At 37.9% G+C, this 72,089-nt stretch overlaps 1 protein-coding gene across 1 annotated transcript; it reads left to right on the top strand.

Moving 5' to 3' along the window:
- Nucleotides 1-34,052: 34,052 nt before the first annotated feature.
- On the top strand, nt 34,053-34,490 carry LOC138883221 (uncharacterized). Its single transcript, XM_070163891.1, has one exon. The coding sequence runs from the start codon at nt 34,053-34,055 to the stop codon at nt 34,488-34,490; it is 438 nt and encodes a 145-aa protein (XP_070019992.1).
- Nucleotides 34,491-72,089: the final 37,599 nt, after the last annotated feature.

Below are 72,089 nucleotides of genomic sequence, written 5' to 3'. Positions count from 1 at the left end.
AGAGGAAAAGAAAATTCAGGTTTTTCCAGTTAATACAATAACTACATCCTTAAAATATTAAACATCCAAAATCTCATTTTAAATAAAGGTATAAGAAGAAATGCTTCATCCGTCTATATACTCGGGGACAAATTTGCTGGAAATTGAAGAACCCACCTCACATGATTTTTAAGCCGCAACTGCCCCGCAACCGCTTTTAGTTTTTTAAAGAATGTTCAAACCCGCCCGCCCCGCACCAGCCCCGCATTCATCTACACCCGCCCCACCCCGCATGATCTCAAACCCACACTGTCCCGCACTTGCACCGCCCCATTGTCATACCTACCTACGTATCATGACGCCGCATGAATCGGATCTTGCGTAGTTCGGAAAAATTAGGAATAAAGTAAATAAGCTAACTCTTCTTTTTTTATTCTTTTTATAACAATCAAACAATGAAAGCGTTTAAAAAAGGAACACAACTTCTTATTTTTTTTTTTTTTTGCATTTCATTTTTTTTATTGAATATTCGAAAGAAAGGTTATAAAGAGGAAAGAAAATATTTTTGAATTTTTTTTTTGATTTTGATTTTTGATTTTTTTTTTGAAATTTTTGAAAGAAAGACTTCTAAAGAAGAAATTTTTTTGGATTTTATTTGTTTGTTTTTTTTGTCGAAATTTTTTGAAAATAAAGACTTATAAAGTTGAAAGAAAATTCTTTTTGGATTTTGGATGTTGCCTCTTAATTTTCAAAAGAGGGACTTTTAAGAAAATATTTTAGATTTCTGAGTTTTTTTTTAATTTTTAAATTTACAAAAGTACTTCTAAAGAAAAACGAAAATATTTTTGGACTTCAATTTTTTTTATTTTTGTAAGAAAAACTTTTAGACAAGGAAAAGAATTTTTTTTATTCTTTTTTTTTCTGATTTTGTTTTTGAATTTTTGAGAAAAGACTTCTTAAAAAGATAGAAAAATATTTTTGTTTATTTTGATTTTTTATTTGACTAGTGAATTTTCGAAAGAAGGACTTTTAAGAAAACATTTCGGATTTCTGAGTTTCTCTTCTTCTTTTTTCTCTTTCTTTTTTTAATTTACGAAATTACTTTTAAAGAAAAGCGAAAATATTTTTGGACTTTTATTTTTCAAATTTTTTATGGACATTTACAAAAGAAAGAATTTTAAAGAAGAAAAAAGTATTTTTGGATTTTTTTTTCTGATTGTTTTTGGAAAAATACTTCAAAATGAAGGAAACCCGTATTTTAGATTTTCATTTTTCCGTATGAAAGACTTCAGAAAGAAGGAAACTACTTTTTTGAGTTTAAAAAAAACTTTTTTTTGAATTTTCTAAGGAAAGATTTCTAAAGAAGGAACTAAAGGAAAATATTTTTGTATTTTTGAAAATTGAGGTCGGAACCGATAAGGTTTTGAAAGTGCTGGTTTATGTTTAGTCAACAATGGCATGCCAATTGGAAGAGTTGGTGAAAAGAGTTGGTGTGGATGCTAGGAGGAAGCTTCCTCCTTTGATATCACCCAAAACATCAAGAGGAGATAGTTTGATGTCACCAATGACATCAAGAGGATGTCTTTACCTCTATAAATAGATTCCCTCCTTCATTTGTAGAAATCATCCCAAAAATAATACAATATATTGTAGTGAGTAGAGAGTTAAGAGAGAAATTCTCTTAAGTGTAATTGGGAAATCTCCCCTTCCTTTGTTAATATTAAAAAGGCAACTATTCTCTGGTGGACGTAGGATTATTTTGATCCGAACCATGTTAAATCTTTTGTTCTTTCTTTTACGTTTCCGCTAACAATTGGTATCAGAGCAACAAGATTCTTTAACGATCCAAGGAGGAAGAACAAGCAAAAATGAGTTCCATGAAGTTTGAAATTGATAGATTCAGTGAACACAACAACTTCAATATCTGGAAGATCCAGATGATGGCGTTACTGCGGAGGGAAGATTCAATCTATGCTATTGACGGAAAGTATCCTAAGGATATATCAACTTCTGAGAAGGAGAAGATTGAAGGGGATGCATTGAGTGCAATCCAACTATCCCTTGCACCTAACGTGCTTTGTGAAGTGAGTACGGGTACCGAAGAGACGGCCAAACAGTTATGGGAAAAGCTAGAAGGGCTATACCAAGACCGATCAGTGACAACAAGGATGTTGTTACAACGGCGTCTTCACACATTTAAGATGGGGTCAGGTACTTCGTTACAAGATCATTTAGATGCGTTCAATAAACTTGTCATGGACTTACAGATTGCAGGAATTAAAAAGGAGGAGGAGACGCTTGCATGTGCTTTGCTATTTTCATTGACTTCAGGATATCGTGATATTGAGAATTCAATGATATATAGAAAGGAGCTTATCAAGCTTGATCAAGTGCGGCAGGCACTTAACTCTAGTGACGTGCAAAGGCACATTGAAGGAGATAGAGATGACCAGGCAAGTGGGCTCTTTGTGAGAGGCCGGACTAGCCAACAGGGAAAGAGCAAATCAAAGCACAGATCAAAGTCTCGTGTGAACAAGAAGAATACAGAGTGTTGGGGTTGTGGCAAGAAGGGGCACTTTGAACGAGACTGCCCAATGTCAAAGTCCAAGGAAAAGGCGAGTGCATCCACAGTTGAACAGGTACATGATTTTGATAATGATTATGTACTAACAACATCGTGTAATAATAATAGTAGTTATGGAAACAAATGGGTGTTAGACTCTGCTTGCACTCTGCATATGACGTTCCGAAAAGACTGGTTTAGCAGCTATGAGAAAAGTGGAGGAACCGTAGTAATGGGCAATAATGCAACTTGTGCAATAGTTGGCATTGGCTCAGTTCGGGTTCGCTGCCATGATGGAGTCGTGAGGACTATTACACAAGTCCGTCATGTTCCTGATCTGAAGAAGAATTTGATCTCCCTGAGTACTCTGGATGAACAAGGCTACAGGTACATGAGCGAAGCAGGAACTATAAAGGTGACTAAAGGTTCTTTAGTCATGCTGAAAGGCAAGCTGGAGAACGGCCTTTACACATTGGCCGGAAGCACCATTGTTGGCTCTGCAAATGCATCTACAGTGCAGTTATCTAATGATGACAAGGCAAGACTATGGCACATGAGACTGGGTCATATGAGCGCACGTGGACTGGAGATGTTGAGCAATCGTAAACTTTTGGAAGGTGAGAAGATCAGCACGCTTGACTTCTGTGAGCACTGCGTTCTAGGGAAGCAGAAGAAGGTCAGCTTCAGCACTGGCAAACACAAGACAAGAGGAGTGCTAGACTACATCCATTCAGATTTATGGGGTCCTTCTAAACTTCCATCGAAGGGCGGAAAGAGGTATCTTCTCATTTTTATTGATGATTTCTCACGAAAGGTTTGGGTGTATTTTTTGAAGGCAAAAAGTGATGCTTTTGAAGCATTTAAAGAGTGGAAGATTTTGGTTGAAAATCAAATGGAGCGGAAAATCAAGTATCTTCGCACAGACAATGGCTTGGAGTTTTGCAATGAAGAGTTTAATGAATTCTGCAAGGTTCATGGGATCTCAAGACATAGGACTGTCAGGCATACCCCACAGCAGAATGGAGTTGCCGAGAGAATGAACAGAACTCTTCTTGAAAAGGCTCGTTGTATGCTCTTACAAGCCAAAATGTCCAAAGTATTTTGGGCTGAAGCAGTTCACACTGCTGCTCATATTGTCAATCGATCTCCAGCATCGGCAATTGACTTTAAGACTCCGAATGAGGTATGGTCAGGTGAACCCTCTAACTATTCATACTTACGAGTATTTGGGTGTCCAGCTTATTATCACGTTAATGAAGGAAAGCTTGAACCAAGGGCTAAGAAGGCCATATTCGTAGGGTATGTGGATGGAGTAAAAGGGTACAAACTTTGGTGTTTGTCTTTACTCAAATTTATAGTTAGTAGAGATGTCACCTTCGATGAATCCTCTATACTTGATCCCCGTAAAGTTTCCGTGGAGTTTTCAGGAAACAAGAACAACGAGCAGGTGGAGCTTCCGGTGGAGCTTGCCAAGGAAAAGGATCAAGAGACTCAGGTTAAAGATGAGTCAGAAGATGTAGGCGTTGAAGAACTTGCTGTCAATGAACCATACACAATTGCGAAGGGGAGGGAGAAGAGGCAGACACGAGAACCGGAACGCCTTATAAATCAAGCAAACTTGATTGCATATGCGTTCGTAGCTGCACAAGAAGAGATTAAAGATCTGGAGCCCTCCTCGTATATTGAAGCAACTTCTTGCAAGGATGCCGCACAATGGCGGTTAGCCATGACTGAAGAGATGGAGTCTCTTCACAAGAATCAGACATGGGTCTTAGTGAAAAGACAAAAGGGGAAGAGGACAGTTGGATGCAAGTGGGTCTACCGAAAGAAAGAGGGAATTTCTGAAGTGGAAGATGTTAGGTTCAAGGCGAGATTGGTTGCAAAAGGTTTCAGCCAAAAGGAGGGAATTGACTACAATGAGATTTTCTCTCCGGTCGTGAAGCATAGCTCAATTCGCGTGCTACTAGCATTGGTTGCACAATTTGACTTGGAGCTTCTCAAGTCACTGGTTCAATTTAAAATCCCAATTCGAGGATATTTGATTTATTTAAAAGTCTGCTAACCAGAAATTCTAGATAAGGAATTATGTTAACCCGGAAGAAGGTGTTAGGCATTCCCGGGTTTTGTGGTTCGAGCACGGTCGCTTAAACTATTAAAATTGGCCTAATTATCTGATGAATTACATGTTCTAAATCTAGTGCATTTTTAACTTTATAACCGCTTTTAATTATTTTAAACCGCTTTTAGGATTTATGTATTTATTTTTTGAACAAGTTATGATTGTCGTGCACTTGTTTGTTTTGGAACACACCATAAACCATGCTACATGAAATGCACTCGTGATTCACGATATGTTGATTTTATTAAAAGTTGGAAGTTATTATGATCGGGTCGCATGAAATGTACACCCGAATTTAGGAATTAGGTATCATGACTATGCCACGGGAACCGTACCCATAGTCATGATACTTTATTATAAACGTGCCTAAAGCAAACTACGAGCGTTCAAAATATTTACTACACTAGGTTATAATATTAATGTGAGGGCCATAGGTGATTTAATTGTGAATGGCATGCCTCGATTTATTTTTAAAAGATTTGTATTTTACTAAAGCAAACTAAGGATTCCCTTATTTAAATCTAATTTGAAATTAGGTATCATAACTACGCCATGGGAACCGTACCCGTAGTTGTAATAATTTAATTATGTACCTAAAGCAAAATACAATGTTCGAAATTATTTCTTTTCCTAAATTTGAGGGTATTGCAAGGCCATAGCTTATTTATCCATCTTTTAAGATTGTACATCCAAGATACTGTTAACAATCCAAACTTTCATATATGAAACTAAAATCATGGCATATATAGACTACAATGACAATATCCATGGTGTGAGGATTCATCAAGAAAATGACTAGTTTCGCATGAAAGAAAAACAAACAAAGTCACCCCAAAAAAATAACAATAAGTGAACGATTGCTACAACAATTATATTAATGCAAACAAAGCTTCTTTCTTACCAAGGAGGAAAAATACAAAGTAATAAAGAGATACATGGCTGCTTTCCATTATCCTATTTGAATATTCATACGTGACATCTTGTTCCTTAATCCTAAAGACTCCCGTGCTGAAGAAAAGGACAAATACATAAGGAGACACTCAATTGACCCTAACACATATCTAGGAGGCAAAGGACAATTCAATCATCTCTATGTGCATATTCATTGGACTCTACGGCCAAAGATACAGTGACGTAGAGCCAAAAAACTAATTTTTTTGCCAAATGACGGTGGTTAACTGCGTACCCGTACATCCAATCAACGTATAATAGCCTTTTATTTCCTTGTTTCGTAGACCCATTTAAAGGAAAAAAGTAATACAAATGGTCAACTATTAATGATTTTGCTAACTACAATAGATGAATCAACTAAAATATTGCATCTCCTTTTCCAAACTATCCGTACAAGAATTAATGATTAACAAAAACGATTCTCACACTTTGAAGATGAAACTGACTTAAATGAATCAACCATTATACAAATAATCATTTTTAATCATTCAAATGAAAGCACAATACAAGGGAGTTTGGAACTTACCTAGCTGAAGCAGCAAATACACTATAAATAGGCTAAATAGAGGCAGAATTTTAAATCTGGTTACAGCAGAACCCAAGCCAAATAGAAGATGACGAGACCCAGCAAGAAGCCACAGATCTATAACAACCCGACTGGTCTTTTTACCTTTTAGAACCCCGTCCCCCTAAATAAAACTTTTCGCACTTGCTTTAACTCATTAACGACCCCCGGGGATGGTTGGTTCCGGAATTTGAAAGGATTTGGGTTGAAATATGCTCATTTGATTCCTTAAGATTTTCTTAAAAGGCTAAGTTTGACTTTGGTCAGTATTTTTAGCAAACGGACCCGAATTCGTGTTTTGATAGTCCCGAAGGGTCCGTAGGAAAATATGGGACCTGGGCATATGCCCGGAATCGAATTTCATGGTTCCTAACCCGAGTAATGAATTTTTATTAAATATTGTTAAACTGAAATTCTAAGGATTTAAAGAAACTAAATAATGGTTGATCACACGGGTATCGGGCTCGTATGTTGGTTCCGGAGCCTGGTACAGGTCCAATATAATATTTAAGACTTGCCCACAAAATTTGGTATCAATCCGAGTAGTTTAAAAGCGTTTTGGCTCGTTAGAGGAAAATTAATAACTTGAAGTTCATAAGTTGGATTCAATTGGTTTTAGGGGGTGATTCTTAGATTTAGCATTGTTTCGGGTGTTTCAAAGGTTCAAGTAGGTCCATTTCATGATTTCAGACTTGTCGGTATATTCGGGTAGGGATCGGGAGCCCCGAGTGTCAATCGGACGAGGCTCGAGTGATGTTGGAATTTTTGAGAAGTGCTGAAGCATCTGCTTCTATCATAACCACACTTGTTGTTGGTCGACCGCAGGTACGAGAATGCAAAAGCGATCCACCTTTCGCAGATGTGGCCCAGGCTAGGCCAGTCCAAAATCGCAGAAGCGACTCCCAAGCCGCAAAAGTGGCTTCGAGACCGCAGAAGGGGTCGCAGCCCACTTGGCCGGTTCCGCAGGTGCGGCCGATTTCTCGCAGAAGTGGGACCGCAGATGTGGTCCCCTAACTATAGATGCGGAAATCGCTGAAGCAGTCAGCTTCATTTAATGCGGATTCTAAGTCATTTTTGCAACTTTTCACTCCTCCATTAGCGATTTTGGGAGCTTTTGAGAGAAGGCTTCCACCTAGCATCTTGAGGTAAGTTTCTCCCACCTATTCCTAGTCTAATACTTGCGTCTTAGGTAGATTAAACACTAGGATTAAGGCAAAATCATGGGGTTAGATCAAAACCTAGGGTTTTGACAAAAGTTAGATTTAACCACAAAATTTGTTATGATATGAATTATAAATCATATATTATTGATCCTTAGGTTAGAGAGGACTACTTCCTTCGAGAAATTTCGAAATCTGGGCACGTGGGACCAGGGTCGGATTTTAGGAAACTTGTGTTAAGGGTTGGAAAATTGCTTAAATAGCTAGAATATGATTTTGTGAGCTTATATTGACTAGTTCCTACCTCATTTAACTAGTTTTGGATCGTTTGGCTCCAAATTGAGAGTTTGGGCTCGTTCTTGGTATTTGAAGTACACTTTAGAGCGAGGTGAGTCTCCTTTCTAACCTTGAAAGAAGGAATTGTCCCCATAGGTATAATAATTGAATAATTTCTACTAAATGCGGGGGCTACGTACGTACTAGGTGACAAGAGTCCGTGCATAGCTACTGTTATGTTAATTGTTCGGGTAGTCTAGGACCCGTACCATGCTATATTGTGAATGTCTCTATATTTTCTTGCTAATGTGATCACTTAGGTTATGCTAGAGACTTGGAAAGGAATATAAGCAAATGTATACACTTGTTGGACACTTATACAAATTTGTTTGAATAGAAATGCGCCTTCATGTGTTTTCTTGATATTAATTGATATTTGTGGATCGGGCCGATCGCCTCGGTAGAAATAGATGCATATATGGTTCGCACCATTCGACCCTCTGGCAGTGCATAGTTTATTTTCTGTTGGATCGAGCTGTCGACCTCGGCATAATGTGCGCATGATATCTATGTGAAATCTTATCCATGACTTGATCTGCTAAATATTTGAAATGTAAATAGCTGATTGTAAAATTGTTAAGAACATGACTTATTACCTCTTGCTACAAACTGTTGATTATTTGTGACTCCCATGCTTAGCATAATACTTCATTATATTATTTGACCTTAGTAAGTATCAAGTCGACCTCTCGTCTCTACTTCTTCGAGATTAGACGGGATACTTACGGGGTACATATTGTTTATGTACTCATACTACACTTCTGTACTTAATTGTACAGGATTTGAGATAGGTACATTTGGCTATCAGTCTGGTGCACGCCCCTGATTCATAGTCTGAGACTTCCACAGTGAGCTGCCCCTTCCTTTGCCGGTTCAACAGCTTGATGGAGTCTCTCTTTATTTATTTTTGCTGTCTATTCTATTTGGGACAGTAGGATGGATTTATTCTTTTGTATATTCTACTAGTTGTCCACAACTTGTGACACCAGGTCTTGGCACACACATTAGTAGATGTTTCTTTTGGGTTGTATAATTATTATCGAATGTTGCATATTATCACTTGTTTTTAATAGCAAATTAAGAAAATATTGTAACTATTTTGGGTAAGTAAAATAAGAATTTACTAATACTTCCGCGTTGGCTTGCCTGACAACGGTGTTGGGCGCCATCATGATCTTTTATGGAAATGGGTCGTGACAACATGGTATCAGAGCACTAGGTTCACGTAGGTCTTACAAGTGATGGGCAAACCTAATAGAGTCTTGCGGATCGGTACAGAGACGTCTGTATTTATCTTCGAGAGGCTATAGGGTGTTAGGAAAACTACTCTTTATTCATTTCCTATCGTGCAGTGGTTGGTTTACTAAATTTCCCTCTTCTATTCTCTCACAGATGGTGAGGACACGCACGACTGATGTTCCAGACCTGGGAGGAGCTGCTCCCCCCGTTGCGAGAGGCCGAGGCAGAGGCCAGGGGAAGACACTAGCCCGAGGTAAGGGATGAGGGCATCCCAAAGTCATCCCAGTAGTACCACCAGCACATCATGTTGGAGATCCTAACATCGAGGAGCAGGGCGAGGTGCCCGTAGCTGAGCATACCCCGACAAACTTTATGATAGCACCAGGTTTTTAGGAGGTCATGAGTCGTATGCTACAGTTCATGGATTCTATGACTTAGGCTGGTTTATTTCCAGCGGATCCAGCTACATCACATGCAGGAGGGGGAGCATAGACCCCTATTGCTTTGGCTCCTGGACACGCACCTACAGTGTATCAGACTTCGGGTGCACTACCCGCAGATGGGGCCCAGCCAGTTGCTGCAGTGGCATCCTAGCCTAGACCAGCTGCGGACGGTGACCTACAAAAGTTATTGGATAGATGGACTAGACTTCACCCTCCTATCTTCGGGGGTGAGCGTCATGAGGATTCCTAGGACTTCATAGATAGGTACAAGGATAGACTGCACTACATGAGGATATTGGAGTCGCATGGGGTTGACTTCACTACTTTTCAGCTTGAGGGCAAGGCCCGTAGATGGTGGCAGTCTTATGTTCTTGGTAGGCCATCAGGTTCTCCTCCCATCACTTGGAGTCAGTTCACACAGTTATTCCTGGACAGGTATATTTTCCTGAAAACAGCCTCTCTGCCCATCGGGGTAGGGGTAAGGTTTGCATACATATTACCCTCCCCAGACCCCACTTATGGGATTATAATGGGATGTTATTGTTGTTGAGAGGGAAGATCTACGATATCAGTTTGATCAGCTGGAGTAGGGTCAGATGTCGGTGACCGACTATGAGGCTAGGTTTTCTGAGTTATCCCGCCATGCATTGATGATACTCCCTACTGACGTAGAGAGGGTGTAGAGGTTTGTTGCAGGGTTGCATTCTGGCATTAGGGCCAACATAGCCCGAGAAGTGGAGATGGAGACTTCTTATCAGCTAGTGGTGGAGATTGCTTGGAGGATTGAGGGCTACCATATGAGGGGTAGAGTGCAGATGCAGCAGGATAAGAGGGATAGATTCTACGAAGAGTTCAGAAGTGCCTCGGCTAGGGGTAGAGGTCAGTTTAGGAGGGGTCAGCCCAACAAGCCCCCATGTTTAGCACCATCACCTGCTCGGGGTGCTCCAGTGTGCCCCTATTTCAGTGATATGCTAGAGAGTTCTTATCGCCCGCCAGCCATTCAGGGTTCCTCCGGTGGGTATTCAGGTCCTCAGGTTTCTTCTGATCCTTATTTAGTGCTATGCCGGAGAGTATATACCGTCCACCGGCTATTCAGGCTTCTTCTAGTGGGTCTACAGGCCATCTGGGTCAGCCATCAGGGTAGCAGGCCACTGCACCGCGGGGTTGTTTTGAGTGCGGAGACCTTGGTCATATGAGGAGATACTGCCTCAGGCTTCGTGGCAAGGCAGTACAATAGGGTCAGCAGCCTATGATTTCAGCACCGGCTGCCCTGCCACCTAGAGGTGGAGGGCAAACTAGTAGGATCCGTCCTAGAGGTGGAGGCCAGGCAGGGAGAGGTCAGCTAACTACTACTCAGTCAGGTGGAGGCCAGCCAACCGGCACTCCGGCCAGATTCTATACCCTTCCGGCTAGGCCAGATGCATTGGCCTCAGATGCCATCATCACATATATTATTTCTGTCGACGGTAGAGATGCCTCAGTATTATTTGATCCAGGGTCTACTTATTCATATGTATCATCTCTATTTGCTCGATTCCTAGTTATTTCTCCTGAGCCTTTGGGCACTCCTGTTCATGTGTCCACTCCTGTGGGCAATTCTGTGGTTGTAGATCGGATCTACCGGTCCTGCGTGGTCACATTTTGTGGTTTCGAGACTAGAGCGGATCTCATGTTGCTTGATATGATCGATTTTTAGGTCATCCTGGGCATGGATTGGTTATTTCAATATTACACCGTCCTAGATTGTCATGCCAAGACTATTTCATTGGCAATGCCAAGGTTGCCGAGGTTGGAGTGGAAGGGTTCCACAGTTGATACATCTAGTCGGGTTATTTCTTTCCTGAAGGCTCAGCATATGGTCGAGAAGGGGTGTTTGGCTTATCTAGCTTATGTTTGGGACACCACCACAGAGTCTCCAATGATTGATTCAATTCCAGTAGTTCAAGAGTTCGCCAAGGTGTTTCTTTCTGATCTTCCTGGCATGCCACCGGATTGGGATATTGATTTTTGTATTGATTTGGCTCCAGGCACCTAGCCTGTATCTATCCCACCATACCGTATAGCTCCGAAGGAGCAGCTTGAGGAGTTGTTAGCAAAGGGGTTTGTTAGACCTAGTGTATCACCTTAGGGTGCACCAGTATTATTTATGAAGAAGAAGGATGGAACTATACGGATGTGCATTGATTACCGCCAGTTGAACAAAGTCACTATCAAGAACAAGTATATGTTGCCTCGTATCGATGACTTTTTTGACCAGTTGCAGGGTGCTAGGGTGTTCTCTAAGATTGACTTGAGGTCAGGGTATCATCAGCTGAAGATTCGGGACTTGGATGTTCCAAAGACTGCATTCCGAACTAGATATGGCTATCATGAGTTCCTGGTGATGTCCTTTGGCTTGACTAATGCCCCAGCAGCATTCATGGACTTGATGAACAGGGTATTCAGGCCTTACATTGGTTCATTTGTCGTCGTCTTCATTGATGACATCTTGGTATACTCCCATAGCCTTAGGGAGCACGAGCAGCATTTGAGGGTAGTGCTTCAGACCTTGCGAGAGCAGAAGCTATATGCTAAGTTCTCCAAGTGTGAGTTCTGGCTAGAATCATTGGCATTCTTGGGGCATGTTGTGTCAGGAGAGGGTATTAAGGTGGACCCCAAGAAGATTAGGATAGTTCAGAGTTGTCCACGTCCTACTTCGATGACCGAGATCAAGAGTTTCCTGGGGATAGCAGGTTATTACAGACTATTCGTGTAGGGCTTTTCATCTATTGCATCACCTCTGAATAGATTGACCCAGAAGGGTGCTCCCTTCCGTTAGTCTGATGATTGTGAGGCGAGCTTTCAGAAGCTCAAGATAGCCTTGACTACAGTACTAGTTCTTGTGTTGCTTTTCGGCTCAGGGGTGTATACGATATATTGCGATGCTTCACGCGTCGGATTGGGGTGTGTATTGATGCAGGAGGGGCGAGTTATTGCATATGCTTCGCGTTAGCTAAAAATCCATGAGAAGAATTATCCTGTGCATGATTTGGAGTTGGCCGCGATTGTTTATGCTCTTAAGATATGGAGGCATTATCTGTATAGGGTATTATGTGAGGTTTATACTGATCATTGCAGCTTACAGCACTTGTTCAAGCAGATGGTTCTCAATTCGAGGCAGCGTAGATGGCTTGAGTTGCTGAAGGATTATGACATCACCATTCTTTATCACCCGGGTAAGGCAAATGTGGTCGCAGATGACTTAAGCAGGAAAGCAGAGAGTATGGGTAGCTTGGCATTCATACTAGCAGAGGAGAGGCCACTAGCTTTGGACATCCAGTCCTTGGCTAACAGACTTGTGAGGTTGGACATTTTAGAGCCTAGCCGAGTTCTTGCATGCGTTGTTGCTTAGTCTTTATTATTGGGGCAGATCAAGGCCCGATAGTTCGATGATCCACATTTGGCAATTCTCAAAGAGATAGTACTTCAGGGTAGTGCCAAGGAGATTTCTATTGGCGAGGATGGTATTTTGCGGCTCCAGGGTCGCCTATGTGTTCCTAATGTTGATGGTTTGAGGGAGAGAATACTAGAGAAGGCACATAGTTCGAGGTATTCAATTCATCTGGGTGCTACGAAGATGTATCGTGACTTGAGGTAACATTATTGGTGGCTAAGGATGAAGAAAGACATAGTGGAGTATGTGGCTAGGTGTTTGAATTGCCAGCAGGCCAAGTACGAGCACCAGAGGCCGGGTGGCCTACTTCAGTAAATGCCTATACCAGAGTGGAAGTGGGAGCGCATTACTATGTATTTCGTAGTTGGCTTGCCCCGAGCCTTGTGGAAGTTTGATGCAGTGTGGGTCATCGTGGATAGGTTGACCAAGCCGGCACACTTTATACCAGCTGTGACTACTTACACTTCGGAGAGACTGGCTTAGATTACATCCGGGAGATAGTCTAGTTGCACGGTGTGCCTATTTCCATCATATCAGATAGAGTCCCTCGGTTCACTTCTCATTTCTGGAGAGCTATTCAGGGTGAGTTGGGGACCCGCATGGAGCTTAGCATAGCATTTCACTCACAGACCGACGGGCAGTCGGAGCGGACAGTCCAGATCTTGGAGGACATGCTTAGAGCATGTGTAATTGACTTTGGAAGGCAGTGGGATCAGTTCTTGCCTGTGGCAGAGTTTGCTTACAACAACAACTATCAATCCAGCATTGAGATGGCTCCATTTGAGGCTTTATATAGTCGGCGGTGTCATTCTCCTATCGGGTGGTTTGAGCCTGCTGTGGCTAAGTTATATGGTACAGATTTGATATAGGATGCCTTGGACAAGGTAAAGTTTATCCAGGAGAGGCTTCGTACAGCTCAGTCGAGACAGAAGAGTTACGCGGATCAGAAGGCGCGAGATGTATCATTTATGGTTGGCGAGAATGTCCTCTTGAAAGTCTCACCATTGAAGGGTGTTATGAGGTTCAGGAAGAAGGGCAAGATGATCCCAAGGTATATTGGCCCATTTGAGGTGTTGAGACGAATTGGGGAGGTTGCTTACGAGCTTGCTTTACCCCCCAGTTTATCTGGAGTCCACCCAGTCTTTCACATGTCCATGCTTCGGAGGTATCATGCCGACTTGTCCCATGCGTTGGACTTCAGTACTATTTAGTTGGATGAGAGCCTGAGTTACGAGGAGGAGCCAGTTGCCATTATTGATATACAGGATCGCCAGTTAAGATCCAAGAGGATTTCAGCGGTAAAGGTCCAGTGGAGGGGCCAACCGGTCGATGAGGCGACCTGGGAGTTCGAGGAGGACATATAGAGCAGATACCCACATTTATTCAGCACCTCAAGTACTTTCTATGCCCGTTCGAGAACGAACGTCTGTTTAAGAGGTGGAGAGTGTAACGACCCAACTGGTCGTTTTGCCTTTTAGAACCCTGTCCCCCTAAATAAAACTTCTCGCACTTGCTTTAACTCATTTACGACCTGTGGGGATGGTTGGTTTGGGAATTTGAAAGGATTTGGGTTGAAATATGCTCATTTGATTCCTTCTGAGGGTCTCCTAGAAACAGCCTCTCTGCCCCTCGGGGCAGGGGTAAGGTCTGCGTACATATTACCCTCCCCAGACCCCACTTGTGGGATTATACTAGGTCGTTGTTGTTGTTGTTGTTCTTGATTCCTTAAGATTTTCTTATAAGGCTAAGTTTGACTTTGGTGAACATTTTTAGCAAACAGACCCGGATTCATATTTTGACGGTCCCGGAGGGTCCGTAGGAAAATATGGGACCTGGGCGTATGTTCGGAATAGAATTTCGAGGTTCCTAGCCTGAGTAATGAATTTTTATTAGAAATTGTTAAACTGAAATTCTAAAGATTTAAAGAAACTAAATAATGGTTGATCACACGGGTATCGGGCTCATATATTTGTTCCGGAGCCCGGTACAGGTCCAATACAACATTTAAGACTTGCCCGCTAAATTTGGTGTCAATCCGAGTAGTTTAAGGGCGTTTCGGCTCGTTAGAGGAAAATTAAGAACTTGAAGTTCATAAGTTGGATTCAATTTGTTTTAGGGGGTGATTCTTAGATTTAGCATTGTTTCGGGCGTTATGAAGGTTTCGAATAAGTTCGTTTCATGATTTCAGACGTGCCGATATGTTCGAGCGGGCCCCGAGAGCCCCGAGCGTCAATCAGACGAGGCTCGAGTGAAGTTGGAATTGTTGAGAAGTGCTGAAACATCTGCTTCTATCATAACCGCACCTGCGGTTGGTCGACCGCAGGTGCAAGGCTGCAGAAGCGGTCCACCTATCGCAGATGCGGCCCAAGGTAGGCCAGGCCAAAATCGTAGAAGCGGCTCCCAAGCCACAGAAGCGGCTTCGAGACTGCAGAAGCGGTCGTAGCCCGCTTGTCCGGTTCCGCAGGTGCGTCCGATTTCTCCCTGTGGTCCCCTGACCGCAGATGCAGAAATCGCTGAAGTAGTGAGCTTCATTTAATACGGGTTCTAAGTCATTTTTGCCACTTTTCACTCCTCCATTGGAGATTTTGGGAGCTTTTGAGAGAAGACTTCTACCTAGCATCTTGAGGTAAGTTTCTCTCACCTATTCCTAGTCTAATACTTGCGTCTTAGGTAGATTAAACACTAGGATTAAGGCAAAATCATGAGGTTAGAGCAAAACTTAGGGTTTTGACAAAAGTTAGATTTAACCACGAATTTTGTTATGAAATAAATTAGAATTCATATATTATTGATCCTTAGGTTATAGAGGACAACTTCCTTCGAGAAATTTTGGAATCCGGGCACGTGGGCCCGGGGTCGAATTTTTGGAAACTTGTGTTAAGGGTTGAAAAATTGCTTAAATAGCTAGAATATGATCTTGTGAGCTTATATTGACTAGTTCCTACCTCATTTAACTAGTTTTGGATCGTTCGGCTCCAAATTGATATTTCGGGCTCGTTCTTGGTATTGGAAGTGCACTTTGGAGCGAGGGGAGTCTCCTTTATAACCTTGTAAGAGGGAATTGTCCCCATAGGTATAATAATTGAATAATTGCTACTAAATGCGGGGGCTACGTACGCACTAGATGACAAGAGTCCGTGCTCTGCTACTATTATGTTAATTGTCCGGGTAGTCTAGGACCCGTACCATGCTATATTGTGAATGTCTCTATATTTTCTTGCTAATGTGGTATGCAAGAAACTTGGAAAGGAATATAAGTGAATGTATACACTTGTTGTACACTTATATGAATTTGTTTTAAAATAAATGCGCCTTCATGTGTTTTCTTGATTTTAATTGATATTTGTGGATCGGGCCGATCGCCTCGGTAGAAATATATGCATATATGGTTCGCACCATTCGACCCTCCAGCAGTGCATAGTTTATTTTCTGTTGGATCGGGCCGTCGACCTCGGCATAATGTGCGCATGATATCTATGTGAAATTTATCCATGACTTGATCTGCTAAATATTTGAAATGTAAATGGTTGATTGTAAAATTGTTAAGAATATGACTTATTACCTCTTGCTACAAACTGTTGATTATTTGTGACTCCCATGCTTAGCGTAATACTTCATTATATTATTTGACCTTAGTAAGTATCAAGTCGACCTCTCGTCTTTACTTCTTCGAGATTAGACGGGATACTTACGGGGTACATATTGTTTATGTACTCATACTACACTTTTGTACTTAATTGTACAAGATCTGAGGCAGGTACATCTGGCTATCAGTCTGGTGCGCGCCCCTGATTCATAATCTGAGACTTCCACGATGAGCTGCCCCTTCCTGTGCCGTTCAGCAGCTTGATGGAGTCTCTCTTTATTTATTTTTGATGTCTATTCTATTTCAGATAGTAGGATGGATTTATTCTTTTGTATATTCTACTAGTTGCCCACAACTTATGACACCAGGCCTTGGCACACATATTAGTAGACGTTTCTTTTGGGTTGTATAATTATTATCGAATGTTGCATATTATTGCCTGTTTTTAATTGCAAATTAAGAAAATGTTGTAACTAGTTTGGGTAAGTAAAATAAGAATTTACTAATACTTTCGCGTTGGCTTGCCTGACAACGGTGTTGGGCGCCATCACGATCTGTTATAGAGATGGGTCGTGACAAGATCCAATAATCAATCAGAAATTTTGGAGAGTTGAAACACTCCTAGCAGCCAAACTGAAGGAAATTTCAAATTTTCTTCACATCTTCTCTTGGAATTTCAAATTTTCTTTCGAATTTACTGCCCTCTTTTGGTCTTGGCTTCCTCTTTTATTTGATTTTAGATATTCATTTTTTAATATTTTTGAGTGTGTGTGAGAGAGAGCTGGCGATTGAGGATGATGGCTAAGTTTTTGTTTTTATGGAGGAAGTGTGTGATCTTTGTTTTTGAGAGGGAGAGGCAGAAGAAGATGGAGGGGAAACAAACGTTGGGATTGAAAAAATGGGGAGGGGAGCTGCGCCCTTGTCCTCTGAAGGAGCAGGTGTCGTTGTGTTGAATAAGAAAGCAAACGTCGTTTCTTTGTCGTTTTCATAGGGGGTCCTTGATTTTTAGGTCTCTATCTAATGTTTTTAGGTCTTAATTAAAAGAGAAGGGAAATGGGTATTGGGCTTTGGGCTTGAAGGGATTTGGGTCGTGAATTTGGGCTAATTAACTTTGGCCCAATACACTAAGACTTAATCAAAATCTTTTTTCTCATTTTCTTTTTCTTTGATTTTAAAATCTAATAAAATCTTAAATCAATCTAATTTGTAAAAGTTAAAATTGTTTATCTTTTAAAACAACTAATTAACTTAAAACTAAATAAAAACGCTACTTTCTAAATACTAAAAGCTAAATATGTAAAAATAACCCTTTTTGTGAATTTTCTTAATAAAATTAATTCCTACATGCAAATTGAATCTAAGATGGCATGAAATTAAAACGTGAAATTTTTTATGATTTTTCTATGATTTTAAAATATTAAAAATGCATGAAATGCAACTAAATAAAGAAAAACTCCTTAAAATCAATTAAAATTATTTTTGGTCTATTTTTAGGAGTTATTTTGATGTAGGTCAAAAATTAGGTGCTCACAATGAAGATAAACAATAGTAAAGGCAATAGAAGAAGGTGACTCTGAGGCATGTGAGCGTCAATCAGATATACCTTGAAGTCTCCAAAATATCTGGGTCAAGTCACTAGCGTCTGGCACGGGCAGAAGTACCTGATCTGCACAAAAATGTATATAAGTGTAGCATGAGTACACCACAATGGTACCTAATAAGTATCAAGCTTAACCTCGGAAGAGTAGTGACGAGGCTAGGTCAAGACACCTACTAGACATAGAAATTTGTACAGAATATTAATATAATCTAGCAATGGAAAGCAATGAAATAAATAACAACGAAATAATATGATGATATAAGGCTAACAACAAACATTAAGGCAATACACGACAACAAAGAGTGAACATAAGACAAGCACAATAAGAGATCAAATACAATAAAAATACAAGTAAAACACACAAAGGAAAAATAATAACCATTCAAATCAACAAGCCTTTTGAACATAGAATGTACAACAAGAATCACAATCGAGGTACCACACCTTATATTCATATTTCACAAGTCATAATCACAATCTTCCTTATATCACCTTGTGAGCCTTGTATTTTTTTTTAAAAAAAAAAAATCGAAATAGCTACATGCGCTTTAGCCCCCTTATCTCACTATGTCAAGTAATTCTCTTACTAGCAACATGCATATAAATCCTACCTTATCTCGCCGCATATGCATCAATACCTACCCTTATACCACCACATGTGCATCAATATCATAACACAATAATCAACTCGTACCACATGTGCCCATATGCACAATATTGCCATAATCAATAATACCAATATCACCACAATATATAGTCCACGACTCAACCACAATGTATACAAGAATCTCAGTAAAAACAAATGAACGAGAAATAACTCAACAAGGAAAGGTATTCCAATAACCAACAATTTCAACCACAAACGTGATAATAGCTCTCAACAACTACAACTTCAATAACTCAACAATGAAGGTATTTTCATGAAATGGCAACTTCAAATTCTAATGCATAGCATAAGCTTAACAATGAAAGGGATAGCATGAAATAGAAACTACGACTAAATGCATGAGAATAACTCAACATTGAAAAGAATAACATGTAATAACAACTACTAATAAATTCATATAAGAGTGACCTCGGCATAAAAAACTAGAACATGTAATAATAACTTCAATTAAAGCATGTAAGAATAAACTTGACAAGAAAAAATAGAACAATTAATAACAACTTCAATGAAATGCTTATATGTAACCTAAGAGTCTAAACCTATCAATTTTTACATATAAGCCCGTGTACACACTCGTCACCTCATGTACACATTTTTCACATAGTTGAAATAGTACCATCAACCCAAATCCTAATGGATAGTTGATGAGTGATGATTTTACCATTTATTTTAGTCTCTTTTCTTTAGATTTTGTGTCCTTTAATTATATATGAGGTTGTTTATAGTGTGTATTTCTAGATTTTTAATAAATGAAGTCTTGAAGAGAATTGAGATTAAATGAAGTGGATTTGTGCAAAAAACGTAAAAGAAGTGCAAATATTTCCAGTGGTCTCACATCTGCAAGAAAAGGTGTGCATCTGCTGTATTGCATCTGCAAGAAAATATCCGCATCTGCGAAAGAAGGCATGCAAGGCAAAAATCGCAAATGCTACTGGAGAATCGCTTCTGTGATAGCGCTTCTGCGCCTTTATGTCCACATTTGCGATTGCGCTTTTGCGCGTGAAGTCCCCTTCTACGGAGTAAATATTTTCTACCAAATGTCGCTTCTACGAGATGCTATCCGTATTGAACCGCACCTGCGATGATTCTTCCGCAGGTGCGGTCAATAGTCTTCAGACCTGGACAGGATTAACAATTCACATTTTCTTTGTCCCAAACCCACAAATACACGACCTAGCTGATTAAAATAGATCTTTGGACAATCTGTGGACATATTTGACATATCTTGAGAAGAGAACACAAGTTTTGGAGCTAGGGTTCTTGCACACACACTTGGGTCTTGAAGATTTAAAGCATTCGATTGAGAACTTCTTACCCATTTATGTTCATTTCTTTATTTTCTTGATTTGTATTGAATATCTAAGTGTGTAGTATTTTTTCCAACACTTGAATATTATTTATGGAAATATGCATATTAAATATTTTGTTTTTTAGCAAATATTCCACTAGTCAGGCTGCTTAGTGGCTACTATATAAATAAAATCCCAAAATAGGGTCCAATACATACAAGATGTCCAAATACTCTATAAAGTGCATAAAACTACCAGCTACTACTAATGATCTAAAATAACAAACTACTAAGCTAGCTATTACACCATATCTTGCAGTTTGACCCCATCTCATATATGTGTGTGTGAATTCAAATGACAATGGCAAATACCAAGTAGCACCTATAAAACTCTCACCAGTCGCCAAAGTATGCATTCCAAAGACTGAATTCCAAACCAATACACCACAGGACTTCAGGACTCCAAACTGCTATAGTGTTCCAAGATTCAACTGTGAATATCATAATTCTCAATTGCCTCCTCATCTAGCATATCCTGTGCACTATACTATCACCTCCATAATGAGAGTGTAAACACTCTAATACCACTAGATAATGATCATACAATACACTAATAAATGAAACATTTTGATGAAGGAAGAGATGCAGTAGTCTTGTGTGAAGTCGCAACCGCGAATCTACAGCATCATGAGTGTATAAGCCTTGTCTAGTTGATATCAATGTGGACCAGACTTGAATCCTTAGGTTTAACAAATTAGAAAACCTACACAATGCTAACAGAAACAAAATCATGAATATGTAAATGCAATGTATAGACTGCACTGTTCCATTCATGTATATAACCTCTTGTATAAGTCCTGGACCTTGCTGATCTCCTTTAGGCACAAAAAACTGCTTTAAAATCTCTTTCCAACGATTTAAAATGCACAACAACTCAAACAAGAGATTGCAACACAAGGCTGTGAATATAGCCCTACTGTTCATTAGATGTTTCTCTTTGTACTTATCTGCTACCATCTGCAATGTTCCTTGTGATTTTCTACCATATAGCCATAAAGTCTCCACAAAATGAGCATGAAAACACACTAATACCATTGAGTAATACCCTATAACTATACAGCAGAATCCACACAGCATCCAACTTGTACACAAACCAAAAAATTTCTTGCTTGAAACATAATGTATACTTCTCCTATGTGAGTTTAATTTCTTAACTACCTTGCCCTGTAAGTGACACACTCTGAACAAAGCTAAACAACCCCCAGAATGAGCATGATGCCATGCTAATACCACTAGTAGATTGTTTAGCAATGTCCAGTAACATATATTATGAGTTTTAGGCAGTACTATGACAAGATTGTTCATCAGTCTGGAGCTTTCTTCTTTGCAACTCTAATCCTAAGGTTTGGAATTTGAGCTTTATCCATATTGATCAAAGCTTTTCCTTTAGATGGCAGTTCTTGAAAAGACTGAAATGTTATTGTACCTACAAAAGATAAAACAAGGTTAGCTAAAAAATCTGCAACTGTGTTGCCCTCTCTTAACACATGATGAAAGAGTACATTGTATATACTCTTTATGTCCTTGATCCTTGTCACTTCTGCCCCTATACACCATGGAGTCTCCCATTCACCATCAATAATATTCCTCATCACAAGAGAATCAGTCTCCATAATCAATGGGTGAAGCTGTCTTTCCACACAATAAACCAATCCTTCTATAATTGCCTTTGCTTCTACTACAATATTAATCGTCTCCCCTATCTCCTTAGCCTTAGCAAACACCAAATCTCCTTCATGGTTTCTCACACAAAATCCATAGGAACTGGGACCCGAATTTCCCCTAGAGGCACCATCAGTATTACACTTGTACCATCCATCATAAGGAAGCTGCCATGTAACTCTCTTTGTAACAATATATGGCCTGTATCCCTAAAAAAAACTGATCATTTGTGGCCACAATAGAGGGATGTTATGCAACCAAGGATATATAACTCTTGCAAGATAATATAATGTTTTATTCACTTCATGAATCACTCTACTACAGGACACTGTTTCCCCATGCTTCATTGTATTTTTCCTCTTCCACAGTTCCCATAGAATCACTGTTGGGGCTGCCTGAAACAAAGGTTTTAATTTAGGACAACATTTTGCATCCCACCATGTTCTAATTACCTGATGAACCTGAACTAAGTTTATCCCCAAACCTGCAGCTTGCATGAATCTCCTCCACACCTTAGTTGTTGTTTCACTTGTCAAAAATAAGTATTGAAAAGAGTCTTCATGTGGTGCTATACAACACCAACATCTAGACATTACCATATGACCACCTCTCCTCCATAAGTCATCAGTAGGTACTTTTCCTTTCCAAACCCTCTACAAGAAGAAAGAAATTTTGAAAGGCAACTCTTTAGTCTATATTTTAGCAAATTTCGAATTGATTTGTTCCCTGTGCCTTAGTATTCTCCAAGCACTACTAACAGTTAACTTACCAGATTGTAGGCATCCATCTTGGTATGTCCCAGCAATCTGTTGTATCATCAAAGTGCACCTCTCATCTAATATGTTCTGCTATGTCTTGAGGGAAATTCTGGTCCAGAAGTTGATCATTCCATTACTCCTCCTCTCTCAACTCAGCTACTTCTTGTACCTCTTTATTAATGGGAAATTCTGGTGGTACAACATGATATAATGCTCCTAATCTTGTCCAGTTCTCATGCCACACATTTGTAGATCCCCTTTTCATCTCCCATAATATCTCACGTTCTACTTCATCCCTTGCTTCTAACATTTTTCTCTAGACATGTGATCCTTTTCTGAGTTGTACTACTGTTGGAATCTCTTTCTTGCAGTACTTATTCCACATAAAGTTGGACCAAAGAGTTTTGGTAGTTCTAAACCTCCACCACAGTTTAGCAAATAGGGCCTTTGATACATCTATTAGAGATCTAAAATCTAGCCCTCCTTCTTTTTTAGGGAGACATAAGTTCTGCCACCTTGTCCAATGCGTACTCCTTCCCTCTGCCTTATTGCTCCAGAAGAACCTTGCAAATGTTTTATGCAAATGTTCCAACACATTTTTAGGTGGATCCAGTACTGAGAGTATATGTGTTAGCATACTTTGTAGCACAGAGGTAATTAATATTGTTTTCCCTCCATATGATAACAATTTTCCTTTCCAAAAGTGTAGTTTGGCCTTCACTTTCTGACTTATATCATTGTAGTAATCCTTTCTCCTTATTGTATAGAATATTGGACACCCTAGATAGGTAAAAGAAAACTCCCCTTTTGAAAAACCTGTGATGTTACATACAGCATTTGTCAACATATCAGACACATTGGCATGCATATAGTATGAACTCTTTGCCTTGTTAATCAATTGCCCAGAAACCTGCTCATACTGTACCAAAACATCCACTATTCTTTGTAATGAATAAGGATCTGCAGAAGCAAATATGATGGTATCATCAGCATAGGATAGATGATTCAAAGGATCAGTCCATTTAGGCATTCCAAAACCCCTGAATTGTCTATCTTCAAACAGTTTATTCAAAGATCTTGACAATACTTAAGATGATAGGATAAATAAGGTTGGTGAAAGAGGATATCCTTGCTTTACCCCCCTAGATGAGTGAAAGAACCTTGATTCTTGTCCATTAACCATGACTGAATACCAGTTATTAGAGATCAAATTCCAAACCATATTAATAAAACATTTAGCAAATCCCATCCTCCTTAATACATGCAACAAAAACTTCCATGAGACCCTATCATAGGCCTTTTCCATGTCTAGCTTAATCACCAAATTAGCAGGTTTCCCCCTCAGCCTTATGTCAGTAACAATTTCTTGAGTTAACAAAATATTTTCAAAAATACTCTGCCCTTGACAAAACCTGATTGGTTTAGAGAGATCAAAGACGGTAATACCTTTTCCAGCCTATCATGTACCACTCTTAAGAAAACTTTATTAATAAAGTTACTCAAGCTTATAGGTCTCAAATTTGAGAAAGTTTGAACTCTTGGTTTTTTGGGCAGTAACACAAGATTTGTATGAGTGACTGATTTTGGCAATGGATTGACCTCAAAGAATAAGATCAGCATTTTGTGTATATCCTCTCCTATTATATCCCAGCATGATTGAAAAAACAAACCTGAAAAATCATCCGGGCCACTTGCACTTTCACTGCTCAATGCAAACACTACTGCCTTTACTTCTTCTCTAGTAGGTAGTCTACATAGCTCCAAATTTTGTTTCATTGTCACCATTGTGGGAACATTGTTCAGTAGTTCAAAACTTGTAGGATCACCCTCTTTAGTAAACTGCTTCTGAAAGAAATCCACTGCATCATTAGACATTGCCTCTGGAGATTCAATCCATGTATCATCTGGACCTTTCATCCTCTTTAGTTGCAACTTTTGTCTCTTGCCATTAACATGATTATGAAAGAACCTAGTATTCCTGTCCCCTTCCTTAAACCATATCATGCCTGCTTTCTGCTTCCAGTATTTACTAGAAAGAAGGTATTGATGATACACTCTGATGGTAATTTATCGCTCAGTGTCAACCACAAGATCCCATTCCACAACAGAATAAAAAAACAACCAAATTTTTCCATTTACATTAGAAATTGCAGCTTCCATGCCTAATCTTCTTCTATATTTGTTCAAAAATTTCTTCTTTTGTTTAGGATCCGTTAGAGCCACAATGAAAAAACCATGTTCCTTATACATATTGATCACTCTCTAAAAGGCCTGCTGAGTTTTAACAGACCTTATATTCCATATAAGTGTTTTAATCATCATCTCGAAGCTTCAGAGGCTGCCCTTCTAGGCAAAAATTCTTGTAGGTTGTACTGGATCTTTAGGTTAATTTTTCTTGCCCTTCTTCCCACTTTTAGTAGATGCTGTAGGAGATACATCTCATTCTCTCATCACACCCTTGAAGTTTTCTATAGTAGATTCATCATCATCTTCCTCCTCATATTGCTTTTGCTTATCCACCATAGAATTTTGTATGTCTAATGGCAACTCCTGATGAGTTATGAGATCTTGCAGTACCTGATTAGGAGATTTCAATGGTAAATCTACTTTGATCTGTAATGGGGATCCAGTTCCAAATGAACATGCCATTGGTAACATATCACTATCCCCATTAATTATGGCTTGTTCTCCATGTTCATAAGGTGTCAATGCTGTTTCAAACTGTTCAGAATTACTCCCCATGTCTCCTAGCTTCTCCTGCATCAATTTAAACTGAAGCTCATACACAGACCCAAGGTTAGGATTTGCTATAGCAATATTAGCAGAAATTGCCTGAGATACTGTTCCATTGGAATCATCCCCCTTCTCATTGTCTGTTTGTTGAATTTGACACAATTTATCCTTCCTAAGTTTAGTAGGAAGACTTTGATCTTGTCCTTTCTCCAATGCATATACAGGTACCCCATCAACATACGCTAAAATATCCCCAATTTTACTGGGAGTTACTGTTTCATTGCCCTTCTCAATAATCATTGCAGCAACTGAACCATCTTGATTTTATATTTCCTTTAATGCTCTTGAACCTCCTCCAATTGCTTTTCCAACATTCAACTTCATAGAGTTCAAATGACAGTCTAACCTCGCTTTTGGATTGCCATGATTTTCTGTAGTATCTAAAGTATTCCCAGTTTCTTGAAAGTGTTTGTTGTCTCTTTTTTCTTTGTCTCCTTTTGACTGAATTGCACCTATCTGATTATCCATGAGCTCCACCTTATCACTCCATAATGTCTTAGTTGAATTTAATTCATGTAATTCCTCCGGTTGGCCTGATTCTTCATGCGTTTGAGATGGGATCTCTTGACATGAATGGTTAGTTGTAACATTCAGTTGCATAAGTTCCTCCTTGTTTGTCCCAAAAGTTCTATGTACCCAATCAATTGTAGCCTCTTTCTTAGCCTTCTCAGCAGCTTCTTGATCCATAGGAACTGTGGACCTACCAATATCTTTTCCATGACCACCTTGAGTTGTTGCTACTGGACTCCCATTATGAGTAGGATTCCCAGATTTTTCTATTTCCAGTACTTTTTCAACTGCCTCCTTCTTCACCTGCTTTAACTCCCCTTGATTCCCTTCTCCAGTTGGTTTAGGATTCTTCACCTCAGTAACCTTCCTATTCCCATTAACACTAGAATTAGGATTTACTAATCCGGCCTTGAACTGATGTTCCTTCTCCTGCACCATCTTGGATTGTTTTTATTTTTGTTCTTTCTTCTTACCATTGAACTGATCCTCTCCTTTGCCTTTAGTAATTTGTAAATGAGGATTTGTAACCTCCTCCACCTCCAATGCATTAAACTTTTTTCTGGTTGTCACTTCCTCCAGTTTTGTCTTACCTTTACCTTTGTCACTTTCCTTTCCTTGCTTGTCGTCAATAATATGCCCTATTTTATCCTTTTGATATTTGTTCTTTCTAGCTTGCATCCATTCCTGCTTGGCTTGACTAACACTTGGCTTGGCCACCACTCTACCACTTGATAGAACCTTAGTTGAATTTGCAGCAGTACCTACCAGCTCCTTACTTGTATCTTCTTGTTCTTTCCTCATATCATTGGCTTGTTCCTCAAACTTCCTCAACTCTGGATTAATCACCCAGCATTCCTATTCCTTGTGTCCTTGTTTTTACAATATTTGCAGTACTTAGGCATATAATCATACCTAATCTTAATCCACTTGAACTCCTCCGGTCCAGTCTCATCTTCTTCCTCTACAATCTTTATTCTTTGAGGTAAATTAGCTAGTAAATTCACCTTTGCACAGCTTGGTCTTGTACAATTTTGAGTGGCTAAATCAACATGTAATGGCCTCCCTACTGCCCTAGCTAAAGAAAAAACAAACTCCTTCCCAAAAAAGTTAGGAGGCGAATCTTGAAACGAAATCCAAGCTATTGCAATAGGTGTTTCTTCATTAACTTTCCACCATGGATTCCACTTGGTGCATCGCATCTTCCACATCTCATTCTGGATCTTCAAGTAATAAGCAGGCTTGGACAGTAGATGAATATAATCCCCCATTAACGAAAGCTTGACAAAACATGGTTGTCCTCAATAAGGCCAACTGAGCATGGGCCTTTTAATTCACATTGTATAGGCAATGCTTTACGTAAATCATGAATTCCAGGCTTCCCATAAGAAAACTTACCCAACACTGCTAGGTTCAAGCCTTGTTGTGCGATGGACTGCCTTACTTCTTGCTTCTTCCATCTCACGATTGGTTCCCCATGCAGATATTCAATAGGTTTTATCGCTACGTTAGGAACGGTTTGCATGGGAGCATTTAATGCATTAGGTTTAAGGAGATTTGCGTAATTTTGGATTGGATTTGGGATTGTAGATGGTTGGGGGGATGTTATAGGCGGGGAAGACGACTGCCCAACCTCCATTGAAGGCTGGGCAGTGGCCGGCGTGGCCATGGCAACTAGGTTTAGGAGTCAAGTTTTAGGGTTTTTTAGGAGAGAGTTCGGGAAAACATATTTTGTGTTTGTTTTTCGCACAAATAAAAACATCCCTAGGCGTCAAATTGTTGTGCTTATGTATTGAACGGTTTTTATTTATATTAAAGTGAGTTATTGTTTCTTTAATTGTTCTTGTTCTTTAATGTTTCCAAAGGGATTAGCTAACCCTAGGACTTGTCCATTTACTTTGAATTAATTTTGGGAAAGATAATTTGGGTTTGGGAAAGATTAATTAACAAGAATTTGAGGCGTTAATCTTTACTTTATAGATTCTACCTATGGATAGGATTGAACTACTTGTAGTCATATCCGGGTGTGCTTCATCTCTTAATTGTTTCAGGTATAGTTCAATTAGGAAGTCTTGTTAGTCTTCGGAAGAAATAATAAAGAATTATTACCCGAGACTAATTAACATAAACTCGCTCATATTTGTAAAATTGTGAAATACATTGGATCGTTACATGAGTGTAATTCCCAATGCATCCATGCTTGTACGCACAATCTCAAACCCATGAGTGGAGTATATGTGATAAGTGTGGTGGTCAAAATGGCCATTAGGATAATTGTGCTTATTTGTCCTTCCGTTTCCTGAACCCCTACTATGATGATTCTACTTTTTGTGACGACAAGTATAGGGACATAGAAGTGGAAGAAATTGAGCATGGTCAAAATGGAGAGTTCAAGCTCATGATGGAATGCCTACTTGAAGGAGGAAATAAAGAGTAAAATGCCTTGGAGGAGCTTTTGAAAAATAGTATCCAAAATGATGTGGCGCTTGAAAGGTTGAACTCATAAATGGGAGAAATGCTTGAAGCTTTAGAGGTCCAAAAAGCCTTGGAAGTGAATGATAGACAAGAACCTTCCTTAGAAGTTGAAACCATTACATTTTACCATTTTAGGAATTTTCTGACTATTTTAGTGTTTAAGCATTATATTTTATCATTTTAAACTTAGATTATGAGTTTAATTAGCATTTCTTCTTTGTTGTTTTTCATTTTTCACTATGAGTAGCTAGATTCTTACTAAGGTTGTGACCCAACCCTAGTGTGTAAAACTTATGAGTATTTAATTTAATACTTGTTTATGATTGGGTATTGATTATTTAGCTTAGTTTATGATTCAATTTTAGAATTAATGGTTGCAACATTGATCCATGCATTTTTGACTTGGTATCTACTTGAGAAAGAGGGACCTAGTCTAGGATAACTTGGCTAACAAGGAAATGGGCTAATTGAGAGTTTGATTAGCTAATTAAAGGGTTCAAACTAGAGATAGTGAGAACCCAACTTGAGCTTATATCAATAATTTCGTTTGTTACCCATTTGGTCTTGAGAAAGCCAAATTAGGCAAAATCACTCTATGATCAAGAGGTATTGAGTGGTTAATGTAGAGTTGAGAGCTATAATACACTCCAATCAATAAAATAAGTGCTAACATATTTAACACCTTAGGCGAACACCTAGATTAAGGTCACTTCCCTAAGCTTTTAAACTATTTGAAAAATCCCAAAAACAATCATTCGCTCTTTAGTTTCTTATCTTAGATTATAATTGTTAGAGTGTAGAATTAGTAATCAAAACCGTATGTTTGGAAGTGCAATTTAGTTTCTCCATTTGCTTTCATCAAATATATACCTGTAACACCTATTGTAGCTCTCTGTGGAAATCGGCCCCGACTTTTGTTGGGTACTATTTTTCCAATAAGTGTTTCCACTCACTATTGAGTGTGGATTCGACGTGGATCAGTTATTGACATCGTTGACGGGGATTTATAATAGTGTTACCTATATATTTGGGTTTGTTTTTGGAATATCTTCTTTTCCTTCCACGTTACTAACGTGCATGAGAAATTTTAGGTACAACCGTGGCAGCGAACAATGAGCTCAAAAATGTTCTTTTGGGGAAATTATAAGGCAAGGATGAGGAAGTTTAGGAGGTACCTCTTGAGCCTCAAGCTAATAAAAAAGGCCGTGTGCCTCATGGGAATATGTCGACTTCACCTCCCACCTCTACCATGAGAGGCTCCACACCGAGTATTACCCAATGAAGGATATACAAGTGCAATAGTCCCTCCCTGTATTAGGATGAGCAACTTCAAAATCACCAAGGTGATGCTCACTTTTCTTGAGCAATGATGTTTCTTCACCGGTGCTCCAATTAAAAATTCTTATAAACATTTGAGGGGGTTTGTGGATACTTGTTGGGGGAGAAAGCAAACAAATGTCTCCGAGGATGCATTGAGACTAAGGCTTTTTCCCTTCTCTCTACGAGGGAAAGCTTTATATTATTATGAATGATTGCCGAACCATTCAATTCACACTTGGGATGTATTGGCAGAAAAATTCATTGGTAAGTTTTTCTCTCCCGAACACATGGATACACTCCGAGATGAGATTTTGGCATTCAAGCAAAAGCCAAATGAACTACTACACGGGATTAGGAGCGTTATAGAACTATGGTCGAGGAATGTCTTAACAACAATACGACTGAAAACATGATTCAATAAATGTTCTAGCGCGAAATTAACACAACCAACCATTGTGTAGTGAATCAACTAGCTTGTGGAAACTTCATGACTACGCCCTATGTGGAGGCATGTGAGATTTTGGATGAGATGGCAGAAACACCATTGGCTTGGCAATCTCGGGCCAATGTTCCACAAGGTAATCGGAACATGATCCACCTTCACAAAGAATTGCATGACCATGGGTAAGCCATTGCTAAATTGACCACTACCATGAATCAACGAGCAAAGGCTCAACTTAGTCAAGTGCAAGCACCTAAGCAAGTCCATACTATGGAAGGAGTGAACATGATGGTGAACAAAAGGAGGACCAAAGGTCCACAAGTGCAAAATCGAGTAGAGAACTATGTGTAAGAAGATAGTGGTTTTGAGCAAGATGATTCCTACAATGAACAAGAAAAGGAAGTGCAATATGTGAATAATTTTCAAGGTCAAAGAAACAACTTCCAAGGCCCAAGTCAACAACAATAGAGACCACAAAACAATCAAGGCAATTGAAATTCCAACAATCAAGGAAATTGGAGTAGAGGCAACAATCAAGGGAATCAGAATAACAAAAATAATAAAGAAAATTGGAGTGGAAACAATCAAGGAAATTGGGGAGGTAACAATCAAAGTAGGTGGAGCAATAATCAAGGCAACCAGGGGTTGGGTTTTTAAAGGCCCCCAATATACCAACAACTGAGCAACCTACCTCCTTATCCTTCCCATGGTTCAAGTTCTTCAAACAATGAGATAGGGCATATTGAAAATATGTTCAAGAAAATAATGAAAAAGAATGCCGATTCGGGCGCCCAACTTGACTCACACAAAACATCAATCCGCAACTTAGAAGTTCAAATGGGGAAAATCTCTCAAGCACTAAATTCTCGTGGGCACTACCAAGTGACACAGTAGTAAACCCAAAGGGTGGTAGCAACACGGGGCATGCCATGGCGGTTACCACAAGAAGTAGAAGAGGCTAGAATGCACCAACCTCAAGTCAAAGGCAACTTGTTATTGATGATCACGTGATGTAAGAAGAGATCCTAAACAATATGGTGCAATCTAATGATGAAGTTCGGATTGATATTGATGATATTGTAGAAGAGACTAAAGAAGAGGTGAACTTGTCTATGGAACATATTATTGCATACCAGAGCTGGTAGTGCAAAATGCTAAGGCACCATTGCCTAAGCCTCCACCTCTATACCCTAAAAGACTTGCCAAGCAGAATGGTGAGAATCAACTCAAGAAGTACATTCAAATGATGAAGAGTCTCTCAATCAGTATGCCTTTAATTGAAGCTTTGGAACAAATACCCGGTTATGCAAAGTTATGAAAGATCTAGTAACAAAGAAGCGGTCAATAAATTTTGAAACCATCAATGTCACTCATCAAGTGAGTGCAATTGTGCATTCAATGGCTCAAAGTTGGAGGATCCCGGTGCTTTCATGATTCCTTGTACAATTGGAAGTGCTGAGTTTGCTAAATCTCTTTGTGATCGTGGGACAAGTATCAATTTGATGCCCTATTCGATTTTCAAGACTTTGGGAATAGGGCGACCAAGACCCACCTCTATGAGATTGCAAATGGCCGATCACACTATGAAGAGGCCTTTGGGTGTGATTGAAGATGTTTTGGTTCGTGTTGATAAATTCATTCTCCTGCCGGATTTTGTCATTCTAGATTGTGAGGTTGATTATTAAGTGCCGATTATTCTTGGGAGACCTTTCCTTGCTACGGGTAAGGCTCTTTGTGATGTTGAAGCCGGAGAACTCACTTTCCGGGTTGGTGATGAAAAAATGGTATTCCATGTGTGTAAGTCTATGCAGAAACCAAATAGCAATGAGGTGTGTTCTTTTGTGGACTTGGTGACTGATATTCTAGTTGATGAAACAAGTTCTACAATTAATGTTGGTGGCTGTCTTGCTCAACTTTGATGATGATGAGATGTATGGAGTCATGGAATGTGTAAACTCTTTGCAAGGAATGGGGTCGTACAACTATGCACCCCAGAAATAGTCTTTGGATCTTGAAAATAGGACAACTCCTCCTACAAAGCCTTCTATTGAAGAGCCTCTTGCCTTGGAGTTGAAGCCATTGTCTCCACATCTTTGGTATGAATTTCTTGGTCCTTTTTCTAATTTACCGGTTATTCTTTCCTCTTGTTTGACTAACGTGCAAGTAGATTCCACATAGGCGGTGCTACAAAAGAGGAAGAAGGTTATTGGGTGAACCTTGGTGGATATTCGGGGGATAAGCCCCACCTTTTGCATGCATAAGATCAAGTTGGAGGATGGCACCAAACCATCTATTGAACATCAAAGGAGAATTAATGAGGCTATGCAAGAAGTTGTCAAGAAGGATATTATCAAGTGGTTGGATGTCGGGGTTGTATACCACATCTCCTATAGTTCATGGACTTCCCCGGTTCAATGTGTCCCAAAGAAAGGGGACATGAAGGTGGTCACCAAAGACAAGAATTATTTGATTCCTACAAGAACGGTGATCGGTTGGGGGGGGGTGTATCGACTATCGCAAGCTCAACAAAGTCACAATGAAAGATCACTTTCCACTTCCTTTCTTAGATCAAATTCTTGATAGATTGACCAGCCATGCTTTCTATTGCTTACTTGATGGGTATTTGGGCTACAACCAAATTCTCATTGCTCTGGAAGATCAAGAGAAAACAACCTTTACATGTCCCTATGGTACTTTTGCTTTCAAGCGGATGCCATTTGGTTTGTGCAATGCACCGTTGAGTTTTCAAAGGTGTATGATGGCTATTTTCAAAGACATGGTGGCGGACTATCTTGAAGTTTTCATGGATGACTTCTCGGTGGTTGGAGATTCTTTTGATGATTGTCTTGCACATTTAGGCAAAGTGTTGGCTAGATGCGAAGAAATTAATTTGGAGCTCAATTGGGAGAAATGCCATTTCATGGTCAAGGAAGGCATTGTCCCTGGCAACAAAAACTCAAGGAATGGAATTGAAGTTGATAAGGCACGGATTTAGGTGATTTCTAAGCTTCCACCCCCAACTTCAGTGAAGGGTGTACAAAGTTTCTTAGGCCACGCAAGTCTTTATCGACGTTTCATCAAAGATTTCTCTAAGATGGCGAATCCGTTGTGCAAGCTTCTTGAGAAGGATGCTAAGTTTAACTTCATTGACTTGGGCTCAAGTTGCCAACTACCCCATCATCACCGCTCCAAATTGGAGTGTGCCTTTTGAACTCATGTGTGATGCAAATGACGTAGTGGTTGGGGTTGTTTTGGGGAAATGCATCAACAAGATTGTCCATCCAGTCTACTATGCTAGTAAGACCATGAATAGTGCCCAAGTCAACTATACTATTACGGAGAAAGAGCTCATTGCTATTGTGTTTGCAATTGAGAAGTTCCGCCTGTACTTGATGGGTGCAAAATTTATTGTCCACACGGACCATGCGGCACTTTGGTATATTATGAGCAAAAAGAACCCCAAAAGCTAGTTTGATGAGATGTACTCTTGTTGCAAGAATTTGATATTGATATCCAAGATAGAAAAGGTAGTGAAAACTAAGTGGCGGACCACTTATCTTGTTTGGAGGAGGAGGGGAGGCCGCATGATGGCCTTGAAATTAATGACTCTTTCCCCGATGAGCAACTCTTGGAAATTTCAATGAAAGAGGTGACATAGTTCGCGGATTTAGCAAATTTTCATGTATGTGGAATTATTTCGGATGATTTCTCTTCAAACCAAAGGAAGAAGCTCAAACGGGACTGTCAAGATTATTATTGGGATGAACCATACCTTTTACGGATTTGTACTGATGGAGTGATTAGAAGATATATACCGGAATAAAAGCAAGGTGAAATTCTTGGGGCTTGTCATTCTTCGCCATATGTTGGTCATCATCGTGGAGCGAGAACGGCAACCAAAAATGCTTAGTTGTGGTTTATATTGGCTCACTCTTTACAAGTATGCAAGTGAGTTAGTGAAAATATGTGATGAATGTCAAAGGATCGGTGGAATCTCAAAGAAAAATAAGATGCCTCTCACAACCATTTTGGAGATTGATATTTTTGATGTGTAGGGTATTGACTTCATGGGCCCTTTTGTGAGTTCTTGTGGAAACACCTACATCATGGTCGCAGTGGATTATGTGTCCAAATGGGTTAAAGCCATTGCTTTACCCAACAATGAGGAGAGAAGTGTGGTAGCTTTCTTGAAAAAGAATATTTTTACAAATTTTGGTGCTCTGTGTGCAATTATAAGCGATGGGGGGTCACATTTTTGTAACAAGGATTTTGACACTTTACTTGGCAAGTATGGTGTTACTCACAAAGTTACGACTCCGTATCACCCACAATCTAGTGGGCAAGTAAAAGTATCCAACTGGGAGATAAAGAGTATCATGTCCAATACGGTAAATGCTAATCGGACGGATTGGTCCAGGAAGCTTGATGATGCATTATGGGCTTATCGAATGGCTTACAAAACACCTGTCAGAATGTCGCCATTTGATTGGCGTGTAGCCGCTAACTTGAGGATTGCACATTTGAATGAATTGGATGAGTTCTAGTACCATGCTTATGCAAGTTCATCCTTGTATAAAGAAAACATGAAATATCTTCATGACAAATACATTTGAAACAAAGAGTTCAAGGTGGGCGATCTTTTATTATTGTACAACCCAAGATTGAGGATGTTTCCCTGAAAGCTAAAATCCAAGTGGAGTGGTCCGTTTGAATTGTGGGTGTAACACATTTTGGTGAATTAGGCTTGAAGAAAAAAATAATGAAGTATTTCGAGTCAATGGTCACCGAGTGAAGCACTACTTGGAAAAGGTTGGAAATATCCATGTGGTGGCAATAATTCATTTCACTTGAGGGTATTTTATGTCGTGCCGCAACATTAAATCAGGCGCTTCTTGGGAGGCAACCCATGTTTCTTTTCCGTTTTCTTTTTTAGTTAGTTGTTATTTATGTTCTAACTTAATTTGAAGTGTGCTACGGGGATAAGTGTGACTTACAAGAATTGTGGACGAAAATATGACTAAGTTTTCAAGAGAGTGCGGACCACACTTTATTTGTGCAAACCAGGACATTTTTTTGTGCCATAGCACACGAGCATTGCGGCTATGCTCTCTTGCGGATGGCACAGTTGAAACATCAAAAAATACTAACTCTCTAAAGTTTAAGCTTGTCAGTATGGAGGTCGATCTGCGTAAGTACGTAAAATTTGCGTCCGCACTTAAAAATGTGCGAACCGCAGATTGGTTGCTAAGAATGATCACCCAGGTGGTAGGGTGTGGACCGCACATGAAAATGTGCGTCCGCACTCGTCTCTTGTCCCTTATCATTTTGAATAGTATAAATAGAACAATAGGGCTCATTTTACCCTTTTCCCACTTTGAAAAAAACCATTGTTGCCCTACTAAGTTTTCTTGGAGATTTCAACTTCCCATACACATAACTCCCTAGATTAATTGCTCACTGTATTCACTCTATCTGGTATGCTTTACTTTCATGTTAGTTTAATTTGTAGATTTTTTAGTTTTTTTAGGCCATCTGTTATTAGAGTTCCATTGTGCGTCCATGTGGGGTACATCTGCACTAGTAAACTTGATACATGCTCTACTGGTATTGGGTTAGTAAAATTTCATGTTTTTACAATGTTGTCATGCCTATTTGTGCAAGAAATTGAAAAATCATAAGAATAAAAAGTTGTCTGCTCGTAATTGTTGAATTCAGCGGCCGCACTTGAATTGTGTGGTCCGCAGATTCTGATTCTTTGAAGCTTAAGTGAGGCAGGAATCTACGGCAGCAAGTTAAATTATGCGGACCACAGATTTCCTCTTGCGGCCGCAGATTGACCATTTCTCTATCATCAAAGAGTTCATACTTTTGGTACTCAAAAGTGCGGCTGCAATACCAAATGTGCAGACCACACTTCCTTTATGTGGCTGCACAACAGATATGTGTGGACCACGAGTTCCCATCTGCGACCGCAGGTCAAATTGTGCGAATCGTAGATCCCTTCTCCTCCAGGCATGAATCAAGTTCATAACTCTACTGTGTCCAATTGTTTCTCCCTTGCCTACATGTCTCATGTATGTGTTTGAACAATGAATTGCAACTATTAATATCCTCTACTTGATACAGACAATGGATCGATCAAGAGACCGAGGTGAAACTCCAAAGGGGAGAGGTGAATTTTCTCGGGGTCGAGGCAAAAGTGCCTTTCCCCTTGGCCAGCCCAAGACAATAAGAAAGAAAACAAAAGCTGGCAGAGGGAGAGGTGCAGACCTCTCCGAGTCTAGCTCCTATGTCCCATCTAGGGAGGTATTAGAGGGAAACTCAGCCTATGTTCAGGAGGAGCTTAGGGACGAGTCATCTTCATCTCACAGCACCTCCGAGGGGTCGCAAAGAGCTAGCAAGGCTTCTGATCCATCAGCTACACCAGTCCCTAAGGCACCAGTTATACATGACATCCCCGATGATGGCAAAGGGGTAGATACTAGAGCTACAGACTTGAGCGATGAAAGAAGAAAGAGGTTTGGGAGGATTGTTTTGTCAGCTTGGCCGCCTTCACTAGTTTTCGTATGTGGTGTTCAGTGAGGTTGCTAACTCTTGAGCGATAGTTTCTATTAAAGGATTTGGAGAAATATAACCCAGCTATATTGAGACAGTTCAAGGCATGAAAGGGGTGGATGTGGTTCACCGAGAGAGTAGAGGATGCCAAAGAATACCTCGTTCGTGAATTCTATGCCAATGTGCCTCATATAAAGAAAGGGACGAAGGTGACCAACCTCAAGGTGAGGTTTGATCAGCATATGCTAAACACGTACCTAGGCTTCAAGGATGTTGAGCCGATGGAGTATTTGGAGACATGTGCAATGAAGGAGGAAGTCTGTCCTTGGATGGCTAAGATTCTAGCACCACCAAGGCCGCCACCACCATGGATTACCATTGTGGGTCTCATTCAGTGGAATACTTTGAGCTTTGAGGCAAAGGGGTGGCAGACTTTGTATATAGCCGATTGGATCCATGCCAGAATGAGACTAACCTTCCTATTCCTCGGGTAGTTCTTGTGGCTTCCATTATGGATGGGTATCCAATTAATATGGGTGTTGCGATGTCGGCTAACATTTCATTGATAGCACAGAAGGATAGCTCGGCCTACCCTTATCCTAATACTATTAAAGTGTATCTAACTAATGCAAAGGTAGAGCCGGGGGGTTTTGACACCAAGGTGAAGGTTAAAAAGCCCTTCGATTGGTATTCACTGATGGACGCGAGCAACCCAAAGAAGAAAGTCGAGCCTTCTACCACCACATGTCATTCTGATGAGTCAACAATGGTAGCTTCTGAGGCAGTTGATCTTCCATCCACCAATGCTGAGTCTTCTACCATAGCCACTGCTATGCCTCTACCATCATCGTTAGCTCTGACCACAAGCCCTAGAGTTTGTCTAAATCTAGTGAACACAGTTCCCTTATTTGTTATTCGAGTCTCCCAAATATTGGCAAGTCTCAACAACTGGATGTAAACAACTACTTCTAAGTTTTCTAACTTGTCTAGTACTGTTGCAGCGCAGTCCACTTATCAGGCACCACACGCTCCTTCTGACATTGATGAGACACTTAAGAAGATTCTGGAGAACTAGAAGACTATCATGGACACCTTGGTACATCATGTGTTAGTTATTGAGGAGATGGTAAAGGAAGTGAAGAAGATGAGGAAGTCCCAAATCAGCAAGAAATCAGTGGACAAGCTCTGGAAGGAGGTGACTAGACTTGCTACAGCCGGAGACCTTACTTTTGATATGCTTCTTGACCCTCACCAGTATGCTCCAGATACTTCAACACCATTTGCACCGGTAGCATCAGCTAGCTAGTCTGATGAGCCAGACCTTGTTGTCGACACTGCTGAGGTAGTGCGTGAGATGTTCGCCAATCCAGCCATGCCTAGATTTGATGCTGATGAGATTCATTTAGCTGATCCTGAGGGAAATGACATTGTTGGGGACACTGAGATGTCCAAGGATCCTTAGGGTGTTTTCTTTTCCCTCTTCTCTTTTACTCTTATTTTGCTAAGCATTAGGGACAATACTTACTTTTATTCAGTGCGGGGGGGGGGGGAGGGGTTGAGTTTATTTGACATATTGGTATACTTTGATAGATTTGGTCTGTAATAATTTGATGATACTCTTTCTTTTCTTGTTTGTATTTATCTATCCTCTCTCTCTCTCTCTCTCACTCTCTTATTATGTATATTTATTTTATCTTTAGTAGTTTTTGCTTTTTAGCTTCTTTATTGTTGTTTTTGCTTATTAGCTTCTTTATATTTTCCATATTAGTTCTTGTTTTGTTAAGTAGCTTCTTTTTATGCTTTAGTAGATAATAAACCTTTGGTTCTCTTAGCACCGCAGTTCTTTCCAAAGGTAGTTGTTGTATGAACCTGGTGACTCGTCCCAACGATGGATGGCATGATGAACTTCTTACGGGAATGATTCCATATTTGTGTTTAGGTAATAATAGTAGTAGTAATGAATAAAAAGGCCTAATCAAGTAATTCTAGAAGAGTTTATCATGCTTCATTTGGTACCAACACACTTAACTTCATACTTGTAGTTAGAGACAAGGTTTTTGAAAGAAATAGTTGTAGTTAGTGACTTTGTGACTCTTGCGTTTACTTGGGTAATCATCGAGTGGTTTAATTGGACCATAGTGATCTTTAAACTTGAATGTGGTTGTTGTAGGTTCTCGACTCTATCCTTTTTTTACAATCTAGTTGCGTGAGGGATGAGATGAATTGTTGCTAGTCCAAGTATCCGTGTGAATGGTCTGAAACTTTCCCTGAATGTGTCAAGGGAAAATCCTAAGTTTTGCTTGGTTTGAGAAGTGATTGTAGGCTCTCCTCGTCCAGTTTGAGCTTTCTATTGCCAACCAATGTCGTTATCCCTAGTCAATTCCTTTGAGCCTCTAGCCTTTCTTATTTGATAATCATGTTATAAGCCTTTACCCATTTTGTCGTGACCTTCTCTTGGCACCCGGACTTTCCTTAACACTCTTGTGAAACAAGTGGCTTAAAGCATAAGTTTGGGGGAGAGACGAGGAGTCTTGAAAAAGGTATCAAGGCACAAGAAGAGAAAAAGAAATGATATATACGAAAAGAGAAGGCAAGAAAAGAAAAGAATAAAAAGAAAAATGCAAAAAGTGAATAAGTGGAAGGGTTGATGGATTCAAAAAGAGGTAATGATCCCTAGCATGAGCAATTAAAAAGGGAGAAAAAGAATGAAATGAACAAGGAATAGTGATGTTAAGTCTCTCTAGCCCCCAATGAAAAGAAAATGCCTCTAAGAATTGGTAATTGTGAGCCGAGAAATGAAAAGGTGGAGTGCTTAAGGAAAGGTGCACCCACTTACCCATATGGTATCCTACCCTGACCCAAAAGGCTTCATTACAACTTGAAAGAAGCCATACTTGATTTCGAACCGAGTGAGCTTACATTAGTGGCGATCTAAATCAAGGGCAAGCCTATGGTACTTGAAGCTGTACTTATGACATTCTTTTGTGAGAGATGAGTGAATCTTTCATGAATCTTAAAATTGAGTGCTAACTTTTTAAGAGATCTTGGAAAATGGAAAGTAGAGGAGGAAGAGTTTGGAATCTACCATGACCTACATGATAGAATAAGAGTCCTTTATGAGTAAAGTCAATTCTTGAAGCTTAAATGTCATATTAGAACTATATGTGCATGAATTTTTGACTTGACACCTTGTTGATAATGCATGAGTAGTGTGGGTAATTATCCCAACTGATGTGTGAATGGATCAACATTGACTCGCTGAAATGATACTTAAATCTAAGGAGGTGGGAACTAATTCATTTTTGACTACTTATTAGCACCTTTTTACTTTTGTTTTAGTCTGAAATTATTGATTTATGTTCTCAAAACTAATGAAAGTGTGCAAATGGCAGGAATGTTGGAAGTTTGAGCTCTCATGATGAAATCTGACTCAAAAAGGAGTGTTCCGGCTCACAAGCAAAGAAGGGGCGGAAAACTTAAAATGTGTAGTTCACATAAGGATTTCTGCAGCCCCAAAAGAAAGTGCAGACCGCAGAATTCCATCTGCGGCCGCAGATCAAGTGAAAGGCCCCAGCAGGAATTTAGCCAGTGTGTGGACCGTACATGAATTGTGCGGCCACAGAAGAAGCTTTGCAGCCGCAGACTAGAATTGTGCGGCTGCAGATTCCAAGACTTTACCAACTGAAGAAATCTACGGACCGCACATGGAATTGTGCGGCTATAGAACCTCTCGAGGGGCATTTTTTATAGCAAATTTTGGGCCACTATAAATAGACGAGTTTCACATTTTTAGGTCAAGTTTCGAAGTCTGAGCTGTTGTAGGTGTTACATTTTTCCGTTTTAGGAAGTTTGTGACTATTTTAGTGTTTAAACATTATATTTTTAATCTTAGATTATGAGTTTAATTAGCGTTTCTTCTTTTTTTTCTTAATTTTTTAGTATGAGTAGCTAGATTCTTACTAGGGGTGTAACCCGACCCTAGTGTCTAAATCTTATGAGAATTTAATTTAATGCTTGTTTATGATTGGGTGTTAATTATTTAGCTTAGTTTATGCTTTAATTTTAGAATTAATGATTGCAAACATTGATTTATGCCTTTTTGACTTTGTCCCTACTTGAGAAAGAGGGAGCTAATTTAGCATAACTTGGTTAACAAGGAATAGGGCTAATTGAGTGTTTGATTAGCCTAATTAAAGGGTTCAAACTAGAGATAGTGAGAATCCGACTTGAGCTCATATTACCTATTTAGTTTGATACCCATTTGGTCTTGCGAAAGCCAAATTGGGCAAAATCACTTTATGATCGAGAGGTATTGAGTGGGTAATGTAGAGTTGAAAGCTATAATACACCCCAATCAACAAAATAAGTGTTAACGTATTTAACCCATTAGGCGAACATCTAGGTTAAGGTCACATCCCTACGCTTTTTAATTATTTGTAAAAACCCCAAAAAAAAAATCATCCGCTTTTTAGTTTCTTCTCATAGATTATAATTGGTAGAGTAAAAGTAGAATTAGAAATAAAAATCGTTTTTTTGGAAGTGCAATTTAGTTGCTCCATTTTCTTTCATCAAGTGTATACCCATAACAGCCATTGTAGCTCTCTGCGAAAATCAACCCCGACTCTTGTTGGGTACTATTCTTTCAACGACTGTTTCCACTCACTATTGGGTGTGAATTGGATGTGGATCAGGTACCCAAACTATGATTCTCCCACCAGTTAATATACCACCTGCATAACTAGCTAAAGGTGGAGGTGAGGCAAGGAGAGGTCGTCCTAGATGTGGAGGCCAACTTGCTGTTATGCTTTCCCTGTGCCTAATGCAATTACATCTGATGCAATCATTATAAGTAATATTTCAGTCTATCATAGAGGCGCATCAATGTTATTTGATCCGAATTTTACTTATTCATATGTGTCATCTTACTTTGCATCGCACTTGGATATGCCTCATGATTCTTTAGATATTCTTGTTTATGTGTCTATGCATGTTGGAGATTCTATTATAGTGGATCATGTATATCGGTTCTATGTAGTTGCTATTGGTGGGTATGATACAATTGTGGATCTCTTATTATTGGACATGGTTGATTTTGAAGTAATACTTTGCATGGATTAGTCATCCCCGTATCATGCCATCTTGGATTTTCATGCAAGACTGTGACTTTGGCTATGTTGGAATTGCCTAGATTTGGGTAGAGAGGATCTCTTGGTCATTCCACAAGTAGGGTAATTTCATTTCTAAAGGCTCATCATATGGTTGAGAAGGGTCGTCTAGTATACTTGGCTTTTATTCAGGGTTCTAGTGTAGAGGTTCCTTCCATGGATTTGGTACTGGTGGTGAGGGAGTTTCCAGAGGTATTTCCTACGGATTTGCCAGGTATGCCGCTCGTAGGGACTTTTACTTTGGTATTGACTTGATTGTGGGCACCTAGGCCCATATCTATTCTACCATATCGCATGGCTCCAGCTGAGTTGAAAGAATTGAAGGAACAATTGCAAGATTTGCTTGATAAGGGATTTATTAGACCGGGCGTGTCTCCTTGGGGGGCGCCACTGTTGTTTGTGAAGAAGAAAGATGGTTTCATGAGGATGTGCATCGATTATAAGTAGTTGAATAATGTCACTATAAAGAATACACATCCATTTCCTCGCATTGATGATTTATTTGATCATCCTCAAGGTGCCAGAGTATTCTTAAATTTGAGGTCGGGCTATCATCAGTTGAAAATTAGGGCTTCAGATGTTCCAAACACAACTTTCAGGACACGTTATGGACATTATGAGTTCTTAGTAATATCTTTTGGTTTGACTAATACTCTAGCAACCTTCATGCATTTGATAAATAGTGTGTTTCAACCATATATGGATTCTTTTTTTTATTATCTTCATTGATGACATCTTGGTTTACTCTTGGAGTAGAGAGGAGCATGAATAGCACTTGAGAGTAGTACTTCAGACTTTAAAGGGTCAGAAACTTTATGCTAATTTTCAAAATGGAAATTTTTGTCAGATTCAGTTGAATAAATGTCACTATAAAGAATAAATATCCATTTTCTCGCATTGATTATTTATTTGATCAGCTTTAGGATGCCAGAGTATTCTCGAATTTGAGGTCGGCCTATCATCAGTTGAAGATTAGGACTTCAGATGTTCCAAAGACAACTTTCAGGACTTGTTATGGACATTATGAGCTCTTAGTAATATCTTTTGGTTCAACTAATGCTCCAACAACCTTCATGCATTTGATGAATAGTGTGTTTCAATCATATCTGGATTCTTTTGCTATTATCTTCATTGATGACATCTTGGTTTACTCTTGGAGTAGAGAGGAGCATGAGTAGCACTTGAGAGTAGTACTTCAGACTTTAAAGGGTCAGAAACTTTATGCTAATTTTCAAAATGGAAATTTTTGTTAGATTCAGTTGACTTCTTGGGTCATGTTGTGTCTAGCGATTGTATTAAGGTTGATTCGAAGAATACCGAGGGACAAGTGGCAGCTATAATAGGAATGCAGGTACATCTACAATGCCAGCTCCTGCCATACACATCAACATTAGCTCCAAAATCTGCACACAAGGTGCAGAAGTGTAGTATGAGTACAACCGACCCCATGTACTGATAAGTAAAAAACCTAACCATAGGTTGAAAGCAGTGATGAGCTCAGAAGAAGGTCAGTATATAATATCAATAGTCAATAACAGTTCATAACAGTGTAGCAAAGCCAGTAAATATATGACTCAAGAGATATATGCTCAGCTAGATCACAGTTACATAAAAATAGGCATGGTTTTCAAGTAACACCGTCAATTCCAAATCATTCACAACACCCGATAAGAATTTGTGTTACCAATTAGCATGAGGAAAATACATCTCTATGCCTACATGTGAATATACATGTCAACTCATCAATTATCATGTACCGTCTAGCATGAGAAATATACATCTCTATGGATACATGTCAAATATATATATGTCAAATCATAAATTATCATGTACCATCTATCAGGAGGAATATACATCTCTATGCTTACATGTCAAATAATCAAATGTCATGTTACTGTCTAGCATAAGGAATGTACATCTCTATGCCTACATATCAAATAAACATGTTGAAAACTCAGTTTCACAATGAACTCATTAAGTACACACAATCTTATCACACTCCAGGTGCCTGGCTCAAAGCCTATTTCATAACCATGGATCCATCAAATAATCACACTTAGCACTGTACGGTTGCCCGACATAACTGCCCATCATCAATGCACGTATATGATATGCTCTGCCTGCAACCACTGCTGGCATGTGAGAATACAGAAGGGAGGATCCTACCCAAGCGCTAATGATAATCACTTAGCCCAATAGTGGGGCTTGGTACACCGCAAAGCTTCAAACTAGTACAACTTAGCCCAATGTGGGACTTGGCATACGCGTCACCTCCATACCAATATAACCGTTGCGGTGTAAAATCCGATCCAAACATCAATGTAAATACGACTCTATGGCCCACATCAGCCATCATTCTGCTCGAGTCTCACTATGCAAATATCTCACAGAAACATGATATAGTTATATAACACGAAATATCACAATATGCCTTAAATACAGTCCAAACTTGTGTCACGTATAATGACACCAATAATATGTGAGATAGCATATCAAAAGTGCACTGAGACATAGATATAACATGCATATGAAACTATCATGACTGTATAGTATGACTACAACTAAAGCAAATAGCTCAACATGGCAAAAATAGCCCTATCATGTCTCAAACAATTGAATAGGTAGCCTAGGCATGATTTCTAGAATAAAGAATATCCCATGTAGTCACATAAATAGAGAAAACATGACCTCTAAATAAAGCATGATAGCAACGCAAGAAATATAATAGCCTAAGAACTACTCGTATCATAATACTTCGGTGCACGCACTCGCGCCCGTCACCTAGAAAGTGCATCACCCCAATACATTTCTTATAACATAGTTCACAGGCTACCCTCAAATCCAAGTTTAGATATGTTACTTACCTCGAACAAGCCAAATCCAATACCGAGCAAGCCAAACAATATTCTAAAAATGCCGTTACATGCGTATCAGCCTCCGAACGGCTTGAAACTAGCCAAAATCAACTCAAAAATATCAAATAATGCCATAGAAGACAAATCCAATCGTTAAAGGTCGAATCATTAATCAAAAACTCAAAATCAACCAAAAAGTCAAACCCAGGCCCGCACCTCGGAACCCGGCAAAACTCACAATATCCAACAAAATATTCAATTATGATTCCAACCATACTAATTTCACTCAAATCCAACTCAGAATTGATGTTCAAAACTCAAAGAATCACTTTAACAAAGTTTAGACAAAAACCTCCAATTTCTCTCTAAAAAATCATAATCCAAATGCCAAAATCGAATATTGATTCATGAAATATAATCAAGACCGGGTAGAAAACACTTAGCTCCATTCCATGTGGTGAAAATTTCCTTCAAAATCGCCCAAATCCGAGCTCCCCAACTTAAAATGTGCTAAAATGAATAAAAACGTCGATATTTATGCTTCTGCCCAGTACTTCCGCATTTGCGGAAAAAATATCGTACCTGCAACCTCGCATTTGCTAGCACAAACATTACATCTGCGACTACAGCTTAAAGGATCTAGATCGCACATGCGCAAATATCTTCCGCACATGCGACTTCGCAGAAGCACATGCACAACCGCAGAAGCGAATACCCAGCTCACACCCATTCTCGCAAACGCCATCCAAACCTCGCAGAGGCGCTTACACATCTGCACTTCACCCTCCACAAAATGGAACTCACCAAGGCACCTTTTCTTCGCAGAAGCGGCCATTCTATCGCATAAGTGTGTCCGCACCTGCGGCTAAATATGCGCAGGTGCGAAGAACCAGCACTGGAACTGCCAACATGAAAATATAATCTGAAACTTGTCTGAAAGAAACCGAGCCCCCTCGGGGCCCCGTCCAAATATACCAACAAGTCCCAAACATAACACAGACCTACTCGAGGCCTCAAATCACACATAATAACATCAAAGCCATGAATCGCACCGCAAATAAACTCAATGAACTTTTAAACCTTCAAATACTAAAACTCGTGTCGAACCACAGCAAATCAACTCGAAATGACCTCAGATTTTGCACACAAGTCTCAAATGATATAACGAAGCTATTCCAATTCCCCCAACTACAATCTAAACCCGGTATCATCAAAGTCTAATCCCGATCAAACCTTCGAACATTTCAAAACTTCAAACTTCCAACTTCCGCCAATTAACACCAAAACCTTCAAAAAGCATCTAAATGCAAATCCGGGGGTACGCCCAAGTCCAAAATCACCATCCGGATCTAATGGAACAATCAAAACTCCGATTCAAAGTCAAATACACAAAAGTCAAACTTTGTCAACTCTTCTAGCTTAAAGCTTCATTCCAAACAAGTCATAATACATCATAAGAAGCTACTAAAGGCTTCAAACTACCGAACAGAACGCAAATGCTCAAAACGACGAGTCGGGTCATTATACCGGTGTACTAAGCTCCAGCGATACGCAAGATCCGGAGAAGGGCTAGACCACAAAAGTATATTATATGCAACCTTTGATTATTTAATAATAGAAAAAAAACAAAGGAAAAAAAGAATTAATAAATCAATATTAATTAGGGTGTTGGCCACTTGGAAATCGGAAGCGTATAAAAACGGCAATGTTGAAAAACTCATTAGCAGAGCATTCATGCGAAACCATAACTGATGAGCTGTCTACCAATAAATCTGGTCAATCCTCATTGAATAGAAAGCACAGATGGTAGTTAAGAAAGTTCAGAATTGTAGTTTACGATTTTTTACAACAATCTCAAGTCAATATTTAATAAAAATTGAATTCACATTTAAGTTACTATAAATATATAATAATTTTTTTATACATATGCGAAATTTGAATAAAAGTTATAATTGGGTTCATATGAACCTTTATGAACCTGTATTTTATAAGATAGGCCCCCCCTAGTAGTTAAAAAAGAATTTCATCTTTCTGTTATAACAACAAATAAAATATATTTATTATATAAACGCAGATTTAGATTAATTTTTTTTAAAAAAGAATATGTCCCACACACAGATATATAGAGCACACACTGTTTGAATCTGAAACAGTGGGGTATGCATATATCGACTACCTTCAATATACATTAACCCGTGAATCGTTAAGGCGGATTAATTGGATATTAAGCTGTACAATCAGAATATAAGTTCTTTTGATTAGTTTGAGATGGTCACAACGTACACCAAATTACAATAGTTTTAGTTTCATTGCATATCTATATCTATATTATATTATTATATTAAAAGGAGAGTAGTATGCATTGTGGTTAAGCCAAGTGGCAAGCTAAAATGAAGTCACTTGGCAATTGTAGGACAACATTAATTATTAGAAATTATAAATGGAAACATAATTAAAGGAAGTAGTTTAATGAATCTTATACATAATCCAATTATATCTTAGACAAATCTAATCTCTCTCTCTTTATACACACACACATACATATATATATATCTCTCTCTTTATACATACATATATACATATATATATTGATCCACTCATAGATTTTCTTCTAAATTAGCTAGAAATATGGAGGTAAAAAATTAATTAAAAAACTAAAATAGAAAAAAATAAAAAATATAGAAAGACGTAAATTGAGATAACCTATGACTATTTATACTTTGAAGTAAGTTTAAATATAAAATAAAACTTACTTAAGATATTAAAGATTAATTGACTTCAAAAATTTAAAAAATTCTAGCAGTAAAATAAGATCTTACGTAAAGTATAAATTTATTTATAAGATAAGAAAAAACTTAAATATTTTATATATATATATATATATATATATATATATTATATTAAAAGGAATATCGTGAGGCATGACATTAAGCCAAGTGGCATATTTAGAAAATGTCACTTAGAAATAGTACATAGAGAAATAATCTAAATAGAAATATTTTTACTTAATATTTTTAAGACATAATCTAAATAGATTTTTAGAAAAATTTAATAAGGATTAAAACAACTTAGATTTGATCAAATTTAATTTATGGTAGAAATCAATTGAAATTGACTCACATTCTTATACTAAATAAATTTTGATAGCTTTCCAAATATAATTATTAACTAACCACTTGATCTGCTTTCTTTCATTTCATAATTTTATTATTTTTAGAAATAGTACATGGAGAAATAAAATGATAGTGAAAATATTATCATTAGATATAATGTGTTCAAACAAATAAGAAAATTAACTTTTATGATTAATAATAAAATGAGTGTGGTAGAAATAGATATTAAATTAAACAAGCTAATGAAAGCCACATAACAATGTAATAATATTATGTATTGAATAATAGAATAGCAAAAATAAGGAATAAATAGAGAGAAATTAATCAAAACTTTCATCATAAAGAAAAATGATAAAAATTATTTAAATTTGAGATGAGAAAGTTGTTATTTATCTATTAAGATAAGAAAGATGATATTGTGGATAATACCACACAACTTATGTCTAACAGATAAAATAAGAACTTAAAAATATTAAAAATAGTGTGAGAATATTTATGCTAAGAATTAGTTTAGAAAATAAAATAAAGTGAAATAAAATAAAAATACTATTGATAAATTTTTAAAAAAATTAAGAATTCAAGCAATATTTTTAAAATAAAATAGATATTTATTTTAAGATTAAAATATTTCTAAATTTATCTATATTATATTAAAGGATAGTAATTGATAATAGTACTAAATAAAGTGGCAAATTAATTAAAAGTCGTATAAAACTATGATAATATCATATATTTGATAACATAATAGCAAAAGTAAGAAAATAATTAAAAATTAAATATTAGAAATGAAAGGAAAAGACTATTTTGCTTAATATTAGAAAGTTCTTAAATTGATGATGAGAATGCTCAAACTATGGATATGACCACCAAAAATTAAAGTCTTACTAGATAAGAATTAAAATTTTAAAAATATAAAATAAATATCTAATATAAGTAATTTTATTGACTAAAATTAAAAGTCAAATTTTGTATCTTGAAACTAAAAGAGATTTTTTTTTATTGCATGTAATACAAAAAATAAATATAAAAAAACTTAATAGATTTGGAATATAATAATCAAGGAACTTATATATTAATATTTTATACTAATCAAAGTTACAACTTAAAGTCAAATATGATATTATTTTGATTACAGGTAAAATATTAATTAAAAATTTCTTAGTAGGGAAGAGACTGTATAAAGATAATAAAATAGATATAACGTGAGAATATATTAAATTAATTTAAAATAAAATAAATTAAATAATTGAATAATATTCCAAAATATTATTTATAGATTTAAATAGTAAAATAGTTTCGAGTAAGAGGATAAAAGCATAAAATATTTTAAATTTCAAGAATAAAAAAATAATATTTATCGATAATTATTAAAAGGATAATAAGCAAAATATTAAGTCAATTAGTAAGCCGAAAAACTCACATGAAAGTATAATAATATTAAATAATAAATAATTTAATAATTATAAGCAAAGAGCAAAAACAATTATGTAAAATTTAAAAGAATAAGACTTATTTAAGCTTTAGACAAAAAAAACTAATACTGAGAATTTTATTAAAATAATATAATTTAATATGTTTAAACGAGACAAATCACCACATGACATAGTTAGTAATTTTTAATATTGATAACGAAATGAAATTCAAGTACTAAAATTAACCTATTGGATTATATAAATATAGAAAAAGAAAACAGGTTATCCAATATGAGATTTGCGAAATGGTTTCATGTCTTGCTTCTTAATTAGTATCTAATGATTATCTATAAATTTTATCTAGAAGGTTTGTATTTTAAAGTTATTTATACATAATTCAAATAATCAAAATCACAATCAGACATGATTTGTGTCCGCGCATCGCGCGGGTACTAATACTAGTTATATTAAAAGGAGGGTAGTGAAGCATGAGGTTATGCCAAGTGGCATATTGAGAAAAAGCCATTTGGCACTTTTAAAACAAAATTTAAATAGATTTTATGACAAAATCTAATATAGATTAACAAGATTATGACAAAATTAAAATTAAATTGTTCAAGAAATATTTTTATAGTAAAATTTCTATTTAAGGAATATTCTCCCTTCAATTTTGGTCCAAGTGATAAACGAATAGCAGTGAATTTGGATTGATTTTCATTCATGATACATTTCCCAACTCAAGGTTTAGTCTATGTGATATTATCCATTTAATTTAGGTGCCTATTTAAAAATATACATACATATATATAGGCAGAGTAATTACTGATCTATATTTATATTGTAAAATTTTATTTTTAATAAGATAATGGTAATTTACAATGTGGTTAAGCCGAGTTAAGACACATAACAAAATTAGGAATAAGCTAATAAAAATTGCAATAAATTTTTTTGAATTAATAAATTATATTTATATATCTATATCCATAGCATATTCATATCTATATCAATATTTTTTATATGCATAAAATAAGAGGATAGTTTATAATGTGGTTAAATCAAGTGGCAATATAATAAGAAGTCATTTGGCTTTTAGGATAAAATTAACAATTAATACTTAGAAAATAATATTATTAATGGAAGTAGTTAGTTCAACTCTATCCTAAATTTAACGTAAATCTTCTATCTCCCTCTTCTTCTTCTTCTTCTTCTTTTTTTTTTTTTTGGTTTGTTTTGTTTTTCATTTTCAGCTTTCATATTTTATAATAGGCTATTATATAACAGACTTACGAAAGTTATAATAAATAATTGTAATACCGAACTTTACATTGGTAGATTACTAAAAAATGTCATATTGTGGATAAAGCCACGTAAGTGAATTTTAATAGATAAAACAAAAAAAATTGAAGAATAAAAATAAATTAGAGGTAAATAAAATAAATATGTAATACTTAAAAAATTATTGACTAATTGAAATAATTTAAGAATTTAAAGCAATAGTTTAAAATAAAATAAATATTTATGCAAGATCAAAAATTTACATATCTGTTTATATTATATTTGGATAATGATATTAAATGAAGCGACGAGTTAATGAAAAACCTCATGAAATTGTGATTATACTATATGTACACTTTGAATTATATTTATACTTTGAATTAGTTTAAATAAATAAATTAAATAGCTAGATAATATAATATTATTGATACATTTAAATGATAAAAGAGTCCCTAAGAGGATAAATTGTAAAAATACATTAAATTTCAAGAATATAAAAACTATAATTACCGATGATTAGTATAAGGAAGATTATCAAAACATTAAGTCAGTTGGTAAATTAATAAAAATTCACATGACAGTAGACGATATTAAGTAATGAGTAATACAATAACTATAAGCAAAGAACAAAAAGAAAACAAATGTAGAAGGATAAGACATATTTGAACTTGATATGTAAAACAAACTTTTAGTAAGAATTTTATTAAAATAATATGATTTAATATGTCCAAACAAGATAGATCACAATGTGACATATTTAGTATTTTTTAATATTGATCGCGGAATGAAATGCAAGTAAGAAAATTAAAAGATTATGTTGTTACTAGACTTAAGAAAGTTAAAACAAATAATTGTAATGCCGAACTTAACATTATTAGATTACTAAAAATGCCATATTGTGGATAAGGCCACGTAACTAAAGTCTGATAGAAAAAACAAAAAAATGGAAGAATAAAAATAAATTAGAGATAAATAAAATAAATATGCAATACTTAAAAAAATTATTTACTAATTGAAATAATTTAAGAATTTAGAGAAATAGTTTAAAAATAAAATAAATATTTATGCAAGATCAAAATTTTACTTATCTATTTATATTATATTTGGATAATGATATTAAATGAAGTGACAAGTTAATGAAAACCACATGAAAATGTGATAATACTATATATTAGACTTTAAATATATACTTTGAATTATACTTATACTTTGAATTAGTTTAAATAAATAAATTAATTAGCTAGATAATTTAATATTATTGATACACTTAAATGATAAAAGAGTCTCGAATAAGAGGGTAAAGTGTAAAAATACATTAAATTTCAAGAATAAAAAATTATAATTATCGATAATTATTATAAGAAAAATTATCAAGACATTAAATCAAACTAATAAAAAAATCATATGATAGTAGACAACATTAAGTAATGAGTAATACAATAACTATAAGCAAAGAACAAAAAGAGAAAAAAATGTAGAAAGATAAGATATATTTTAACTTGAGATGTAAAACAAAGTTTTATTAACAATTTTATTAAAATAATATGATTTAATTATGTTTAGATCACAACGTGACATGCTTAGTATTCTTTAATATTAATTACGGAACGAGATGCAAGTAATAAAATCAAGAGATTATGTTCTTACAAATTCAAAAAGAAAAAAACAGCTTATCCACTACGAGATTTGGAAAATGATTTCACGTACTCTTCTTTCTTAATATCTAATGATTATCTATAATTTTTATGTGAAAATTTAATAGTAAGGTTATTTGCACATAACCTAAATAATACAAATTATAATTTGACATACTTTGTGTCCGCGCATCGCGCGAGTACTAATACTAGTACTAAGTAATAAGAATAATTCATTTTGTTAATTAAGGCATGCCCTTATTTTATCCAAACAAAATCTTTGAACAATCCAACCAAACCTCATCACCGCGTAGGATAAATTTTTTAATACTCTACCTACGTTTAAGAAAACAACGTTGATTTGACAATTATGTTAACGTATGTAAAATTTAATTAGACAACAGATCCCACCAATTTTCTAATTACTAAATTTAACTACTTATTCATGTTTCTTATGAAAATGTTTAGGTTGATCGCTTCAGTGACTCCGATTGTTACGTAAAAATGAAATACAGACAAATTCGTTTATGTTAGTCATTTTAAGAAATAAAAAATCCCTTAATTTGTCCTGTCAACAAAACCTTATGTGGTTGAATAATTAAACTTTAGATGGAAGACAAAGAGGAATCAAAGTAATAAAATGTTTTAAGAGCAATTTGTGCCGTTTGCTTATTCTGTTAACTATTGTCTAAGGTGCTTGATCAAGAAAATATAGTAAAGAACTGAACATTACGTGTTAATACATAGACAAACAGGGGCGAATCTATGTGTAAGATATAAGGCAGTATGCCATCCGCAAACTTTGACCGAGACTATTTAATAGAATGTATACATGCATGTATATACAGAAGAAAAGTACAAATATTTTCAATGGCTCCCTCATTAACAAACTGACTGAAGGTGCCACTGGGAGGAGGTTTACTCCTTTGTTTATTTTTTCTCTTTTGTTAATTGCTCTTTTTTGTTTATTAGTAGTTCTTATTGACTTTCTCTTTCTTTCTTAGTTTATTTTGAAATTTCGTTTCTCCTTTTTTTTCTTTAAACATAAAATAAAATAAAAACTTTTTCTTTCAAAAATCTAATATTGTTGCGCTTTCTCAACTCCTTCATGATAAGTGTGCATTTACCTAATCAAGAAGCAATTAATTTTATTTTTCTAAAATTTATCCTTATTTATATATTTTAATGTGCCAAGATAAATTAAGGTTAATTTAGTAATTTTTTTTTCTAGCGCTTCGTATTTTCTTAATAGGTGTGTTGGAGAGTATAACAGAAAGCACCAGACGCGTCATAAAGAGTCCGAAACTGAAATGATGCCTTTTTGGACATAAAATACGTTTATATAGTTAAAAAAAGTTACATTTCTATCTAATACTGCGTTTTACTTTTACTAAAACGCATTATAATACTGCGTTTTACAACAATTTGGGCCCACCAAATAAGTGTTTTGCAGGACTGACAATTTGTTTGTTAGTGTAAAACGTATTATAATACTACGTTTTACTTAAACGTAGTATTATACTGTATTTTATACTAATTTTTGGGCCCACCAATAAGTGTTCTGCGGATAACTGACATAACAATAATTCAAATACATAAAACGTGGTATTATACTGCATTTTACATAAAAAAATTCTGCAGCCCAAGCTAGGACTTGCCTTATTTAAAGGCGTTAGAATTTTATGAAAATCCATTCAAAACTTTCCTTCAAACTTCCGTTCATACTTCTCTTCTTCTTATCAAGCATTTTTTTATAATGTCTGAAGAGCCAAAAATAAGAGTTTCATTCTATTGGGGGGGGGGGGAGGTTGTAATGGAGAATAACTCTGTGAGGTATAGTTCACCTCCACAGTGTCATGTTAAATTGCCGCTTATAATGAAGTGTGATAAATTGGTATCGTTGTTACGTAAAAAATGAGTGTGAGGAAACGTTCGGTGAACCATAAAGTAACCGGTAGATTTCCGTATTCTGTGACTCCGCAGGGGTTTGCTTAATATCCTGAGTTTAACATCGAAGATGATGAAACTCTTAGAGATTTTTTGCGGATTCCGGATAAATACAGAGAATTTATTATAATAAAATTGTTGGAAATGTACGTCAAGTTTGAAGACGTTCCCAATAATGAGGGTGTGCATAGTAGGGATAACCCCCAGTTATCGGGTGGTTATTCTGGAGCAGTTTTTGCCGAACAGATTGCTGATGAAAGAGCTTGCCTTGATTTAAACTTGTCACCACCGGCGAATGAGCATCCACAAAATAATTTTTCGACTTTATATAATCCACAAGACGATTGGTAAACTTCAAGTTTTCTACGCTTTAGCGATGTTTATTTTCTGTTTGAATTGGATTTGTATTAACACTCATATATTTCATAGGGGGTACCGTCCGGATATGAATTTTACAAGTTATTGTAAGCACGTGATTTTTGCCCTATATGAGAATTACTCCCAAAAAATTCAAAAAAAATAAAGTAATTTTTCTTGGTGTGCAATTTTGTGATGTTTTGTGATATTTTGAATAATTATTTGTATTTATCTGTGCATGTTTATTTGCTAAATTAATAAAAAATACAAAAATATGTCGCATTTTGCATATAGGATTTAATTCTACAATTGTTAGTAATTAAATTTGTTTTACAAAAATTAAAAATTACAAAAATAGGCATCGTTTGCATTTTTAGCATTTAATGTCCAAATATACAATTTTATGCTTAATTAATACTTAATTGTGCGTTAATTGTTATTGGGAGTTAATTTACGCTTTTATAACTTAATTTAGTTCTTAATAATAGTTTAAGTATTTTTATAATTTAGTTTTAGAAAAATAAAAGAAGAAAAGAGAGCGAAAATATAAAGAAAGTCGGAATTGGACCTCTTCTTCAATTTCAAGCCACAGGCCCAAAAAATGGCCCAACCTTCCCTACGACCCAGTCCATTTCGAACTGGGTCGACCCAGTCCATAACCCAACACCCCTATTATTTTACAAACAAAATAAAACAAAACAAAAAAAAAAACCCTAAAAATGCCTAAGCATCCCCCCCCCTCCCATTTCTCCTTCTTCTTCCTCAAGCTCCCCTCCCAAGCCATCAATGGCTTCCCTCACCGACGTCGACCACCCTCCACCACGACCACCCCATCACACTCACACACACACACACCAACAACTCCATAGTTTCCTTCCTCCATCGAGCTTCGTTATCCATGGCAAGCTCAAAGCTCATCCATGGCTTCCCCTACTACGTCGACCGCTTCTTATTCTTCTTCTCCACTGTTGTTACTACCATGGTTGCGTCACTGCTGCCAGCTTCACGTCGCCATGGCTGCTGCCAGTTTCTTCTTCGTCCTAGCTCACCCTAAGTCGCCGGAAAACTCGCCATGCCCGCGACCGCTTCTGCCTCATCACCATGGCTGCGCGTTTCTACTTCACACTGCTTCTTCTTCCCGCAGATGACGCCATGGCAGCTGTCACTGCTGCTCCGCGATGCTACAGCTCACCGTGGCCAGCTTCTTCGGCTTTCTTCTTCGTCATCCAAACAAATCCCATTGCAGCTGCTTCAGTCCAGTCGAGTCCGCATACTTGATTAAGTTTTGGTCGATGTCGTCGATCACTGTTCGAGTTCGTCGTTGGTTGGTCGTTGTTCGTCGTTTCATTTCCGGTTAGTTGGTTTTTTGAATCTCATTTATCGTCCATATTTTGTTTGGTATTTTTCGGATCAAAAATCGATAAATGATTAAATTCTTGTTTGGTTTGTTCTTCGTTGAAATAATTTTCAAGTTTGTTCATATGTTTTGATTGAATTAATTTTCAGATTTCAAATGAAAAGTTAATTAGTTTTTTTTTCATGTTTATTTCATGTTTGTTTTATTGTTAGAATAAATATTTGTTAGTTTGATGTTTGTTAGATTCAAATTGAAATTTAATTGATTATTTCTTCAATTTGTTTCATGTGTTTATGTATTTTTAGAAATTGTTAATATTGTTAAGTTCAAGTTTAAGTTCATAATAGTTTCTAACAACAAATTTTGTTATTTGTCTAAAAAATTTTAGTTGTGTTGAAGGAAATATATTGATTTAATCATTTGAATCCGTCATGCTTGTTGTTTAATATAGATTTAATTCATGTTCATACTTTGTTTGGATGATCTTGAATCCAAATTTTGTATAGTTTGATTTCTTGTTTACCATTTATGATTATTTCTTGAATTGTTCTCATAATCTTGTTTAAAGTTTAATATAAGAATTGTTTGTTGTAATGTTGTTAGAGTTGATTTTAAGTTCAATATGATTGAGTTTAGAAATCTTCATACTTTGTTTATTGTTGGTGTTGAATCCGAAAATAGGATTGTTTGTTGCTAAAATATTGTTCAATCAAATTTTAGTTGTTCTTGGTTGTTCAATTTGTGTTCATGTGATTTGTTGTTGAAATGTTGTAAAAATCATGTTCATGTGATATTGTTGTTATGATGTTCATCCGTGTTCATATTGTTGTTTGAACATTGTTAAAAATTGATCATATTATCTATATTTTGGTTAAGTTTGATTAATTGATGTGTTATAGCTGATGGGTAGTTTGGTAAATTTGTAATACATTTATGGGTAGTTTGGTAATTTCAGTAAGGTCGGAAGGGGTAGTTTAGGAATTGTACAATTTGTAATTGTTTATTTGAAGCATGGGGGACAAAATGAAATGGGGTGGGTTGTGATATTATTATTTAATATAAAGGGGGGACAAGATTTAATTTAAAGGGGAATCTTGCATTATTTTAAAAGAAGCATGGGGGACAAAATGAAATGGGGTGGTGTGATATATTTATTTAATGTAATGGGGATGAGTGGGAAGATAATGGGTTTGGTAGAGAAAAGGATTGATTTTAATTGATTAAAGGGTAGGGATTATATATATAGAGGTCTGAAAATCAGATAGAAAAAAGACAGACAGAAAAAAAAAAGATTGAAAAAAAGCTGAACATTTATTCCGAAAAAAAAACATTGAAACTCTCAAGAAAAGAAAAACATACAAAGAAAAAAAATTGAAAATTAGAAGAGAAAGTAGTACACACCTGATAAATATTCTGGTATACAGGTGTAGAAATTAAGGGTTGAAGATTAACTAGCCTTTCAAAAATCTGAAAATTTCCCTTGGTTTCTGTCCATTATTTTCGGCATTCCTGGATTTTATTTTGAATTTTTCAAAGCTGTCACTGGGATTTTCGTTGACTGGTTATTGCTGGTTATTGTTGTTGTTGCTGTGTTACGTATTACGTTGCTGACTTTCTTCTTCTTATATTGACAATATCAGGTACACAACTGTAATTTTGGCATTTTGTAAGCTGAAATGAAGAATGGAGTGTTAAATTTTTAATTTAGTTTAATTTAATTTTTGTATTGTATTTAGGTTATTCATGTATTATTATTCTGTAAATCACTGTCATCGGCATAACTAGGCATATTATAGCGACATATTAAATAACGCCTTTACCAGATTATTAGGAAATATATTTAAGCCTGATTATTAATTAAAACTGTTTAATAAAAAAAATAGAAGAAATAACGTAAAAATGGCGTTATTGAATCAGTTTGGCAAAAAATTAACTAAGTTCCTTATTCATAAGGTTTTTCGTCAACGATAAGTTAATCCGAATCATGTAGTCAATTTCAGTTATAACATGAATTAGTCTGCGAACAAGTATTAGGACATGATGAATTAAAACAAAGTTAGTTAATGTTAAATTGTTTAAATTTTTAGAAATATGATTTAGTACTCAAGTTTTTATTTTTATTTCTTTCAATTTTCAGTATTTGTAAATAATTAGTTTCAATAAGCTTAAGTCTTACTAACAATTTGAATTTTAATCCAACTATGGAATAATTAATTTTTTTTTATTTTTATTTTTTTTCGATAATTCCATGTTGTATTTATGATTATAATTTTATTACTTTCTGTTAATATTTGTTTTTCTCTTCTATTTAATATGTCATTTTCAAAAATGTAGATATTGATTTTATATTTATAAAAAAACTTAGTAATAATAAAAAGGTAGTCATTAAAGGATATTCTTAAAGGATTTCGCTAAAAATAAATAGATAGTCTTACTAACAATTTGAATTTTAATCCAACTATGGGATAATTAGTTTTTTTATTTTATTTTATTTTTTACTTTTCGATAATTCCATGTTGTATTTATGATTATAATTTTATTACTTTCTGTTAATATTTGTTTTTCTCTTCTATTTAATATGTCATTTTCAAGAATGTAGATATTGATTTTATATTTATAAAAAACTTAGTAATAATAAAAATGTAGTCATTAAAGGATATTCTTAAAAGGATTTCGCTAAAAATAAATAGATGTAAATAATACAAATTTACAGGATTCTCCAATCTCATTTATTCATTTATTATTTAAAAAAAATTACTTAGAATTTGGGATGGATTGTTTAGTGAATTTCACTTCCTTCCCCAAAGATAATGACGCGTTAGACTCTTTAGGCGCGATTTAATTAATTTTACCTTCTTAAACTCGGATGCGCATTTCATGCGACCCAAATCTAAATCCTAAAACATCAAATAAAATATGTTTCGTATTGTGGGTGCATTTCATGTGACACAATCCAAAGATATGTTTTAAGCGATGTTCACATTCCTAAAAAATAATAATTATAATAATAAAGCGGTAAAAGATAAAATTTGCACATGGTTCATAATTGTATTAAAAATCAGATAAATAAGCCGAATATAACAGTTGAGCGACCGTGCTAGAACCACGGAACTCGGGAATGCCTAACACCTTCTCCCGGGTTAACAGAATTCCTTATCCGGATTTCTGGTACGCAGACTGTAATATAGAGTCATTCTTTTCCTCGATTCGGGATTAAAATTGGTGACTTGGGACACCCTAAATCTCCCAAGTGGCGACTCTGAAATAATTAAACCAATCCCGTTTCGACTGTCCTTTAATTGGAAAAAACTCCCTACGCACCTCGCGGTGCCGGAAAAAGGAGGTGTGACAGCTCTGGCGACTCTGCTGGGGACTTAACCCAGAACCAGTGGTTCAGGGTTAGAAATTCGAGCTCATATAAATTGTTATATTTGGTTTTATCTGATTTTTACATGTTTGAGCCTAATGTGCTAAATGTTGCTTTTACCGCTTTGATATTACATGAACTGTGTATAAACTGTGCCGAAACCCATCTCCTCTCTGAGTCTTCTAAATCATGAAGAAGGGTGTACTTCGTACGACTTCTTTTCTGTATAGTGTAAAATCCCAATTTAGAACGAGGTTCGGACAAGTTGCTAAGCCGGTGAAGCTTCTGTATTCCCGGTACGCTACCCCCCTCAGCTCGAGCTGTCCGCTCGGGTAAGCCAGGTCTAGAACAAACACCCAGGTTCTGAACCTAGTATAACAAAACCACATGTCGGATCCCTAGTAGGAACGTTTGTTTGCATCACGTGCATCTGACTTTGGAGGCTCAACACAGGGGTTGGGTCTGTCTAGGACAGGTGCACCAAAAATGAAAATGACCATCCTGATGCATCTTATTTGTTTTATGTGCATTTATTTGCTCGAGGTCTTGCATGTTGACCGGCTTCTGAGTCTCGGGAGTGTAAAAAATAAAATAAAATAAAAATAGCAAGTGGAAAGTTATTTGATTAATTTAGAAAAAATCAGTGTCCAAGTACTGTCGAAATGCTGCCGAATTTTTTTTTAAAAAAAACATATATATTTTTACTTTTAGAATTGTTGGTTTGCCTAGAAAGCAGAAAGTGTGTAGGAATAAGTCTTTTATTTTAATTTGCTTTATTTAAAAAAAAATGAAAAAGGAAAATAGTTTTTTTTGATATAAAAGAAAAAGGAAAAATTTGTTTGTTTTCAAAAAAATTAGTTAGTTTATAGCCTGAACTACGCGGGTATGATTCTCACCGGATGTGAGATCAGAGGCAAACCTCTTTGGTTTCGGCTCACCATATTCAAAAAAAAAATCCAAAAATATTTAACATTACTCACTTCTTTAGAAAGTTTTTCTTTTAGACCTCAAAAAAATTTTTTAAAAAAATATTTCCTTTTAATCTCAAAATCCCAATTATTTGTTTAAAAGATATTCAAAATAAAATTCAAAAAATATTTTTCTGTAGTATTTCTTTCATAAATTCAGAATATTAGTTCAAAAATATTTCCTTTTTCCTTAAAAGTTTTTTTTTCAAAAAACAAATAAATAAAAAAATCCAAAAAAATATTTCTTTAGAATATAGATAGTTTTTAAGTCAAATAAAAGTTTTTCCTTCTTTAATCACTATAATAAATGTGCAGGATGAGCACAAGTCAAAATGAACCATTCTCAGTGTGTAGCGAGGTCCCTTCGCAACTCCACATGTGGTGGAATGATATGGGAAAGGATAGTATAAAGATAGTGGAAAGAGTTTTGGGAGGTTTTGTCGATCTGTTGAAATATCAAGCCAAGGACAGATATCATCGAGGCTCTAATACCGTTCTGGGACCCAACACGCAACGTGTTTCGTTTTGCTGACTTTGAACTTTCACCTACACTAGAGGAAGTCGCCGGATATGCGGGGTTGAATGGGAAACTAAGAGGGCAGTATTTACTTTCACCAAGACCAGTATCTCCGCACGCGTTCTTGGATTTGCTAAGCATTAGTCGGAAGGTACAGAATGATGATTTGTCGAAGGGATGTTGTACTCTCCAATTCTTGTATCAACGGTACGGAATTCCTCAGGGTTTGGAAGAACCAAACCTCGGATTAATTCACACTGGGAACAGAATCAAGTGGGAAGCAAGACGTACTTTGGCATTTATCACAGCATTTCTGGGAGTTGTGGTCTGTCCCCGCAAAGATAAAAAAATAGAGATAGGCCTTGTAGGGATGGCCGATGTTGCAATCAAAAGAACCGACAGTACTGTGGTTCCTTTGATTTTGTCCGAAATCTACCGAGCTTTAACTATATGCCGAGAAGGAGGCAAGTTCTTTCAGGGATGCAATCTGTTACTCCAGCTGTGGATGCAAGAACACCTCCATCACCGAGTGGGATACATGAACCACGGGTTGACTGAGAGAAACTGCATTAGCGGCTTTGAGAAACGAATGACAGGCGTCATATTTCCCGAAGGCGTCGAAGCATGGCTTGCACAATTGAGGTCAACAACAGCCGACCAAGTTGAATGGGCATTTGGGTGGTTGAATGATACTGAGGTAATATACATGGCGGCCGAGGAATGTCATGTTCTTTTGATGGGACTTCGTAGCATCCAACCATATGCTCCTCATCGGGTACTGCGCCAACTAGGAAGATTTCAGGTAATTCCCACTGATGAGGATCTAAGCAAGCACGCCATTGAGTTGAGTCCAGGAGTCGTGTTCCCCGAAGGAAAAATTAGAAAGCTGTGGCACGAATGTAGATTCCTTGAACCCAAGACTATGGTTCGAGAGCTGGCTAAGGGTGAGGTAGACCCAAAATACGATGTTTGGTTCGGGAAAAGGTTCCAGATTCGTCAGAGGCCTGCCAAAAGAGCTCACGTCCAACAATTTACGGATGATTCGCAGGAACAGTGGGGCTGGTTAGTGAGAGAGGAAGGCTACCGGGTTGAAATCGGGAAGCTGAAGCGACAAATTGAAAGGCTTATGTTTGAAAACAACGTTCAAGTAGCCTCAGAGCAGGGTGAGAAGAACAAATTAGCCAAAGAAAACCAGGCACTGAAAGCCCGAATTCGCCAAGTCAGTAAGAGTGATAGCGACCGACAGAAACGTCGCTCTGATGAAAGGTTGATAGCGGAATTGAGAAATCAAGTCAGCCAAAGCCGAGAAGACTTGGAGAGATCCCAGGCTTGTATAACAAGAATGCGGGTCAGGTGGGCTACAGTTACAACATCACGGAGAGAGCACCTATGGCAAGTAAAAAGGGACTACGAAATGAGTGTTGCGACATTGAGAGAGATAAACTCCATTCTCAATAATCGGGTCCTCAAACAAGCCCAGGATGCTAGAACATATAGAGAACACTGCTATGAGTCGATAGCCCGGATGGAAGAACAAATGGAGAGGTTCCAAGAGCAGCTCATTGACAATACTCGAATATTGGGACTAAAGAATCAACGGATAGAACAGCTGTGCATAGAGAGGGATAGAATCAGGGGTAGGATCAATGATATAGGGCGCTATATCACCACAAAGTGCCTAACATGTGAAGAGATGCCTCGTGATGTCCTATTTGCCTCAATCATGGGTTATGTCCATCAGATCATGGAGGAACTAAAAAGCTTGCAAAGAAGCCTGGCCCCCAAGCCCGCGGAAAGGCCGAATGATGCCTCGCGGGCACCAAAATTCAAAGCTTTAATGTATCCCTAGTTCAATCTTGCACTTGTTTGTTTTTCGAGTCTGTTGTCTACCCATATGTTTTTTTTCTTCTTCAAACATTCTCAAAAAAAAAAAAATATATATATATATATATATATATATATATATATATATATAAAGTCTGTATTTTTTGTTTTGTGTGATGGCTTGTAATAGCATTATTTTGAGTAATGAAAAAAAATATTTGGTCTTATGGCACGAACTACGCTTGGTCTGATTCGTGCGGGGTCACGATACGTAGGCAATCTCTATAGGATTCGACCGATATTAAAAAAAAAAAGAATATATATTTGTCAGAGCAAAAAATAAGCCGGGATGATGCATGCGGTCAGAGCAAAAGCATGTTAGAAATGATTAACTGCCTAGGAGCATTGCATCCCCCTAACGTGCAATTACAATATCTGTTAAGACTCTAACACTGACAAGTTTGTTGTTTTTCCAATCAATATCAGTTAGTTGTTAGAGCGTACTGGCACCGTACCATTATCAGACAAGATCAAAAGGTCCTATACCAGAAAGCATGACTGGGTCAGACAACAGCGTTGAGTCAGAAAAAACGGCCAATCAGATGCTGAAGGAAGCCCTGGAGAAAATGGAAAAAATGAGGCTAGAAATGAATGAAATGCAGATAGCCTTAGCTAGAGCCCAGAAGGGGCAAGAACTACCCGTTACTCCTACCCTCCAACCAACACACACGCCGGAATACCCCTCTCCCGGTCCTTCAACAAGTTTCCCAAGCCATCACTATTATCAGGGAAGAGAGGCTTATGATTCCCAAGCTCCACCACCCACTCAAAACCCTCCTCCACCAAATGTTCCCGTCTTTGTGGCACCTCCCCCAGCCCCATTGCACAGATCATCTAGTGAGCCACTGTTTCAGGCTCACGATACACAATACTACCCCCCTGAACTCACATTCAAAGCACCCGAGCCACATACCTATAATCCCCACTTTGAGGTCCCGGCGGAGATTGAAAAGCCGGCTAAGAGCCCAGAGCAGGACGAGGTGATGCGGAAATTTAAAAGCCTGGAGCAATCCTTCAGGAACATACACGGGTTAGGTAACCAAGTCAGCGTGGCTTACAAGGATCTATGCCCTTTCCCTGACGTTCAATTACCAGCAGGGTTCAAAATGCCCAAGTTCGATTTATACGAAGGGCATGGTGATCCTATGGCACATCTACGAGGTTTTTGTAGCAAAATGAGGGGAGCAGGGGGCAAAGATGAGCTATTAATAGCTTACTTTGGCCAGAGTTTGAGCGGGTCGGCGTTAGAGTGGTATACAAGACAAGATCCGAGCAGGTGGTACACCTGGGATGACTTGGCACAGGCTTTCGCAGGACATTTCCAATACAACCTTGAGATAGTCCCAGACCGTCTCACATTGCTAAAGCTCGAGAAGAAACCCGGAGAGAGCTTCCGGGAATTTGGGTTCCGATGGAGAGAACAGGCAGCCAGAGTTGATCCCCCAATGAGAGAAGGAGAAATGGTGGATTACTTCTTACAAACTCTCGAGCCAACTTACTTTGGTCACTTGGTGACGTCAGTTGGCAAATCATTTAATGAAGTTGTGAAAATGGGAGGTATGATAGAAGAGGGACTTAAGTCCAATAAGATCCTGAGTTATTCGGCAATTAAGGCAACAACTCAGGCCATTCAGAGCGGCACGGGAGGTGCGCTAGGGAAGAAAAGGAGAGAGGAGGTCACGACATTAGAGGCCGACAATTGGTCCAGATCTAGAGGTCCTTCCCCTCATTACCAACCCAGACCCCATCGTCTAAACTACCCACACATTCCAAATTACCCTCCACAACCCTACTACCAACCACAAGAACAACATTTCACCGTCCATCAAGCCCAGACATACACCCAACCTCCGGTTCGCCCACAATGGCGCGCGCCGGTTCCCCACAATACATACCCACCTCCACATAACACATACCCACCACCACAAAACACCTATCCACCACCAAGAGCCTACAGGAACCCTCCAGGGATGGGTTTCAGGGGAAATCCGGCCGCCAGAAATGAAAGATTGCAGAGGCAAAGAACTTTTACTGAGTTGGGGGAAACTTATATTGCCTTGTTCCACAAATTGAGGCAGTTGGGTTTATTAAATCCTGTTGAGCCTAGATTACCAAATCCCTTACCCCAAAATATGGATCACTCGGTAAGATGTGAATATTGTTCGGGAGCTCCCGGACATGATACCGAGAAATGTTGGAGGCTGAAACATGCAATACAAGATCTTATTGATACCAACAAGATCGAGGTACAGGCACCGGAGGCACCCAACATTAACCAGAACCCATTGCCAAAGCACCCTGAAGCCCACATGATCGAACTTGTGCACGAAGGAGGGGAGCCGAAGAAACCCTCACAGACAGTGATGATGATCCGTGCCACTCCGAAAGAAAAATCGATCGATGAGGAAGCAGGGGTACAGTTGAAGGGGGAAGATGTCAAGCCAGTGGTGATATTGGGGAAGAATCCATCTGCCGCTACAAGGAAACCAGAACCAGCCAAGTTGGTAATAACGGGAGCATCATCTGCACCCGTGGTTGTTGTGAAGGGGGTCTGCAGGGAACCGGTCATCATAAAACCAGTAGTCCAAACACCAGTGATTGATAGCAAGGCTGTGCCTTGGAAGTATGAGAAGGCAGTGGTGATGTACAAGGGACAACAAGTGGAGGAGAATAGTTGTGAGGCGCAGGGACTGACTCGATCAGGACGGTGTTTTGCTCCGGCGGAGTTGAGAAGACCCAATCCAGCTGCAATAAAGAAACCTGTGTCAGAAGAAGAAGCTGAGGATTTCTTAAAGAAGATGAAAGTGCAGGATTACTCCGTGGTCGAACAGTTGAAGAAAACACCGGCCCAGATCTCACTGCTATCATTATTAATCCATTCGGATGAACATCGTCGGGCCCTGATGAAGATACTGAATGAAGCTCATGTGCCCAATGAGATTTCTGTAAATCACCTGGAAACGATTGCCAACAAAATTTTCGAGGTGAACAGGGTAACATTTTCAGATGATGATCTGCCAGTGGAGGGCACGGAGCATAATAAAGCTCTCTACCTAACTGTCAAATGTGAAGATTCGGCAGTTACTCGGGCATTAGTGGATAACGGCTCAAGTGCCAATATTTGTCCATTATCCACCCTGAACCAATTGAAGATCGACCACGGAAGAATCCACAAGAATAGCATTTGCGTCCGAGGATTTGACGGAAATGGAACAGCCACCGTGGGGGATATTGTACTTGAGTTGACCATCGGTCCAGTCCAGTTTACCATGGAATTCCAGGTATTAGATGCTACGGTATCTTATAACTTTCTGTTGGGACGACCGTGGATCCATGCAGCCAAAGCAGTGCCATCCACCTTGCATCAGATGGTCAAGTTCGAGTGGGATAGACAAGAGGTCGTGTTGCATGGCGAGGACACTGCGTGCACCGTAGGAGGCGCCATTGTACCCTTCATAGAGACCAATGATGACAAAGGTCCCTGGGTCTACCAGATTTTTGATGCAGTGTCGGCAAACAAGATCCCCGAGGGTGAAATCATTCAGCATCCTAGGATAGCTTCCGCAACGGTTATGATGGTTTCAGAAATGCTGGGTAATGGGTTTATGCCAGGAAAAGGCTTGGGAGCTGAACTTCAGGGAATTGTTCAACCTGTTTCCTTGCCCAAGAATTTGGAGACCTTTGGGTTGGGGTTCAAACCGACTGCGGCAGATGTAAAACGAGCGCGGAAAATGAAGAAGAAAGTTTGGTTTCTTCCCAAACCTGTGCCACGTCTCTCAAGATCTTTTGTTAGAGCAAGCGCCAAGGGGTCACCGGTCCCGAAAGTTCTCGGGCCATTGATTGGGATTGACGGGGATCTGAATCAGAGCTTCGAAAGATTGTTCACTGATGTCAATATGGTAGAAGTCGGAGAGGGTTCCAGCGGAACAGACATACAGTTTATGGGGCCTGAGGCCAAAACCAACAATTGGACGGTTACTCCTCTTCCTACTCGGGGAGAGTCCTGGTAGTAGGCTTTGATTTTTGCTTTCTTATTTTTCGGATTATTCAGGGTGTAATCCAAATCTTATTTTATCTTGTAAAAGTGTGAACCCTGTTATCCCGCATTTTAATAAAATTCTTTTCTTGTCTCATTTTAATTTTGTTTTATTCTTTTCTCTTTCTGAACAGTTCTCTTTTTACTGGTTCTAATGACATGGCATGCACGACGGATCTTCGACCTAGTCTAATAAATCAATCTGACTCTGATTTAATGATACAAGAGATCGATTATGACGATGAGTCTGAATATGATGAGGATAAAGCCTTCGAAGAAATAAACCGAGAACTATGCCAATTTGAAGAGAAACCCAAGCCTAATCTGAATGACACCGAGGCTGTAAATCTAGGGGATGCGGATAATGTCCGAGAAACCAAAATCAGCATCCACATTGAGCCTGGCATCAGGGAAGAATTAATCAAAGCACTCATTGAGTTTAAAGATATTTTTGCATGGTCGTATGACGACATGCCGGGTTTAAGCACCAAGCTAGTGGTTCACAAATTGCCCATTGACCCGGCATGCCTTCCCGTCAAGCAGAAACTGAGGAAGTTCAAGACAGATATGAGTGTGAAGATTAAAGAAGAAGTAACCAAGCAGCTGCAAGCAAAGGTTATTCGGGTCTCTCGATATCCTGATTGGTTGGCTAATGTAGTGCCAGTACCAAAGAAAGATGGGAAGATCAGGGTATGCGTCGACTACCGTAATCTGAACAGGGCAAGCCCAAAGGATAACTTTCCATTGCCCAATATCCATATCTTGATCGACAATTGCGCCGGGCGAGAAATCGGCTCCTTTGTGGATTGCTACGCTGGGTATCATCAGATTTTGATGGATGAAGAAGATGCAGAGAAAACAGCTTTCATTACGCCATGGGGGACTTATTGTTATCGGGTAATGCCATTCGGTTTGAAGAACGCTGGGGCAACGTACATGAGAGCAATGACTACTGTGTTCCATGATATGATACACAAAGAGATCGAAGTGTACGTAGATGATGTGATCATCAAATCCAAGCGTCAGGAAGACCACGTAGCAGACCTTAGGAAGTTTTTCCAAAGACTTCGAAGGTACGACATTAAGCTCAACCCAGCCAAATGTGCATTTGGTGTTCCATCTGGAAAGCTGTTAGGATTTATCGTCAGTCGGCGAGGCATTGAGTTGGATCCGTCAAAGATCAAATCCATCCAGGAATTGCCGCCACCAAGGAACAAAACAGAAGTAATGAGTCTGTTGGGAAGATTGAACTATATCAGCAGATTCATCGCTCAGCTCACAACAACTTGTGAACCCATCTTTCGATTGCTGAGGAAAGATGCCGCGATAGAATGGACGGCAGAATGTCAGGAGGCATTTGACCAGATCAAAGGTTATTTATCCAATCCACCTGTATTGGTTCCACCTGAGTCGGGGAGGCCATTAATCCTTTATCTAACGGTCCTGGATCATTCGTTTGGTTGCGTGTTGGGTCAACACGACATCACAGGAAGAAAAGAGCAAGCCATCTATTATCTCAGCAAGAAGTTTACAGTCTATGAGAATAAGTACACTCAACTTGAGAAGACATGTTGTGCTCTAACTTGGGTAGCACAGAAGTTTAAGCATTATCTGTCGTCACATACTACATACCTTATTTCACGTCTGGATCCATTAAAGTATATTTTCCAGAAGCCTATGCCCACAGGAAGATTGGCAAAATGGCAGATATTACTCACAGAGTTCGACATTGTCTATGTGACGAGGACGACCATGAAAGCCCAAGCATTGGCCGATCACTTGGCTGAGAATCCTATTGATGAAGAATACGAGCCTTTGAGGACGTATTTTCCAGATGAAGAAGTGATACATATAGAGGAGTTAGAACTGAATGAGGAACCAGGGTGGAAGCTTTTCTTTGACGGGGCTGCTAATGCAAAAGGAGTTGGAGTAGGAGCAGTACTTATTTCAGAAACAGGACATCACTATCCTGTTACAGCTCAGCTACGTTTCTATTGTACCAACAACATGGCTGAATATGAGGCATGTATTTTGGGCCTACGATTGGCTGCAGACATGGATGTTCAGGACGTCTTGGTCTTGGGAGACTCGGACCTCCTAGTACATCAGATCCAGGGTGAATGGGAAACACGGGATTTGAAGCTTATACCATATCGACAATGTTTGCACGATCTGAGCAAGCGATTTCGATCAGTGGAGTTCAGACACATCCCGAGAGTTCACAATGAGGTTGCCGATGCTTTGGCCACTTTAGCATCGATGTTGCACCATCCAGACAAAATCCATGTTGACCCATTGTATATTCAGGTTCGTGATCAGCATGCCTACTGCAACATAATAGAAGAAGAAATGGATGGCGAGCCATGGTTTTATGATATCAAGGAATACCTCAGGATGGGAATATACCCGGAGCAGGCAACCGGAGATCAAAAGAGAGCCATTCGACGACTGGCAAATGGATTTTTCCTCAGTGGAGGAATGTTGTACAAAAGAACCCCAGATCTGGGATTGCTGAGATGTATTGATGCAGGTCAAGCCACGATAGTGATGACAGAGGTACATGCTGGAGTCTGTGGGCCCCATATGAGCGGATATGTGTTGGCAAAGAAGATTCTGCGAGCGGGATATTATTGGCTCACTATGGAGCATGATTGTATCAGTTTCGTACGAAAATGCCATCAGTGTCAGATACACGGAGATCTGATTCATTCTCCACCAACGGAATTGCACACAATGTCCGCACCATGGCCATTTGTAGCATGGGGCATGGATGTCATTGGGCCTATCGAGCCGGCAGCTTCGAACGGTCACAGGTTCATTCTGGTAGCCATCGATTATTTCACTAAGTGGGTTGAAGCCAAAACTTTTAAGTCTGTAACCAAGAAGGCAGTGGTGGATTTCGTCCATTCCCATATCATTTGTAGATTTGGGATCCCAAAAATAATAATCACGGACAATGGTGCTAATCTTAACAGCAACTTGATGAGAGAAGTATGTGAACAGTTTAAGATTACACACCGTAATTCCACCCCGTATCGGCCCAAGGCGAATGGAGCAGTTGAGGCAGCCAACAAAAATATAAAAAAGATATTGAGGAAAATGATTGAAGGATCCAGACAATGGCATGAAAAGCTACCATTTGCGTTGTTAGGATACCGCACTACTGTTCGTACTTCAATAGGTGCGACTCCTTATTTGTTGGTATACGGAACCGAAGCAGTAATACCAGCGGAAGTTGAAATTCCTTCCCTTCGAATTATCGCTGAGGCCGGGATTGACGATGATGAATGGGTCAAAACCCGACTAGAGCAGCTGAGTTTAATGGATGAAAAAAGATTGGCAGCAGTATGTCATGGCCAGTTGTATCAAAAGAGAATGGCAAGAGCATACAATAAGAAGGTGCGCCCCAGAAAATTTGAAGTAGGGCAACAAGTATTGAAACGGATCCTCCCACATCAGATTGAGGCAAAAGGCAAGTTCGCCCCGAATTGGCAAGGGCCGTATATTGTGACCAGAGTATTATCCAATGGCGCTTTACGTCTGACGGATGTTGAAGGAAGATGCGTCGACATGGCTATCAATTCTGATGCAGTCAAAAGATATTATGTGTAATTTCTTTTGTTGTTTATTTGTTTGTTTGTACTTAGTGCTTATCGGATAATGAAATGACGGAGGCAATTCTTTCTTCTATCCAAACACTTTTAACCTTTGCTTTACCCCTTTGAGCCATACTTATCTTTTTATACCCCTCTCTTGGAATCATTAATGAAAAAATGTATGAAAAAAAAACTTTTTGAAGGTCGCAAGAAAACAAAGGAGTCAGTGAACTACGTTCGACCTGATTCCTCAAAGAGGATACGTAGGCGCCTCACGGCTCGGTCATAAGGTAATAAAAAAAATCAAAAGAAAAATCCCCAAGTAAGAAAACTGGGGCAGAAATTATGTTTCTAAATTTTGAAAAAAAAAAAGAAAAAAAGAGTTTGATTCCAAGAGTTGTAATACTTTACCCATCAAAGTTATTTTGAATTTTATATCCTTTTCTTCTAAAACCTATATTGATATCCAAAAAAGACCTCCCGATCAGTATCCGAGAGGTGTTAAGATAGGCAAATGAAAACCAAGAATAAAACGTCGGTCCCTGACTGAATGAGGATCATGAATTGAAAGAATTTATAGCCAAAAGAATTCCCGGCAGAGATAAATCTTATCGGCAACACTCCAATCCCAAGCTGAGAAAATAAGATGAGAGAGTCTTATCGGCGAAAACCTTCACAGGCGCCATAAGGCGACGTAAGCTGAGAAATACAAAATGAGAGAGTCTTATCGGTGAAAACCTTCACAGGCACCATAAGGCGACGGGAGTTGTGAGAAATGAGAGAGCCTTGTTAGTGAAAACCCCGCGAAGGGCACTATAAGGCGACAAGATAGATTGACGGAAAAGATCCGTATTTTGCGAAGAATTGGGCACCTATTTATCCCCAGCAAGTGAAGACATCAGAAAGTTTGATCGACACAAATAGACTGGGTTGATTAATCCGGAATGCACAACATGATCATTGGAATCGGTTGTATCACCCAGATAAGTTCATTTTTTTTTGTTCATAAAGATTTTCTCATTTTTCTATCTTTTCATTTCTTTGTTTAAAAGAATTTTTCTAGAAATTTATGTTTTAAGAAAGGTCTTTCAGAGCTTACTACCAGTTGCCAAAATGGTACAACATAAAAGGTGAAAAGGGCAATCCAGAGACAAGGCAATAAGGCAAAAGACGTTGATTGCCAGGCCGAATAATACTGTCCTAAAATGGCAAGGAAAGTACGGGGAAGAGCCGAAAAAAAAATAAAAAAAATGAACAAGCAGAAAAACGATCCCCAAGACGATCCCCAACATGGCTTACATGTTGAGGAAATTGTAAGCCAAGTTCCAAGACGATCCCCAGAGTACTCCGACCGAATATCGACCAAGCTCCGAGGTGGTCGGACAACACAGAAGTGGAAGGGAAGAAAGGAAAATCCATCTTCAGCAAAATAACCTCCAGAAATTTTTGAGATACAAAATGGTGAAGGGATAAATGGAAAAACCATCCCCAGCAGAATGTTATCCCCAGCAAATAACATCATCCCCAACAAGTTTTGAGAACGCCGAACAGGAATAAGGGAAAGGGAACAATCATCCCCATCAGGAGTGACATGACCACTCGCCATATTTCAAAAAAAAACAAAAAAAAAAAAACTAACTAAATTTTCTTTGATTTGAACAGGAAAATAAAGTGTTGATGATGGCCTAAAGATACGCCATAAGAAAGATCGCCAGAATTGGGGCAGAAAATTTTCTGCCACAAGTGGAAATTTTCTCGGAGAATCAAGGAAACAAATTCAAATTATTCTTTACCAATTAGGCGCCCACCAGTATAATGCGGGAATACATTTCAGTTCTAGGTCACCCACCAGTATAATGCGGGAATACATTTAAGTTCTAGGTCGCCCACCAGTATAATGGGGGAATACTTTTCAGTTCTAGGTCACCCACCAGTATAATGCAGGAATACATTTCAGTTCTAGGTCGCCCACCAGTATAATGCGGGAATACTTTTCAGTTCTAGGTCGCCCACCAGTATAATGCGGGAATACTTTTCAGTTCTAGGTCGCCCACCAGTAAAATGCGGGAATACATTTAAGTTCTAGGTCGCCCACCAGTATAATG

Source organism: Nicotiana sylvestris, chromosome 12 (assembly GCF_000393655.2).
Source record: "Nicotiana sylvestris chromosome 12, ASM39365v2, whole genome shotgun sequence".
NCBI classification, from domain to species: Eukaryota; Viridiplantae; Streptophyta; class Magnoliopsida; order Solanales; family Solanaceae; genus Nicotiana; species Nicotiana sylvestris.
Note: the sequence above shows the minus strand (reverse complement) of the source record. Positions and strands in the feature narration are given on the sequence as shown.

What these genes read in the sequence shown, in the direction of transcription:
- LOC138883221 (XM_070163891.1), top strand. Translation starts at nt 34,053, where the DNA reads ATGGTCGCAGTGGATTATGTGTCCAAATGGGTTAAAGCCATTGCTTTA.